General features: G+C 39.8%; 1 protein-coding gene across 1 annotated transcript; it reads left to right on the forward strand.

The window, feature by feature from the left end:
* The first annotated feature begins 18913 nt into the window (after window positions 1–18913).
* LOC310649707 (next to BRCA1 gene 1 protein-like) lies at window positions 18914–48945 on the forward strand. The gene is made up of 15 exons (XM_083378390.1): window positions 18914–18942; window positions 27877–28038; window positions 28799–28996; window positions 29585–29738; window positions 30489–30776; window positions 31881–32003; window positions 32107–32182; window positions 34251–34367; window positions 35837–35998; window positions 36095–36202; window positions 43465–43789; window positions 45666–45751; window positions 46014–46089; window positions 46527–46632; window positions 47269–48945. Exons 1-15 carry the CDS (start codon window positions 18920–18922, stop codon window positions 47446–47448), a joined length of 2184 nt encoding a protein of 727 aa, XP_083234516.1. The 5' UTR covers window positions 18914–18919; the 3' UTR covers window positions 47449–48945.
* The last annotated feature ends 23144 nt before the right edge of the window (window positions 48946–72089 follow it).

Consider the following 72089-nt stretch of genomic DNA (forward strand, 5'->3'; position numbering starts at 1 on the left):
AGAAGCCCCCCTTGCCTGCCCGCCACCCCAGCCATGCTGTACAAAGCTGCCAGCCACACGACACGCCTGGGCATGGCGGGTCAAGCGGCACCCTGGGCAAAGAAGAGGCACGCGCATGGCCACCTTCAAGCATGTGCTCTCCTCTGCCACTGCGCATGCACAGGCAGGGCCGTGATGGTGCCGATTCACTTCACCTGCAGCCACTCCATGTGGTGAAAATGTTCTGCTGCCTGCCAAAACCAGGGAGGGGTCTGGGCGGTGTAGCGCAGGACAATGGGAGGAAGGAAGGAAGGAAAGGAAAGAACAAAGAGGGAAGGAAAGAAGGGAGGGAAAGAAGGAAGGAAGGGACAAACAGTGAAGGGAGGGACAATGAGAGGGAGGGAGGGACAATGGAAAGGAGGAAGGGACAAAGAGGGAGGGAAGAAAGGAAGAAAGGAAGGAAAGAAGAAAGGTAGGGACAATGGGAGAGAGGGAGGGAGGGATGAAAGGCACCCACCCCAATCCCACCCCATTCCACCAGAGACCCACGGATTTCCACACACAAACACAGGCACCCTGCAACCTGAGTGATGAGCTGGCCACACACACCCAGCCATTGACTTCGCTTGTCGAAAAGTTGCAAAAGTTGATCACATGACCCTGGGACATAGAACGTCATAAGTATGAATCAGTTGCCAAGCATCCGAATGTAAGTCACATTACCCTGGGGATGCTGCAACAGTCATAAGTGTGAAAAATGGTCATAAGTCCCTTTTTCCAGTGCCATTGTAACTTTGAACAGTCACTAAGGGAATTGTTGTAAGTCAAGGACTACCTGTACTTTATCATTTTTTCCTTTTTTGGTCAAGTTTTTGACACCTTGCTGGGCGACTGGTGGTACTCGGATAGTGCCTTATTCTAAAAGTGGTACAATAGGTGAAAAGGTTGAAAAGCCCTCTAGATAACTTGTGTTAAATACCAATGATAAATCATTTTGTAGAAATTTTCTTCTAGGTTATAATTCAATGTCAATTTAAAGTCTTTTATCCACATATTCTCCCATGATTCAAACATCACATGATACCCAAAATTCCTTGCCCAGTGGATCATACGGTGTTTTACACGTTCATTCTCCAAATTCAATTTTAATAACATTTTATAGACATTGGGGATTATATGATCCTCACTACCACTTAGTAGGATTTCCAATTCCTTTTTAGCGAAGTCAAAACCATGGTCTTTTTTGTCTAGTTTAAATCTTTCCTTCATTTGTTGATAGGTTAACCAGTGACAAGCGTGACCTTCTAATTCTAATTCTTCCCTAGACTTGAGGATGGGGTTTCCAGAATGGAAAGATACTATTTTACCATCCTCCACCAGTCTGGATTCACCACCATTTCTTTTCTAAAAAAAAAAAAAAAAAAAAGCTTGGGGAGGACACTCACGGGGGCAATTTCATAAAAAGCCTTGTTTTATATTTGTTCCAAACTCTTAACATGGCACGTCTAATAAAATGTTTATTAAAATCAACATTAAGGCTTGACTGGCAATAATGGTATGATAAAGTCAAATATAAAGGATTTCTATTGCTTTTCCTTCGGGACTGACGCTAAGCCTGAAAGCTTCTACTCATTAAAGGCATACCTGTTCACACAGGTGTTGAAGTGGTTCTGCACCCTTGCTGCTCTAGGTTAACAGGTTTGGGGGGATTTAAATAAAGATTCTGGGTGGATTTATTCATTTAACAATCGTTGTTTCTGTACCTGTCTTCATATTGATGTTCACTCCTGGAACTGCCTGGACTTGTCCCTGCAGTTTTCTTGGAGAGATTTCAGAAGTGGTTTGCCATTCCCTCCTTCCCAAAGACTGACTGACCCAAGGTCACCCAGCTGGCATAATGCCTCAGGTGGGACTAGAACTCACCATCTCCAGGTTTCTCTCCTAGTGCCTAAAACATGGCATCAGACTATCAATTGTAGCTGTTTGTAAAATGTTAATTTAATTTTATCCTCACTTTTGGATTGCTAAAATATGAGGAAAATATAGTTACATTTGAAAAACAAAGTACTTAATTGCAGGTCATAAGCCCCTATATAGATGGTGTAAAATACCTAATAAAGTCAAAATTTAAAAAATTCAATGAAGTACCATAACTGTTCTTACAATACCTTTAACTCTACTCAATTATGTTGGAAACAACTCTTCTACTAATTTCATTTCAACAAAAATGCAGAATTGCTGTGGTGCTTGAAATTTTAAAGAGGAAAACAATATTAGTAAAGTAATCTCCCTTTACTTCTTTGTCAGTAAATTTAAATTTAACATACAAATATTAGTAAATCTTTTGTAGCACCTGTAGTTACTTACAGTTTTTCCACAGTAATAGAGTCAGGGATTACTGGAGGTCTGATAAGTAAAGAAGAGCAGAAATTAGAGTTTGTTGTAGAACAATATATTTGCAAGTTGTATAGTTTGGTTTGTTTTAATGTACAGTTTTTGTACATTAAGTTTGTAAACAAACTTATTTTCAAAACAATATTACATACATTTCCTTTGCCTGCGTTCAGAGAAAACAGCCACAGCCAGAAAAGCAAATTAGTATCCCCAGCAAACTATAGAAGCAGTATATGAAAAGATTAGAACAACCAAATTTTGCAGTCTGCAAAGGCAACAGCTAGTTTCACACATTATTAATTCTTGCAGAATTGTTGTGGCTTTTTTCAATGGAAAAAAAAGTTCTATAGAATGCCACACTTTTACTTCTATTCAATTTATTTGCAAAGAAAAGCAACTTAGATGATTAAAGGCCTGGAGAGTAAAACATATGAACAACAATTGCAGAATTTGAGAACGGAAGAAGAGAAAAGGAGGACTAGCGAGGACATGATAGCAGTACTCCAGTATTTGAGAGGCTGCCAGAAGAGGAGGAGGTCAATTTATTTTCCAAAGCACCAGGAGGCAAGACAAATAAATAATGGATGGAAATTAATCAAGGAGAGAAGTAACCTGGAATTAAGGAGAAACATCCTAACAGTGAGGACAATTAACCAGTGGAGCAGCTTGCCTTCAGACATTGTAGATTTTTAAGAAGAGACTGGACAGCCACTTATCTGAAATGATATAGGGTCTCCTGCTTGAGCAGGGAGCTGGACTAGAAGACCTCCAATGTCCCTCCCAGCTCTATTCTGTTCGGTTCCATTCCGCTCCGCTCCATTCCATTCCATTCCATTCCATTCCATTCCATTCCATTCCATTCCATTCCATTCCATTCCATTCCATTCTATTCTATTCTATTCTATTCTATTCTATTCTATTCTATTCTATTCTATTCTATTCTATTTCTTCTCAATATTTGCGTGGCTGCCCATAATTCTGGGTGGCTCATAACAAAGAAACCAATAACTATACGACCATAAAATGAGAACAAAAATCCGTCTTCTCAGTCATCCCCCTGGGATGTACCACCATCAGCTTCAGACATTCTTTCTTCCATCCCTGCACCCAGGTAAAAGCTCAGGTTTTGACAGCCTTCCAAAAGGCTGAAAAAGTGAGGGCTTGCTGAATCATTTGGGGAAGAGTATTCCATAAGGTAGGCACAACCACAGGAAACGGCACACTTCCGAGCTCCCACTAGAGGGCAAGACCTCAGGGAAGGGACATGGAGCATACCTACCCTATCTGATCTGGTAGGATGGGCAGACACTGTCAGGAAGAAGGGATCCCACAAATATCCTGCTCCCTGCTATGTAGGGATTTAAAAGTGACAACCAGCATCTTGAATTACACCCAGAAGAAAGCTGGGGGACAACACAGCTCCTACCACAGAGGTGTAACATGGGCAAACAGAGGAACACCCAATACTGCACATGCCATTGTTTTTTGGACCAGATGTAGCTTCTGAGTTACCTTCAAGGGCACTTGAAGTGATCTTCAAAGACAGCCCCATGTAAAGTGCACTGCAGTAATATAAATTTGGAGAAATCCAAATTTGTCCCAAAAAAATTGTAATGAAAAAAATAAAGATGTCCTCTAACTTGCAAAATGGGACTATTCCCTCTATAATTTTACTTTGTCATGGAGGGGAATTCACTGGAGAAAGCAAAGATATTTGGAAGAGTTAGTGGTAAAAGAAGTCCAGGCCATGAAAGAACATGGTGGCTGGACACTATCAGATCTGACATTAGCCAGAGCAGACAAAAACTCAAAGAAGTTATTGCAAGATTGGAAGATGTGGAGAGACTTGGCCCATAGAATCACCAAGAGTTGGACATGACTGAATGCATCACCACCACTGTTGTGTAGCCGGTTCTTGCAGGAATTGAGCAAGATGGAAGGTTCAAAACAGCAACATGCTTTATCAAAGGTCAAAACAGAACAGAAGCAACAAGGGAGCTGCTGTGCAGCTGTTTATATGGTTGGCCAATAGGTGGCGACCAGTAGGTTTGAAGCATAGGTTTCCCGCCCAAAGACCTACTTAGCCGGCTGGAGACAACCAGTCTGGGCTGGATAGCACCCGCTACAACATACACATGAACTAGCACTTAGCAATTTAATGCAAGCAATTAGCAAGCAGTGCAACAAGAGCAAACACTTACAACATAGACACAAGGCCAATACATTACACCCATCATCATCAGATTTTTGCCAGTTTCTCTCTTGAAATATGTGCCAAAGGGAAAAAGAAAACAAAAGGGAAAGGAGAGGGGAGGGGAGGGGAGGGGAAAGGAAGGGAAGAGAAGAAAAGAGAAGAAACAATACCTTGCGTTAGCCCAATTATATATGTTTTCCTCTTCTGTGTACTCTTCATCATGTAATTTTTCAATCATAACTTCTTTCCTTATTTCAACACAAATGTTTGTCTGAACATGAGGAAAGGATGTTAAAAATGATCATAAAACTTCATTCTAAGTTTTTAATTTATATGTTGCATTATCATTTTATTTGAATCTCAAATTCCAATTCCTGGAATGGAGGTTCTTCCTGAAGGAATATGTGACTAGCAAATTAGAGCAAACTTAATTGTGAACTCCTAATTAGGTCACCAGTTTTAGCTCCCTCTTTATCTACAATAGGGAATCCTGGAACATATTTTGTACTTCTGCCAATTAGTATTAGTAGCCAGTAACATTAGTAGTTAGTAGCTGTAATTTTAAAAAATTCCCCAGTCCTAGTATTCCTAAATTTTGCAAGGGGTGTTGGGTTTAATATATGTCATTTAATTTGGGCTTAGTTATGATCTATGAAATAAATGCATGCTTTAATATTGTTTGGGAATGAGGCTTTTATCAATTCATCTAGTTGATACAAATATACTTGCAGTAAACAAAGCCATCTTTGTTAATATTGGTATATTTAATAAGTCACAACTGGTTATAGCAAAACTTTTCTTCTGAAAAGATCTCATAGGAATAATATACAAAATACATAAAACTGTATGACATGGTTTGCACACCTGACTCAATACACTTTACACATTAAGTTGCAAATAAGCCATATTTTCATTTCAGGTTTTGTGAATCCAGCCATTGTGATTTATTCCAGAAATAATTTTCTGGTCATCCACAGTTTGGCACAATGTGGGAACTGCAGTATGTCATGAAAACGTCTACCAAAAAGGTTCAAAATACTGCTTTTTTCTAAATACTATAGCATGTATTTGGGCATTTCAAACTGTCAGTCATCTAGAAATCACAGGTGTAGGACAGGCTGGGATCAAGACCATTGGCTATTACAACATCCTCCTTCTCCTTCTACACAGAGAAGCCAGAGTGGTTCTGAATTACTTCTATGTGGGCAGAAAACAAGGGTGCCTCCTGTTCCTGAAGACAATGGATTGGCTTACAGGATCCAGAAGAAATGGAGAGAAGCGAGGGAAATGGCAAATTCAGGAGGAATGGCTGGGAAGCTGCCATCTTTATCCACACTACTGCAGTGCTGGCTTAGATGACTTTAAAATTCAATGAGAGACTTTAAAACAGGAGCAGTTACCTTTAAAGAGGGTACAACAGATGGCTCTAGACATCAGTTGCCAAGTAAAAGCCAACCTTTGTTAAACACTGCAACCCAATCCTAACGTATATGTACTCAGAACTAAGCCCCATTGAGTTTAATACACTCGCAAAATGACAGGATTATTTTTTATTTATTTAAACAAATTTATGGCAGCCTGCAAAATCTAAAAAAAAATCCACCACCCAGTCACATTACTACCACTACTACTACTACTACTACTACTACTACTACTACTACTACTACGATTATTATTATTATTATTATTATTATTATTATTATTATTATTATTATTATTATTATTATTATTCAGGCTTGCCTAAGCCACATCTGTAATACTTGTGGTTGCTTCTGCATTTACACACCTTTTTTTCCAGTGTACCTCTCTCCATTCTATCCAGAAGTGTCCATAAAGAAACAATAAAAGAAAAAATGGTGAAATTTTAGCCTGGATAAAACCCTTTTGACAATATTCAAACAAAATGTGGCATACATTTCTGTACTGGAAAATTACACAAACTCTTATCATTTATATGAAAGATGTACCCGGAAAATAAGTTCTAGCATCATTTTTCAAGATGCTCATAATATAAGTGCTACCCTAAAAATAAGCCCCAGTTAAGATCATCAGCCAGACTGATGCATTTAGTACCATATTTTCCCCAAAATAAGATCTAAGTGTAAAATAAACACTAATGCTTCTTTTGAAGCAAAAATTAATATAAGACCCGATCTTATTTTCAGGGAAATAGGGTATATATTTCTGTTTCTCAACATAGACTCAAAAGGTCTTTTCAGTCACAAGACATGTTTGTGCACATAGAAGCAGTATGCAGATAATAGAAAGCTTAATTGCCTCTTATGCTGAAACACACACTGGCAATTATCTCCAAGCTTTAAGATTGCATGTTGCAGGTAACCACATATTTCTTTGGGGATTTTTGGCTTTGTTAGCTTGCATGCTCAGCTTGGCAATCTCAAGTTTGGCATTAGTTTGGCGCTGAAAATAGTTTAAAGTTGCCAAGAGGAGAGGGGGACATATGGGACCAGTTGGGGAATATAGCAGGAAGCCAATGCTATACATACAAATTCAGACAGCAAAAACGCAGATTATTCAGCAATGTTCTCAGTGTTTTCAACTTTTACATGCAATATCCTATGCACTAAAATTTGCTTTTCAAAGGTGAAACTCATAGGTGCATTGCCAAAATAATCTTGAGACTGGTCCTCATAAGAGCATTTTTAGAGTAAAGAGTTGCAAATAACTAAGTATCTTCAGGCAAGAGTTACCGGTTTTCCAGAGAAGTCCCTTTCATTCCCTTGGCAGTTTGATGGGAACGGATCTGTTTAATCCAAAAAGAGAGCTGTGGTTATGAGGGATAAATGTAACGATTTTTCACAATGAGGAAAAAGAATCAATGACTGGCACAGAGAACAATGTCTTTTCTCTGTTTCTCCATGAGAAACTCTTCGTTTTCTCCATCGTCTCTGTGTGAAAAGGTCTGCGGCCTTCAACTTGGTTTTGATAAGGCTTCTAAGAAGGTCTTATGAAGCAAATCAAGCCTACCAGCCAGATGTTCACTATCAGAACTGGAGATGGAAAGAATCCCACTCAATACACCCATTTATTTGACTCCCTCCCCAATAATTTTACAAACATCAGTGCCACCCTTTCTTGTGATGTTGCTATATCACTGCCACATCTGCTGTGGCTCTTTGAGGCTGAATATATTATATTAAATTTTGGCTGCAGTAATGTGGTCCCCCTGAGTCAGTGTTTAAGGAAATGTTAGCTCTGGGGGATGTCCAGTTAGGTATCACGGTATGACAGGTGCAGGAAGATGGGGTTCCATCTTCCACATTCAATTTTGCCCCACTGGGGACCCTAAATAGGGTCAAAGGTCATCCCAAAGAAGTGATGAAGAAGGAGGGGACACTCATCGATCGCGGAGGGGCAGCCTTTCTGCTGGATCGGAGGAAGCCCTCCAAACCAGCGGGGGAAAGACTGGATACATTTGTGTGGCCAGTTAGACGCTTCTGACAACCAAAGATAAGCACTAACTAGCAATTTTTGAGCAATGTGGATGGAACTGGGTGAGACTTTATTCTTTTTTTATGACCTTAATACTACTCCCCTGGAAAAAAGAATGCCCAAAGCAAAGTATCCTCCCCGATGAGAGAGGGAAGGGAAGTTTTTGCCTCATTCCCTCAGCAAATTAATTGCTTTGGGGAAACATAGAGAAAACTACAAGATCAATTTGGAATTAATGCAGATTAATACAGCTTTGAAATTTGGGGACTAAAAATACCTTTGAGACTTTTTTTTAGAAAAGATATTTGAAAGTCTGTAAAATAGGCTTGGATTTGGTAAGCTGGAGGGTGGAATCAATGACATCTAGTGGCACTACAATTTATTATGCTTAAAGGAAACTTGGCTTGAAGCCCGGACTTAAATAAGACTCTTTGTTGTTCCTGGAAACTCACTTTTGCAGACTGCAGCTGGGAAAAGGAAAAAAAAACACGTTTTGGGCTGCTTATCTGTGTTGGACAATAAAGCCTACATACAAAAACAAAATGGGTGTTTCATACTTAGCCTCAAATGATAAAAAGCATCTTTAACACTTGTCTCCAAAGTCCCCAGCTTGACATACCAACAAGAAAATGTTAATGAATCTCAAAAAGAAATTCTATGTTTAAATCAATCCAAGAGACAATTGTTTCATTTCATGATACCAAAAATAATGCAAATGAGATAAAAGAATGATTTTCTAACCTAAACTTACGAATTCAGACAATGACTATAAAAAGGGAACTAGTAACCTAGAAAACAGAAGGAAAATTAGAAGAGATCTAAAGATCGAGGACCTAAAGGAAGGAATTAACAGACAGATACAGAGAAATAAAAAATTAGAAGATGCAGTGATAAAACTGGTAATGGAAAAGATATCTTACTTGTCAAGATCTCAGAACACATTTGAAGATAAGGAAGAATAGCTGATTGAATGGATGATAAAACTGTTAAGAGAAATGCTGAATATTGACAAACAAGAAAGGAAAAAAAACACTGAAGGAGAAGGATGGAGGCTGTTTAATGAATATACCGGTAAATGGGTTGAGTGTTCTTCCAAAAATACTTCAATCAAATAATTAGAATAGGATTTGTAACTAGAATATTATACTTTGTTATGAGATGGGAAATATGAATTCTATAAAGGTTTGAATACGGAAAGCTTTTGGTTATCCAAATATAATTTATTATGAGAAAATTATATGTGATAGAGATATTTTGAACATTGATGGGAAATTATTATTTTTTAAAAAAGCAGGAAAAACAGGATATTGATTGACCAAATGGATTTTAAGTGCAAATGCAATTGAGATATTTTCTGGCTAGAAAAGATATTATAAACTGACATTATGTTTAATACCAGAAAATGTGACGAAGATGTCTATATTTAATTGTATATGTATTAACAGTAACAAGAATTGTATTTGCCCACCAGAAGAAGAGAGGGTCAAGGAAGCACTGGATGGTGTAGTATTGGAATTAGACTGAGAAAGTTAGTATCTACCACTGAATTACCAATGGATCCAGACAACATGTTGTTTATTAAGTACTCATGATTGTAAAATTAGAAAATTAATAAAATATGTGTATAAAAAAGGAAATTAGCTCTTCACTAAAGCAATATATTGAGAGTTGGAGAAGTTTGTTTTTTCATTATTCGGCTTTGAGAGATAGTGGAATAATAAATTAAAATAAGGATCTCTAGTAAAATACTTTAGCTTACCTGAACTATTAGAATAATAATAATCATAATAAACATTGTCACCAAAAAAGCCAATATCAAATAAGTAAGGTAGACTTTGCCATCTTGTGGAATTTTCTGTCTTGCTGTCTGTAAGGTTAAACAAAGAGAAGCAAAAGCCTCCATGTATTGCAACATTTTCTTCATCCTGACTAATGACATTGTGGACAACTTGTACTCATCAGAATATATCAGACTGTTCTGTAACTGCTTAGTTCTCAGATAATGCTAAGCTAGAATTTGCTTAATTTGAATGTTTTAGCCCATATTATCACACCTATAAAAATTTAGCAACAACTAATCTGTAAACCCATATCTTGAAGTTAGTTTACTAATCCATAATATGTTTTTATCAGGTTTTATTATCTTGAACTTAAGAGCCCTGGTTTATTATTGGTTTTCACTTTGCTATACCAGAGGCCCTTACCAATTCATGGTAAACTCAAGGCAAGACAAAAGCAAGTTTCAGAATTTTTGTTCCCCTCCGCGCAGTCTTGTAACTTTCCCTAGCAACTTTTCCCCATCAGTTTGGTCTGCTGAATACAAGACAGACGGAAGAGTCTGAGGTCTGTCTGCCAAATCATCCATTATCGCCACAAAACCTGACAAAATACCCATTGGATTATATCAGTCTTATAAATACAAGTTCATAATAAACCCACTTGGGAATTATTAAAATACAGTGAATACGCAAGTCATATATTTTATATAAAAATGTTTACAAAAAATTAAAGTCTGCATTAATCACTGACCAAATGTAGTCATATAAATATAAAGTATTATTGCTGCTAGGACATGGCAGAAACCATATGTGTCAGGCTAACAAATATTTTTTTAAAGTACTCAACAATTAGGTAAACAAGCGATGATTATTTCTTTATGTGCAACACTGTGTATGGATTATTACAAAAATTTCAATTAAAGTAAATCTTGTTTGGTATTTTTTAAATATAGGTATCCATTGCATATTATTATCCAAGGTTAATTTTCCTATTGTTTAGGAAACCTTTGCCAAATTTAGTAGTAAAACAATTCTTTAGATATTTATTACAATATCCATTTTGTCCATTTAAAATAGTGTATCAAATTTCAAAACCAGAAATTGTTGATAAATCAGTCAGAGACAATTATTCTTCATCATCGTTATCATCACTGTCATCATCTTGTGCAGGAAACATTTAACTCTACCATTGTTCTGTAAATCCCTTTTCTTTAAAGACCAGTGTAAAGATCTTTACACAAGAGAAATTGCAGACTCTTTTGGTTGTTTCAATCCATAAAAAAGCTCCCTTCTCCAAGGGGAAGGGGTAAAGTATATTTAGGCTCACTTACCCTTTAAAAGCAGTTCTACCAATCCAGTTTTTTAAAAACCATATCTTTATATCTGAAATCTCTGATTTAATTCTGATGAACCACGTTCTGTTTTTCTGTTTTTTCTTTTTTTTATTGAAACGTTTTACAGTACATTTTAAGTATACTCCATCCCTCCCCATCCTCCCCCACACCCACACCCTCCTCCCCTCCCCCCTGACTTCCCAGAGCTGAAAACAGGGTATTGCCTCTAACAAGCTTAAACTTAAATATTCTAACCACAATTAGGCAATTTAGCGTGATTTGGTGTACTTTTAAAAGGTCATTTTTTATCTTTTTGTGTATCCAGCACTCCATTCCAATCTCCCATTAAAATACACAATTTATAATCCCATTGAATTATTTTGTTATGTAAAAGTTTATAAAATTCTCCTTGCTGTTGGTTAGGTGCATATAGTCCAATTAAAAGTATTTTCTTTCCTTCTATTAAGAGTTCAATTATAACATATCTTCCTTGTTTATCTGCTTCAATTAGATTGGCTGTCAGATTCTTCTTCACATAAATAACTACACCATTTTTCTTTTCTGGAGCAGATGCAATAAACTGTATACCCAAACTAGAGTTTATCAAATATTTTTGATCAGCTACATGAATATGCGTTTCCTGCAAGCATATAATATCATTTTAAAATTGTTTCAGGTACTGAAATATTTTCTTTCTCTTTTGCGGTGAATTTAAACCATTAACAATCCATGTCTGGAACTTTGTCGCCATCTTTTGCGACTTGAAGCTTTCAGAGCGTATCTTGCAGATTCACAAGCATCTGCTTCTTTGGTCTCGCTCCTCCCACTGCTTCTGTATTAATAGATTCTTGAGTTGTAATTGTAGAATATTGTTTCTGTTGTTGTTGTTGCTCCTTGGGTCTAGTCGCTGCTCTTGTCACTCTTTGAGCCCTTGGATCTTCCAATGGGACCAAGGGCTGCACAATTTCCAAAGCTTGCTGTACTTCTTTTGAAATCAGTGAGGTGATTTCTTCATCTCACTGTGTACCTTCCAATTGTGTCTGTTGCACTTCTTTTTCCTCTCTTCTTTTAATTTCTGGGGATGGCGGTGAACCTGCCTTCAGTATATTGCAATAAAAGTCTCGGGCCTTAAGAACTGTGTTAAGACGATACCTTGTGCCAACATAATTCACCACTATCCCGGTTGGTATCTCCCATCTAAACTGAATCTGTCATTTTTTAAATTCATCTGCCAGAAAAACAAATTCTTTCCTTCTTCTTAAATTTTTGGTGGAATTTCTTTCAGAATTAAAACCTCTTGATCAGCCACTTTAAATCTGTTGTTATAAAAAGCTTGAATAATTGCATTTCTGATTGTTCTCTTTGTAAAATAAACAACCACATCCCTTGGCAATTTTCTTTGCCTAGCAATCCAAGAGTTGATGAGAAATATTTTATTTATTTCCAATATAACATCTTCAACTCGCCAACCCAAAATAGGCGCTACAGCTTTTGCCACTATTTCCTCCAAATTTTCTTATGGATTTTCTTTCAGACCTCTGATCCTCAAAGCAAACTCCATGTCCCTATATTGTATCATCACCATCTCATCATCAATTTTTTCCATCTTATTCTCAGCTTCACTAACTTTGGTTTCCAATATCAAATTATTTTGATTAACTTCTTCCACACGATCATCCAGATTCTCAATACAGACTGTCAGTCCTTGAAGTGCCAGCAAAATGTCCTCTCGTATTTCTTTATTTTTTTCATTAATAAGCTCTGCCACTTGCTCAGATATTTTCTCAGATTGAAGTTTTAAAGCATCTTGTAAATCTTTCAATGTTAATGTGGGTGCAGATGCTGCAGGGGGTGGCAACAGTGATTGAAGACCAGATTGCTGAACTGGTGAAGCCCCCGCACTTTTAGAAGCAGGGAATCTCAGTGGTTTGGAAGCCATTTTAACACCCAATTAACTTTCGTTTCTCACTTTCACTTTTCTGCACTGATTGCAACTTTGTTGCTTCACTGTCAAATAGCCAAGTCTCTTAAATCAACTTTGAACCAACTTCAAATGTTTTAAGCAAAGTCTTTTACAACTTTTAAAAATCCACTTTCTGTCTTCCCCCTTGCTTTTATTTTATTTTCCTTGTTCTTTTGTACTTCACACTTCTATAAGTTATTCCGGCACCATCTTCCTCCCCTTCTTTTAAGTTAAACTGGAGTTAAAGATCATATACTTGCTGTTTCTGTATTTTCCCGCTCAGCTCTGCCTGTGTCCAAGTAATCCAAAATACAATGTTACAAGCAGGGATGGTTGCAGCATCCTGTTCTGTTTCAAAGCCTTGAAACAGAAGAGTCCCGAGTCTGGAGTTAATTCAGGCTCCGAGGGAGCTCTCACCCTTCAACCCCCAGATTAAGTTCTGTGGGTCTAGGGGAGCTCTACCTCTTGCCTGAATACTCACCCCCCCTCTTCTCCCAAAGGGGGATTCCCAAACCGTGAAACAGCTGATCGTCACTGTTTTCGCAGTTTAAACGGAACAGCGGGGCTGACGGTCAAAAATGACTGCCATCGACAGAGCCTTGCCACCCTTTATTTACCTTTATGCTATATGCCACTCTCCCCAGATGCTGATCAGCATCTGTAAGAACTTTACATATATACACATGTCACTTTTGCTTGAGAACAAACATGGGAATCATAAGAGAAATGGTGTTTGCACATTACTATAATAAATCTAAAAGGGCTTTTACTCTAAAAGAGTAACTGCTTTTACAGAAATGAATGTGCAAATAATTTGCACCAATTTGGTCTCCTGGGAAAAAAAAAGACACACATCTAGGTAATCAAATCTTGGTAAAGCTCCTAAGAGTGCGCTTCTTATGACTACTTATCTAGGTTGTTTTACCTCATCAGAAGGCTTCTCCATTTTTCTGGAGCTTGCTGTAGGCATATGGTCTACATTTTTAGGTGGCAACAAGTAGAACTTCTGCAGAGCAGATAACCTCTCAATTTCTCCTGATTGAATGATTTCTTTTAAGATAAGATCCACAGGACAAATTTGGAAAGCGTGTTCTTTGCAATATTTTTTCATGGAATACATAAGCAGGTCAATTTTGTTCTTGGAAACCTCATCTGGAAAGATAGTTGCCAACATATTTTGCCACTCAGATTCAAAGTCATAATGCGGGAGAAGAAAATTATTAGTGGTTGACAAAAAATCAGATGAAGGGGGAGCAGATATATCAGGTGAGAGTTCATCAATAGGAATTTGGGAGTTGCTTCCTCCAATTATTAAGTGGCTGAGCAGGTTTTGCTTTCTGGATTCCTCAGGTTCAACTTCTTTCTCAATAACTTTCTCTGAGTTTTGTTCACTTGGAGTATTTTCCTTTTTTGCCTGCCCTGTGATTATAATATGTTTTACATGGCCGGGCCTTGCTGATCTGTTGGTGGACTTCAGAACAAAGACCACCTCACCAGCCCCGTCCTTACCACTATCCTCCACTACAATAGAAGAAGTCAAAGGAGGGAGCTCTGTTGGAAGATGTAAAATGGAGCGCTTTTGTAAGGAATGACTTGATTCTCCATTAAGCCTGTTAAGGGAAGAAACGTGCTGAGGCTTCCCTATTTCTTCATCCATAGTATGTGAGGTAGGTTTCCCTTGCTCTCCTGCAAGTTTTCCAGTGGTTTTTGCAAATCCACTCCTTTTCCTTAGGCGCCTAAGAAATATGTCTTCTCCTGTTGGATATTTTCCAAACCATTGACCTTTCTGAGCTGCTTTATACTGGCTCTTTACCCTTTCCAGATGGCTTTTAGTTTTCAAGCTGATTTCACCAGAGGTTTTTGAAATTTCTTTAGCCAGTTCCTCTTGGATCGCCAACTCATGAGTATTCTCTTCATATTCTGTATTTTTTTCTTTGGGAGTCACCTGTAGCCACCTCTTATGGTTTGGAGGCACTAGTCCCCCTACCCGCTTCCCCCGATTTTTCAGCCACTCTAACTGAAGCAGGATTCCCTTGCTCTCTACCAATAGGATCCCAACTAAGAAAAGAAAAGCAGAGATGGCAAACCATCCCATTTTATACATCTCCTATTTGACCCCAAAATGGATGCCTTAGAGTATGGCAGCCAACATTAGCGGTCACTCTCTGTGGTTACTAAGCAACCACTTGTCATTCCATATGTAGGCTGCAGGAGAAGGCCATGACATTTCAAGGGTTCTCTTTGGTTGTGACATCATTTTACCACAATTGCTGATATCATAGAATTGCCAGAACCATGGCAACAAAATAGTGGTCTCTTTTTTAAAATAATGAGTTGACTTTATGAGATCACTCAGATATTTGCATTTTTTTTGTCAGCATCACAGTGGGAAATATCATACATTTCAATGAAAAATCAGATTGTAAAACCTGGCTGTCATTCTCCAGCTAATAAAACACATTATTGCCAATTACGCAAAGCTAGAAAAAAGGGGGATATGTAGTGAAGGGAGGAGAGTAGGAGCACTTAGACTTATATATTGCCCCATAGTGCTTTACAGTACTCTCTGAGTAGTTTCCAATGTCAGCATATTGCCCCCAACAATCTGGCTCCTTGGTTTACTGACCTTGGAAAGATGGAAGGCCTTTGAGCCCTTTAGGATCAAACCCATGACTGTGGGCAGAGTTAGCCTGCAATAGTGCATATAAGATAAGTAGAAAATAGCAGATAAATTATAAACAGAAATCCCTGTTCAACATCCAGCTATCTTCCTTCCACTCAAATTTATTTATTTTCTTTGTGTCACATTGCAAGCAGCCAAATTTTGCTTATATGAGTACCGTCTCTGGGACAATTTACAAGACCCATAGTAAACCTAAAAACTTAAAATCAACATTGAGAATATTAAAAATGACTACTTGGGGAAAAAGAAGCAATAATAGCAAAAAATGACCCTAAATAAGTTAAAATGTTTTCCATAACAGCGTGTTCTTTAGAATATTAATATTAATAAGGCTAAAATAAGCAAGTATCGAGTATTTTTTCTTTTGAAATGTAAGGATAAAAGTTGTGGTCTTAATTACTTTTAAAATAATTTGTAGCCCTTTGTTATGTTGTGGTGAGTGGTTGAAATTTTCTGATTTTCAGGAACCCTGATTGGCTAGAAAAAGGAGTAAATGAAGAAATAAATAAATAATATTCTTTGACCACAAGTGGGCGCTACGAAGATGTTTAACACTGAGCTGGACTCTAGTGAAATCATTGAACAGTCCATACAGAAAAGAATAAATCAGTTAGGGACCAAAGATACTAATTATACAGAAGATATTAAAAAAATAAGACACAATTAGGTTTAGAAAATCACCAACCTACTGTGTCAACTCTACAAATGCTGTATAATGCAAATAACATAACTATACCTTTGGAATACAAATCCAACACCAGCTTTTATTACGATGATGGTTTGAATATAACCCTCTCAGTGCAACTGAAAGAAGAGTGCCAAGTAAACTCACAAGTCCTAAGAGGTTACATTTGGGACTTTTTCTTCATGGATACTCTGAGGAAAAAAGATATGACAGACATCTCAGAGAAGGAAACTTTATACTATGAGGATTTACTCCAGGTTAATCTACAATGTCTAACAATACAACTTTGGGATATTTTTTTCACATATATAAATAAGGCTAAAAATTTCTTGAAGAAAAGAGGATGAAAGACACTCTTGAGAAGAAAAAGATTTCATTCTATGAAGATAAGCTGGAGGGAGTGACTTAAATTTAATGATTTAATTAGTTAGGATGGATTTTTATAAGTTTGATATATGTATTGAAAGAAAAGTTTAAGATAGTTTTGTATGTATTAAATGAGCTTGTAAATGCATGTCTTGCTGAATAATCTGAAGTTTGTAAAATACTATTGATTAAATTTGAAAATAAGAGAAGAAAAAGATTTACTCCATGAGGATAAATTCGAGGGAGAGATTTGAATTCATTGAGCTAATTGGAGTTAATTGAATGAAAGCTCTAATATAGTATTGTATTTTGGGTTCTGGGTTTAAAATGAAGGGGTTCTTTTTCCCCCCTTTATATATAAAACTTGAGTATTTTTTAAAGTTAGTAAAATATCAAAACTAGAAAAAATGTTTTCTCCCTTTAGAATTAAAAAAATTGAAATAGAGGATTCTCTTAATATCAATTATGATAAAGATTAATGAGTTAACAGAAGCATATATTATTCCCACAGCAAAGAGAAGCAGAGACGATCCAATTGATTATTTTATCCAAAGAAGAGACTATATCTAATCTTGTTTCTATTTTGAAATCACTTCTGTATCTTGTGCTTGCAATGAAAAACAAATGGAACTTTGATTTTGTTTTTGCTAAGTTTATTGTTATAGAAATGGCTTGTACATATTGTTGTGTAAAATTAAAAAGCTGCGGTTGTAATGTTGCTATCTTCTCCTGTGGTAAAGAGAGTCAGAAGTTGGTGCCTTTTTCTTTCCTTTTCCCTCTTTACACCGTATCTTTTTTCTTTTCCCTCCCCCCCTAGTTTTCTATTACTTTTTTGAATTTCTCTTTGTAGTTTATATTTTGATAAACCAATAAAAAGTTTGATTTAAAAAAAGAGAAGGAAGAGCCAGCACAAAAATAAATAATTAAAGACTTAACTTAATGACTAATTTAAATTACTTGCCTGCATAATAGGATGAGGGACACGGTGGCTCAGAGGGTTAGGACGCTGAGCTTGTCGATCAGAAGGTCGGCACTTTGGCGGGTCGAATCCCGAGTACCGCGTAACAGAGTGAGCACCTGTTACTTGTCCCAGCTTCTGCCAACCTAGCAGTTCGAAAACACGTAAAAATGCAACTAGAAAAATAGGGACCACTATGGTGGGAAGGTAACAGCGTTCCATGCGCCTTTGGCACCTAGTCATGCCGGCCACATGACCACGGAGACGTCCTCGGACAAGCGCTGGCTCTTCGACTTTAAAACGGAGATGAGCACTGGCCCCTAGAGTTGGAAACGACTAGCACATGTGTGTTACCTTTACCTTTTATAATAGGATGTCCCTGTTTATAGCATTGGCTGATCTTCATCTATATCAGGGGTGTCAAACTCAATTTCATTGAGGACCACATCAGCATTGTGGTTGCCCTTAGGGAGCCAGTTGGGTATGGCTGGGATGTGTGTGGCCTACTGGGTGTGTGTGGCTAGGATGGGCGTGGCCTACTGGGTGGGCATGGTCAGTTCGACATCACTTGCTTCAGAGGTTCCCGGGTAGGACTGGGGCAGATCTGAGGGTCTCTGGCAGAGGAGGATGGGACCAAGGCGAGTGCCGGGACATGGTCCCTCCCACCCTTCCATCCTCTGTTCTTTCCTTCCTCCCTCCCACCCTCCATTCATTCCTCCCTGTTCCTTCCTCCCTTTTCCCTCCCTCCCTCCCACCCCCGATTCATTCCTCCCTGTTCCTTCCTTCCTCCCTTTTTCCCTCCCTCCCTCCCTTCCTTCGCCTTCTCATCTCTTTCCTTCCCCCGCACTCAGGAAGGGGTGATGGGAGGGGGAGGGATTGCCAGCACTAATATGCTGCTGCTGGCCATTCCTATACTATGTGGCTGGGTGGGGGTGGTCCTGTTGAAAGGGAGGCCTCGTGGCTGCAAGTCTGGAGATGCTTGTGGGGGGGGGGTGGCGCCAATCTACAACCTAGTTGAATCCATCAAAGCCAGAACACACTCAGCCTAAGATCCACTGGTAGGAAGTTTGTTCTCTGGAGAGAGAAAACCTATGACTGGCTGCTCTCCTGTAATAATAGTCAAAAGCCCATAATGGGGATTCGCTACCAGTGCAGGTAGGGGATTAAAATGCAAATGTGCATGGTTTTCTAGGAGGTTAGAAACTGGTATTCTGAAGTTTTCTAGTGACATTTGTTCATGATGTATATAACAAAAATGGTCTAATCATTATGTAGCCAAACTGAAAACATGGGATATCTCATGGAATCAAATATAAAGTTGGTGATATTTCTTGAATAGTTGGAAGAATAATTTTCACATTCTTCACCTCAATAAATTTTTTGCTTAAAAATATTATATTTTGCCTGTATTCAATTTTCCTTCTTTAGCAAAAACAAAGAGAAATTGGGCAATAATATTGCATGATTCTACATTGGCAAAAGGAGTAGTTCTCATTTGTATTTATGATTTATTTACTGAGAGTGATGCTGTCCAATCACATATAACTTGAGTTTATATCACATTAATACAGTAAATAGAGCTTAAGATGCAATATGAAACACAATAACATTTGATTTACTCAGGTGAACTTGTTCAGGAACTACCAGAATTTATGCAACCCCCAAGGCTCTCTGGGAAAAAAAGTTTTCAATACTTTCAGGAATATTAACCATTCTAATCTTTCTTCCCATTCGGATCTCTTACTACTACCCTGCTTTGGCAAGAAGATTTGCTTACAAGAGTTTTCTAAGCTATTTATTATTTATTTATTTATTTTTGGGACTTATATGCCGCCCTATCTCCCGAAGGACTCAGGGCGGCTAACAGCAATAAAAATACAATAATACAAAAGTTAAAAAAGGATTAAACTAGCAGCCCCAATAGTAAAATATTAAAAACATTTTTTTAAAAAAATCCCTGTTGTCAGTCCAGGTCAGCCTGATGGGAAAGGAATGTTTTAAGGCCGCGATGAAAGGACCGGAGATCCGGGGCCATCCGGAGCTCAAGGGGAAGTTGGTTCCTTAGGGCTGGCACTCCCACAGAGAAGGTCCTCCCCCTGGGGGTCGCCAGCCGACATTGTCTAGCCGACGGCACCCTAAGGAGGCCCTCCCTGTGTGAGCGCACCAGGTGATGGGAAAACGTTCCTGGCAGCAGACGGTCCTGCAAATATCCTGGGCCTAAGCCATGTAGGGCTTTAAAGGTAAGAACCAGCACCTTAAATCTCATCCAGAGGGCAACCGGTAACCAATGCAGCTCACACAGGAGGGGTGTAATATGGGAGTATCAGGATGCTCCCATCATAACCCACGCGGCCACATTCTGCACCAGCTGGAGCCTCCGGGTGGTCTTCAAGAGCAGCCCCATGTAGAGAGCATTGCAGTAATCTATACGGGAGGTAACAAGTGCATGAGTTACCGTACGTAGGGCATCTCGGTCCAGATAGGGGTGCATCTGGTGCACCAGGCGAACCTGGGCAAATGCCCCCCTAGCCACAACTCCTATATGATCTTCAAAACTGAGTCGTGTATCTAGGAGGACACCTAAGTTGCACGCCCTATCAACAGGAGGTAACACCTCTCCTCCCATAACCAAAGATGGAAACTCTTGGACTAAATGAGATGCCGGTACATAAAGCCACTCAGTCTTGGCCGGGTTGAGCCGGAGCCTGTTCTTCCCCATCCAGATCCATACCGCTTCCAGGCAACAAGATATCACATCGAGGGCATCGCTGGGTTGGTTTGGGGTGGAGATGAAAAGCTGGGTATCATCAGCATATTGATGATACCTCACCCTGAAACCACGGATGATCTCACCCAGTGGCTTCATATAGATGTTGAACAGGAGGGGCGAGATGACCAACCCTGAGGCACCCCACAACTAAGGGGCCTCTGGGTTGATCTCTGCCCTCCTGCCAACACCGTCTGCGAACGACCCGAGAGGTAGGAAAAGAACCACCGTAAAATGGTGCCTCCCACTCCCAATCCCCCAAGACGTCGCAGCAAGATACCATGGTCGATGGTATCAAAAGCTACTGAGAGATCTAATAGGACCAGGACAGAGGAATAACCCCTATCTCAGGCTCACCAGAGATCATCCACCAGCACAACCAATGCCGTCTCCATGCTGTACCCAGGCCTGAAACCCAATTGGTATGGGTCCAGATACTCAGTTTCCTCCAGGACCAAAGGGAGCTGCTGTGCCACCACGCTCTCAACAACCTTTGCAAGGAAGCGAAGGTTGGAGACAGGACGAAAGTTATTTAAAATAGCTGGATCCAAGGCAGGTTTCTTGACGAGGGGCCTCACCACTGCCTCCTTCACGGTGGCAGGGAAGCACCCCTCACTCAAGGAAGCATTGATAACTGCCAGGAGCCAGCCTCGTGTAACCTCCCGAGTCACATAAACCAGCCAGGAGGGACACAGGTCCAACAAACACGTGGCGGCACTTTATCTCCCCACTTCATCCGGAGTCACAGGATCAAACTCCTCCCAAATGTTATCGGCCAAACCCATCACTTCCCCCTCGTCATATACTGCCCAGTCAGAGTCCAGGCCAGCCCGAATCTGAGTGATTTTATCCACCAGATACTGACTAAACTCCTCAGCCCGTCCCCGCAAGGGGTCCTTCCCCGTCCCCTGATTTAAAAGGGAACGGGTCACCCTAAACAGGGCGGCCGGGCATTTATCTGCGGATGCAATGAGGGTGGCGAAGTGAGCACGCTTCGCCACCTCCATTGCCACAAGGTAAGATCTAGAAAAGGATCTTAACTGTGTTCGGTCAGACTCGGACTGACTGGACCTCCAAATGCTCTCTAGGCCCCTCCTCCAGTGCTTCATCTCCCACAGGTCCACGGAAAACCAAGGGGCCAACCAGGATCTGTGCCGGGTCAGAGGCAGCAAAGGCACAACGCGGTCGAGCGCCTCCAAAGTAGCCCGTTGCCAAGCATCAACTAAGGTCTTGACCGGGCTGTGGGAAAGGGAGGCAGGAATCAATCCAAGCGCCATCTGGAACCTATCCGGGTCCATCAGGCGCATGGGGCGGAACCACCTGGTCGGTTCCACCTCCCAGCAGCGGGAGGTGGTATAACGGAGGCCCAGCCACAGGAGGTAATGGTCCGTCCATGAAATGGGTTGAGAAATTGGAAAAACCCCACCCAGACCATTAAGCCACTGCCCAGAGATAAAAATAAGGTCAGGCGTGTTTCCCCCCTCATGAGTTGGACCCTGAATAATCTGGGTCAGGTCCATGGCCATCATGGAAGCCATGAACTCTCGAGCCACCCCCAACGCACCCCCCAGGGAAGGCAGGTTAAAATCCCCCAGAAGTCTGGGAAACTCAATCGCCAGCCCCGAGAGGGCATCGAGCAGCCCGGGCAGGGCCATTGCCACGCAGCTGGGAGAAAGGTATGTGAGCAACAGGCCCATCTGACCCCCAGGGCTCCACCTCAAGAGGAGGGACTCACATCTGCCTATCTGAGGGGCAGTGGCCTCCCGCGGACAAAGGGCCTCCTTAATATCAACTGCCACCCCCCACCCCTACCCTGAGCCCTATAATTCATTTGCTGCCCCTCGCACTAATAAAGCAATTCTGAGCAACTTACATGTTAAGGAATTTGGTGTGCAGGGTCTCCTTGTGCTACCAAAGAGTTGCACAGACAAGGAAGGGTACTGAGAGCAGCAAGAATCACACACAGGAATACACTGAGTTATAAAAACAAAAAGTAGTTTACTTTGAGGTGGTGTAAAGACAAAAATGCAGTCAAAAAATAAACAGTCCAGGTCAAAAACAATAGCAACAGTCCAAAGAGTAATCCAAACTACAAAGTCTTCTTACCGGTCCAGAGGTCAATACACAGTTCAGGTTTACAACAGTAGTAAACCAACAGCAAAGCAAAAACAGTAACAGTAGAGAGCAGTGAATTCAGAGAGAGAGAGAAGCTACGTTCCTAGCTTCCTCTTATGGCCATGAGAACACTTACACACCCATTGGCCAATTAACATCTTAAAGCCATAGCATTATGGTTAATATATTTTCAACCCAACATTGTAGGCTAACACCATATGCCTAACATTCTCCCCTTTGGGTAGAATAATATATAACTCTTACAATCTTATGCACATTCTTTCACAATTAGCATTGTGTTTCACAACACTTTGTACCTTTGTAAAATGGTCTGCAATATTTACATCAGATGAACAATACTCTAGCTGTATTAATTTATCTTTGATACATTGTCTGACATTTAAATAACAAAGATCAGTATGTTTAGATCTTGTTCTTACTGCAGCATTATTAGCCATCTTTATCGCAGCTTGATTGTCCTCATACACAATAAATGGATCATTTACATCTAAACCCATATCTAACAATAATTGTTTGTACACTAGCAGTTCTGTACATAACACTGATAGACCTGAAAATTCAGCCTCCATTGTAGACAAGCTTATGTGTTTTTGTCTAATAGATTTCCATCCAATCAAAGAATCACCCAACATTACAGTCAACCCTGAAGTAGATTTACGAGTGCTTGAATCAGAGGCAAAACTCGCATCTGCATATGCAGTAAGGATTAACTCACGATTTGGCTCTAAATATAACGAGTAGTGAATAGTTTGCTTCGAATACCTTAATACTCGTTTAGCTGATTGCCAGTGTCTAACAGTTGGATTATTGTTGTACCTAGCCAATTGATTTACACAGTAAGAAATATCAGGTCTAGTCCAATTACTCAGATACATAAGACTTCTTATCAAAGATTGGTACATAGCCTTATCAAATACAGGACTCTCAACATTAGTGTCCTTAAAATCCATAGCCATCGGAGTTTTTGCTGGTTTACACATTTCCATATTGTATCTCTTTAATAACTGAGATATCTTACTGGCTTGTGAAATCTTAAAACCCCTATTCGTTTTCACAATATCTAACCCCAAATAGTGGCTTATTTCCCCAAGATTTCTAATTGTGAATTTATTTTGCAATCTTGAAATGATAGTTTGTGCTTCTAACTCAGTTTTTGTTATTATTGCAATATCATCTGTGAATAATAAAAGAAAAGATAATGCTCCGTTGTGTTCTCTTCTAAACAAACAAGGATCAGCATTACTGGCTACAAAACCTAATGCACTTAACTCATTAACTATACATTTGTTCCACTCATAGCCTGATTGTTTCAATCCATAGAGGCTTTTCTTTAATTCCCAACAATCATGGTCTCTATCATTGGTCAATCCTGGTGGTATTCTTAAATAAATAGTATGTTGCAATGGAGCATGTAGATATGCAGTTTCAACATCTACATGGTTAACCATATATTGGTTTTTAGCCGCCCATACTAAAGCTGCTCTTAAAGTAGTTGCCCTTAGACTGGGTGCAAACACTTCATCATAATCCTCAGTAGTTTGGGCAAAACCTTGTGCAACCAAACGTGCCTTATGGGTTATAGTTCCATCTACACCCTTCTTTATTTTATATATCCATTTACAACCTATAGCTTGCTCACCAGGTGGCAGTTTTGCTTTCACATAAACCTTAAGATCCTGCAAAGATTTCAACTCCCTGTTCATTGCAGCTTTCCATGATGCCTGTTCCTTTTCAGGATACATCCTGATCTCATCATAGTTAGAAGGCTCTACACTAACTTGACATACTATACTTGCTTCATAGCGATCAGGTGGACGTCTGATGCGCGTGGAACGCCAAGGAATTACAGGGCTTTGAATTTCTGTCTCCTTTCCTTCCTCTTTCTCTGATTCATCTTTTATCTCCCCTATCTCCTCTCCATCTTTTATATTTACAGGAGATGTATTATCATTACTAGTTACGTTATCAGAGGAGTCCTCAAACACTAGAGGATCAGTATTAACAGTTACTTGCTCTAACCTATCCCAACCAACGTGCTCAAGGAATTTTGCACTCGCACTGTTATATACATTAGTTGTGCCCTGTTCCCAAAAACGATAGGATCTATGGTTAGCTTCATAACCTACAAAGTATAATTGCCTAGCCCTATGTTGGCCTTTACTCCTGAGTTGTGCAGGAATGTGGACCCAAGCTGGGGTGCCAAACGTGTGCAGGTAATCAAGGTTTGGTCTTCTACCGTGCCATATTGTATATGGTATTTTACCAGTAGAAGTATTAACCACTATATTCAGAACATGGTTTGCACATTTTGCTGCCTCCCCCCACAGTCTATCTGTTAAGCCAGAATCTCTTAACATGGTTCTCATCATGGCTTGTAACGTTTGCCCACGTCTCTCAACAAATGCATTATGTTGAGGCCTATAAGGGGCTGAACGTTTATGCTCAATGCCAGCTGATTGTAGCATATCAACAAAACGCTTATTTGTAAATTCAGTACCATTATCAGTAATTATGCACTGAACCTTTCTCTTTGTTTTTCTCTCCACAAACTTCAGCCAGTTTGCAAATTGTTGGAAAGTGTCTGCTTTTGACTTAAGTAGATAACAAAAACCATAACGAGAGTAGTGGTCCAATATACTTAAAATATAACATGACCCTCCTAAACTTGGCTTCATGGGTCCAATTAAATCAGCAAACACAACTTCCAAAGGTACAGTTGTTTTGAAGCTGTTTATCCTGTTTGCAGGAGTTGCCTTGCTCTTTTCCTGATTACAGGCATTGCAATTCACATACTTACTACATGGTTTCAGTTTAACTCCTTGTACTAACTCAACTGTTTTACGTAGTGAGTTAAAGTTCACATGCCCTAACCGCCTATGCAATAAATGTATACATTCATCATGTGGCTTCTTGTTCTCACATATTGAGTTAGCTTTAACTGTACTAACCTGGTTACTTGTGAGAACAAATAAACCATCTTTCAAATTAGCAGTTACACAGGTTCCATTCCTCTCAATAGTGCATTGCTCCCCTCTGAATGTTACCACAAACCCAACCTTAACCAATTCCCTTACAGATAACAGGTTGAATCTTAGCTTAGGTATATATAACATAGGTAACTGTTCATCAATGTATGGACAATAGGAATTACCTTCATCAGAGGCCTTCATCTTCCAACCGTTGGCTAGTGAAACATATTGGTTGCTGTTTTTCATATTAATAAACCTCTTTTTCTCTTTAGTAATGCATTGTGAAGCCCCACTATCAACAACCCACAATTCATTATTTCTGGATGTTGGTTCACCAGAAATAGCCAAACCAATGCCCTTCTTAGCCTTCCCACTGCTATTTACATTCTGTTTTCTTCCCTTTCTACAGAATTTGGCTATATGCCCTTTAGCCCCACAAGAAAAACATTTCTTGACGTTGTAAGCAGTGGTAAATGGCTGCTACTCTCGTGGCTGTGTCTCTCTCAGCTGGTCTCTGTCACGCCTCCTTCTGGACTCTTCCAGCAGTCTCCCAGTAATGTTAGTCAATGTCAGTTCCTCTCTGGTCAGGACTTCCAAAGAAGAAACATACCCATCATAACTCTCATCCAAAGATGACAAAATAATGTAGACCTGATGCAACTCTGAAAAAATCATCTCCTTTTCATGAAGCTCTTGAAAAACTGCCTTCATGTAGTTTAAATGGGTCAGCATATCTCCATTCTTCTGCAGACGAGCCCTAAACAGCTTACGTGTAAGGTGTATATGTGCACCCACACTGTCTCGAACATAAAGCCTTCGCAAAACATCCCAACACCTAGCAGCAGACTCCTCACCACGAATATGGACAAGCTGCTGGTCATTCAGTGTTAGTCCAATAATGCAGAGAGCTTTCTCATTGCTACGTTTAAAGTTGTCTAACTTCTTTGCATCCTCTTCGTCATCTGGATCCCAAGCAGTAGTATCTGGTGGGTTATTTACAACAGTCCATAGTCCTTCCTTGCGCAAAAGCAAGCAGCATTTCGTGGACCAGGAAACATAGTTTGTCCCATCCAACCGGGTTATCCAGGAGATGCCTGACAACAGGTCTTGTGCCATTTTACACCAAATAGCTAACACAAACTCAGCTAGGAATACTGTGTGTACTTACTCTCAGTACAGGCCTGGGCCCATAACCAGTGTTAAGGAATTTGGTGTGCAGGGTCTCCTTGTGCTACCAAAGAGTTGCACAGACAAGGAAGGGTACTGGGAGCAGCAAGAATCACACACAGGAATACACTGAGTTATAAAAACAAAAAGTAGTTTACTTTGAGGTGGTGTAAAGACAAAAATGCACAGTCAAAAAATAAACAGTCCAGGTCATAAACAATAGCAACAGTCCAAAGAGTAATCCAAACTACAAAGTCTTCTTACCGGTCCAGAGGTCAATACACAGTTCAGGTTTACAACAGTAGTAAACCAACAGCAAAGCAAAAACAGTAACAGTAGAGAGCAGTGAATTCAGAGAGAGAGAGAAGCTACGTTCCTAGCTTCCTCTTATGGCCATGAGAACACTTACACACCCATTGGCCAATTAACATCTTAAAGCCATAGCATTATGGTTAATATATTTTCAACCCAACATTGTAGGCTAACACCATATGCCTAACATTACAGACAATAAAAAGATAAATACAGAAATAAATAAAATTGCTAATACTATATAAAATTTAGAACCAAGGAAATGGACAGCACAAGAACGAGATATTCTTTTACCTCATCAGTCTTCTCCAGTGATCCAAGCCCCCCACAAGGCCTCAAACCAACTGGCAAAACCATGTTTTTATATACTTCCAGAAGGGTAGACATGTGGGAGCTTAAAGGGTTGAAGCCATAGCAGAAAATGCTTTTCTCGTTGACCCTGCCAGCTGGAAAATTTGTCCACACAAAATGTTTTGCAGATAAAAATACCTTTTTATTAACTCTTTTTAAAGCTTGTAAATCTACTCCCTATTCAGTTTTCCAGTCAATTGGGAAAATGAAACCTTTGGTTTCATTTTATATCTTCCCCTAAGACTTTATCCAAATATATTCTACTTATAAATAAACTGTGATATCAATATATCAGCACAACTGGGAAAGTTGGTTAGCAGATAACTTAAATAGTTAATAGAGGGAAAAGGTCAGTAATTCACCAGATTGCCTTTCTTATTTTTTCAGTGTCTGCCCAACCTATAACATCTGTGAATTGTGTGAGGCAGGATTATATTTCCATGACCCTAACCATGTCTTTCTAAAACTGAGGAGGCCCACCTGGCGCATTTCAGACACACACAGTCTTGGACAGCTGTCATCTCCGCTTGCCACTTCTGAGCAAGTCAAGTTAGCACCAAACTTGTTTCCATTGTGAGCCCCTTTGAATTGTTTATATTTAGAGTGGTCATGATAATGAATATATAAACAGTGAAGAAAGCTCATGGAAGATATCAACCTGGGAAATTCAACATCTGGTTTCCCTCCATGCCTTTCTTTCACCCCTAGTATAGCTCTACTGAAATGGCAAAGACTCCATCTTGGTATTGGACAAAATTAGATACCTGATTCAACTCTAAATAGAAAAGAAGCAGAGGAACATTTTAGCACAAGGGAATGCCCTGTTGTTCAGGGAGAACTGGATGATGATTGTAGATGCCCTACTGAAATGGACAAAGGCTAATGTTTATGATAAAAGTAGTGCTTTGTTTTGGGGGTAGTAGAGGTGCATTTGTTTTACTTTGTTTTATTAAGCCTAGAAAAAAGTTTGCAGATTCCTAAAATGAATTTGCTGCTGAAAAGACAGCAACCAACAATGATATGGTTTTTGGATATCATGAAAAGGATGCTGGCTTATTGCCAGTGGGTCCTCTAACCATAGATTGTAAACTTAAAGCATTCACATTCAAGGGACTTTTCGGAAGTCGTGCTAAGCTTGCATGAAGAGTTCTAGATCATTACAGGGGGCTGTTAGGGATATGGAAAAAGGGCACTAGAATGGTTTCAACATTAGGAGCCTTTTGATTCCAGATATGTCATTTTGTTCCTAGGAGACATCCAGCTCCACATGTTCTCTAGCAAAATTAATACCTTGTTTCTAATTGTTCAGATTCCAGAAGCAGATAGACAAGCATTTCCTGAAAGCAGAAAAGCAGCGCTTACGAGGAGAAAAGAAGCAGCGTAAAGCTGAAGCACGGGAATTCAAGAAGCAGCTGAAATTGCATCAAAAGTTTAATCTATGGAACTCAGTTCATGCTCTTGACAATAATGCTGCAAAATCTGAGAGCCTACAATCCAGTACACTTCTGTAAGCAAGCCTGGACCGGGCTTAGGTTTGGAAAGCACATTCTGCATACTCGGTGTTGGCTTTTAATGGACTATGAACTCCTTTTCTAGCCAACTCGTGATTTGTCCATTTGTGGTATTTTCAATATCTTTAACTTCCTACTTCTCTAAAAACATACTTTTAAAAGATTACTAGACAAATTGTGATTCATTGGGTCATCATTTCGGAGATATTTCCTTAACAGAAGAGAAACAGAATGACCAAGAACAAAACTGGAAGTGAGAAGGACTTTGATTTCCTGCTGGCTTTATCATACTAACTGCACTCCAGCAGCCAATGGTGGGGATCAGTCTTCCCAGCCTGTAGAGTGAACAAAAATAAAACACAAAGGCAGAAGACAACTTTGTCTTTTCTCCTTCTGGATATCACAATGGATCTCAAATTTTGAACGCGTTCTGTAGGTTAGCTAGTTGAGGAACCTTGGTTCCAAAATGGTTCCCCTAGGCCTGTTTTGCCAGGCCATTAAAGGTTACAGGAATGTTAGAATGGTTAATGGGCATGCAGATTTGGAATTTTACTGATTTGTCTCTGGTTTCCTCCATTTCACAGTTCTCTGCAGCGATGCCCAGTTGTCTCAACTCTGAGTGCCGCCTTTGTAGATGAGAATTTACCAGATGGAACTCGCCTCCCACCGAAGATTATCTTCATGAAGCATTGCCGTATGAGGAACACAGGCAACATGGCATGGAGCTCAGATACCAAGGTGTTTTTCAATGTTTAATTCGTAAAAATACATGCTAAAATCTAGATTGGCACAGAGCCTGTTCCCATTGCTCATCTCCTTTAGCCCTTTCTGCATGAACATTGGGAAGGTACTTTGAAAGTGCAGTATACTTTGTGGCATGTTTTGGACTGAGTCCTGCTATTATTTTGTTTTCTGCTATTCCAATAAATAATGGATCTCAAGCATGTAATTTGCTTATTTATGAAAGGTTTATTTTAAACTCTCAGCCACCCAATTTGGTGTTTTGGCTACACTGTTCAAAACAAAAGCTATGGCTATAGGCTGCTTTTGTTCTGAGTAAATGGGAACTGAAGGATTCATTTTAATGAATCAGAGATGCCCAGATCGCAGAACTGTATACATTCAATCGGAGAATTGTGAATTGTCTCTTAAGTGTTATTAGTCTATTTCATCATCACTTGTATACCAAGATTATCTAATAATTTTCTCTCTGCAGCCCTAGGATTCTTGAGAATTAGGCTTTTATGTTATAGTCTCAGATACTTAGATGGAAGATTCTGATTCTTCTTCATAGTAATTTTTCTTTGTATTGCATGTAGTGCCTGAGAGCCACAGAATGAAGTTCAAATCTGAATGGAAGTTTGAATCTCTGTTTACCAGCATTTACTTAATGAAGATCTTATAGGACAAGGCCTAAAAACATTGATACATGACCAGTCTGGAAAGCTCACAATAAAATAATGTTTTTCTTTTCTGTTCCTATTTCAGCTAAAATTCATGTGGGGAAACATAACTCTGGTGTCTTCTGGAAAAAAAGATGTGATTGTGCCTTCCCTACTTCCTGGAGAAGAGGGGATTGTTTCAGTGGAGTTTGAAGCCCCACCAGTGGAAGGAACCTATACATCTCACTGGAGGTTATCACATAGGGGGGAGCAATTTGGACCCTGGATCTGGTGCAGTATTGTGGTTGACTCTTCTTCCACAACTTTTTGTCCTGACCATGGCAAATTGATGCCTAGTGTTTGCCAGAATAGTAGATCTCTTTACAAAGAAGAGGTAAGGCCCTCGTATACCTGGGTGTATTTAAGTCTGTCGTTTTTTTCCTCTCAATATTTTTTTCTCCACATTTTGTAATTCTACTACATCTCTGCCTTCTTCTTTTTTTGCCTTTTGTCTGTATTGCCTCCACTCAGTGGCCCCTCTTCTTTAATGTGCGTATTCTCTTCTGATTCAAATATAAATCCTAGAATCAATCAGTTTATTATCCTTTGGGCTGTTAGTTAATTTGTTTTAACAGTTTTAATCTTTCAGATAATTTACTCATGAAATAATCTGTGCTTGGGATAACGTTCGGATGTAACAGTCATCTATAGGTCCACCTCAGTTGGGCTCAAAATTGAAGAGCTAGAAAGAAAAAATAAAGTGTATGCACCATTTCTTTTCCTCTTTGGCAAACAGAATTATATGTTTGGGAGAAGTAGGGTTTTGTCAATAACATACTTCTATCAGCTGAAAGAGCAGGAACTCATTGGCAAAGTACATTTTAAATACCAAAATCCTAGATTTAGCCCCTAACGTTTTCAGGTATAACTGAAAAAAAGGAGATCTTAACCTGATAACATAGAAAGCAGCCTGCTAATCAGTCCATACTGGTTGAAGATTATGAGAGTTGCCACCCAAAACATTTGCAGGGCTCTTTACAGATCTTTTCAGGATCAATTGATCGGTCTGCATGAGATAGGATCTTGTAAACATCCATTTATCCTATTAACTTTGTTCTAAACTAATTGCAAGATTGTTGTTCCATCTATTTCTCAGCTCAGTAATATAAGGGATATATGATTTTTTAAAAAAGTAAAATAATATGCAACTTCTGAATGAACAAAACAATGGAGAAAGTGTGCTAGTGTCACTTATTTTTTTTAGAAAATACAAAGATGTATTAAAAATCATTTTTGCACATTTATTTTGCACTTCTGTTTAGCTGAAAAAGATTCAGACTTTTTTATATTAATCTAGAATAACAAATGAAAATGTCAAGATCAAGGTAATATGGAAGATGTACTGCATTATAAATGATACAATGAAGTGCCCGAGTAAAAGAATTTGCCTCAAAATCACCTTGGAGGAGCATTCTTCAGTAATACTTCTTTTCTCTAGGAAAGAGCATCAGAATTCAAGGGAGAAATAAGTTTGGCCAACCGAGTTGCTTCATCAAAGATGAAAAGAATCCTCAGTGCTAGAGAGTTCTACATCCCATCACTTGATCTTCTCACAGCCCAGGTGAAATGTCTGGTATAAACCAAAATTCAAAATGTATTCAGAGGAAATTTTCCATACAGTTTTCTCTGTCATTAAATTGTTCACCTTGTGTTCTTTCCATTAGGATTTGCTCTCCTTTGAATTGCTGGACATTAACATAGTGCAAGAACTGGAGCAGGTCCCTCGTAATACTCCTGTTGGTAAGTATTCTCTGTGCCCAAGAAGGCTTTTGGATGAGAATTGTGACAAATACATTCTCATCCTGCTTTCTCAAGACAGCATGTGTAATTGGCATTATTGGATATCTGCCAAGGCCCATAGTTCTCCAATAGGGGATTATCTGCCAATTCCTGGCATCCTCTGGAACTGCTGCTGCTCCTTGCAAAATTACTGTTTTTTGCCTGGTATATTAAGCAAGCACTGTGCTTGTTTGCTTATTGTGGAAGATTTTCAGGTTTCTCACAGTATGGAACTGTAATGAGATTTTAATTTGCAAGCCTTAGTCCCCTCTTGTATTAGTTTCCTCAAAGTAAGAATAGTTGGTCAGCACCTGCTAGCTTTGATAGAGGTGTCAAACTGCCGGCCCACGGGCCAGGCGTGTCATCAGGAAACCGTGCCCACCCCGTTGGCAATGGAGAAAAAGCTCCGATATGATGCGTGACGTCACATGACATTGTGAGTTTGACATGTCTGCTCTAGGCCAACATATTACGATGTATTTACCATATTATCCCTGACTGAATGACAGCTGAACTGAACAGGATAAATTTGTGATCCATATGATCTGTGATGCTTAACTAATCATTTCTCTCAACTTCTGAAAATCTTTAATTCTTTCTATTTGGTACTAGGCATGTTTAGTCCTTACCTGCTGACCAGTCCACTTTCTTTCCTACAGATGAGGCAGTGGAAGGAATCTATAAAAATAGTTTCAGAAATATATATATATATATATACCGTATTTTTCGGACCATAAGACGCACTTTTTTCCCCCAAAAGTGTGTGGGGGGGGAAACGAGGGTGCGTCTTATGGTCCGAAGGTGATCCGTATGGCCAGCCCCAACCTCTGCAAGTGGAGCACGAATCGGCATGTGCTGAGAAACGCCGATCTCACGCTCCTGCAATCTGCCTTGCTCAGTTTCAGCTTCCCTTGCTACAAGAGAAAGCAGGCTGAAACGGAGTGAGGAAGATTGCCAGGAATGCGAATCGGCTGATCTCACGCTGCTGCAATCTCCCTCGTTTCAGCCTGCTTTCTCTTGTAGCAAGGGAAGCTGAAACCGAGCGAGAGAGTTTGCAGGAGCGCGAGATCGGCCGATTCGCATTTCTGGCAATCTCCCTCGCTCCGTTTCAGCTTGCTTTCTGCAAGAGAAAGCCGGGCCGCAGGGCCACTTCCGCAGGTACTGCTCTAATGCAGAGAGGGAAGGACAAAGAGGGAGGGAAGGAAGGAAGGAAGGGACAATGGGAGAGGGAGGGAGAGAAAGAGAGAGAGAGAAAGAGGGAGAGAGAGAGAAAGAAAGGGAGAGAAATAGAGGGAGAGGAAAAGAGAGGGAGAGGAAGAAAGGGAGAGAGAGAGAGAAGGAGAAAGAAAGGGAGGGAAATAGAGGGAGAGAGAGGGAGAGAGGGAAAGAGAAAAATAGGGAGAGAAAGGGAGATGGAGAGAAAGGGAGAGAGAGAGAGGAGAGAGAAAGAAAGAGGGAGGGGGAGAGAGGGAGAGAAAGAGAAGGAGAGAGAAATTAAATTAGTAACATGATTGTTAGGTGAATCTGGTTTCCCCACTAACTTTGCTTCTCAGAAGGTTGCAAAAGGCAATCACATGACCCTGGAACAATGTGACCATCATAAATATGAATCGATTGCCAAGCATCCGAATGTAAATCACATGACCCTGGGGATGCTGCAACAGTCATAAGTGTGAAAAATGGTCATGTCACTTTTTTCAATGCCGTCGTAACTTTGAACAGTCACTAAGTGAATCATTGTAAGTCAAGGACTACCTGTAATTTATCATTTTTTTTCCTTTTTTGTTGGGGGGTCAAGTTTTTGACACCTTGCTGGGCGACTGGTGGTACTCGGACATTGCCTTGTACTAAAAGTGGTACAATGGATGAAAAGGTTGAAAAGCCCTGTTTTAGTATACCGGTACTATTTGGTTAAGAATTTTTTTTCTTGTTTGCCTGCTCTAAAAACTGGGTGCGTCTTATGGTCCGAAAAATACGGTAAAAGGTTATGATTCTTCCTTGTGGTGTCATCCTTATCTTGCTTTTCCAGATTCCATACAGGGGCCAAGTCCATACAAAAGCCATGATTGCACTCCTGTGCCAAAAACAGCTGACTTAGATCAGAAACAAGAAGAGAATGAGAAAATCACATACGAATTATTGCCTGGTAATTTAATTTAATTTAATTTAATAACATTTATATACCGCCCTTCTCCCTGAGGACTCAGGGCGGTTCACAGGGCAGAATAAAATAACCAATACAAACATTAAAAACAGATTAAACAATTGCCCTAGTTAAAAACAATATAATACAACGCTAAAAACCCCCAGAACAATTAAAAAAAAAAAAATAAAACAACCCCAACACTCCCCCTCAGGCTAGGCCGGCTTGTACAAACAAAAATGTCTTGAGATCGCGGCGAAAGGAGCGAAGATCGGGCGCCATCCGGAGCTCTACCGGTAGCTGATTCCACAGCTCCGGAGCGCCCACAGAGAAGGATCTCCCCCTGGGGGCCACCAATCGACATTCTCTGATCGGTGGCACCCTGAGGAGGCCCTCTCTGTGGGAACGCACAGGGCGCAGGGAGCTTGATGCCGGCAGCAGATGTTCCCTGAGGTACTCCGGCCCCATGCCATGGAGTGCTTTGAATACCGTTACCAGTACCTTGAATCTCACCCGGAAGACAACTGGCAACCAATGCAGCTCACGGAGCAGAGGTGTAACGTGGGAGTATCGGGAGACTCCCAACACCACTCTCGCGGCTGCATTCTGTACCAGTTGGAGCTTCCGAGTGGTCCTCAAGGGCAGCCCCATGTAGAGAGCGTTGCAGTAGTCCAGACGAGAGGACACGAGCGCATGAGTGACCGTGCACAGATCATCCCGGCTAAGATAAGCAGTAAGAAGCACTGAAATGGCCCTAAGAATTTTCTGTTCTTCCATTGGGTTTCCTTATCAGGTAGAAGCCAGCAGTCTCGGCTAAGAACTGAATGACCAAGCATTTTAATTGGCTTTATTATTGACAAATCGACTTTGCTGCAAAGCTGCTAGCTTTAGAATTTGAAAAAATTACCAGGTAGTTTTAGCAATACTGGAAAATGATTGCAAGGTTGTATGCACTTAGTAAAAGCTGCATTATAAAACAAGATAATCCAAGTTGTTTTCAACTGATTTTCTAGTTTTGTGTTTTGTATCTTCAGCTTTTTTCTTACACTATATAGCCCCTGCTTCAAGACACCCTTTATCCCTTGACAGCCATGATATGCTTGGCTCAACATAAGTCTTTATTATTAGGCTTGTGTTCAAATGCTTTAAAACCTCAGTTTCATAGACCTAGAAATTTTAGGTATTTCTAATTTTTGTATAAAAGCTGCATTATGGAGGTACTAAGATCTGCCTCCAAATTAAACTCTTGAAAATTGATGATTTTGTGAAGACCCTGTTCTTGCAACCCTGTAGGTTGAATGGTAATAGGCTTCCTCTTGGTGTGTCTCACTGCTTGAAGTACTTACATTCGTTAGGTAAAATGAATTAGATATAAATGATTACCAACAATTAAACGCAAACTCTCAATATCTATGACAGCTTACTCCATTCTGAAATTTTTAGTAAATACTGCCAATAATATTAATCTGTAGATGCTGAAGTCAGCAAAGGGAAGGCTGAAAATTCAGGAAACCAAGAAGAAGGAGAGGAAGACATGAGTGGAACCCAGTTTGTATGTGAAACAGTCATTCGTTCTCTCACCCTAGATGCTGCACCTGATCATCAGCCCCCACAAAAAAAGAAGTCTTTTCATAGTGAGCGCTTTCAAATACCTTTTGAAAAACTAGCATATTCAGAAAATACCTACAACGTAATTGATCATTTCATCTTTTTTTGTTATTGTTGATTAGATTCTCTACAAACATTATCCAATATTGCCCACTGCAGCCCAGAGAACAACGATTCCATTAACCCTGTTTCAGAGGAATTAGAAGCCAGAGTACCAACTCCTGAATTTGGTAAGATTTCACTAAATTACTCACAGTTGATGAGAGTTTGGTGTACAAATTAAGGCATCAGGCTGGAAACCAGGAGTCACAAACTCATCTTAGGTGTGAAGCCAGCTGATGACATTGGGCCAGCCACTTTCTTTCAGCCTTTAGAAGTAACATCAGTAAACCACTTCTGAAAATCTTTTTTAAGAAAACTGGAGGGATTTAGTTCAGGCAGTGAACAGAATTCAAAAGCTGACTTGATGGCACACACACAGACCACACATTCATAGTTTCTATTTTCCGTTCCTCTCCAAGATACATATTTGAAATGTAGGTGACTACCTATGATGTAGGGACACGGTGGCTCAGTGGGTTAGGACGCTGAGCTTGTCGATCAGAAGGTCGGCAGTTTGGCGGGTTGAATCCCGAGTGCCGCGTAACAGAGTGAGCGCCTGTTACTCGTCCCAGCTTCTGCCAACCTAGCAGTTCGAAAGCACGTAAAAATGCAAGTAGAAAAATAGGGACCAGTACGGTGGGAAGGTAACAGCCTTCTGTGCGCCTTTGGTGTCTAGTCTTGCCGGCCACATGACCACAGAGACGTCCTGGGAAAAGCGCTGGTTCTTCGGCTTTGAAACAGAGATGAGCACCAGCCCCTAGAGTCGGAAACTACTAGCACGCATGTGCGGGGGAACCTTTACCTTTTTTACCTATTGTTGCGATGAGCAACCGGTCAGGGTTCTGGCTTCAACTCTTAGAGCCCCTTAACAGGGGTGAGAATTTGGAGGGACCCTCGGCAAGGGTGAACACCTTGAATAAGGAAGGATCTTGCCTTTTACCACCGACCCAGTATGCCGGAAGTTCCGACGGTCATACTTGGGAACTGCGATGATTTAGGCAGAGTTAGAGACAGAGTAAGACAAACTGAGGCACCTAATACAAGAAAGTGAGGGAGCATGGAGTGCTCGGGGTGGATGATGTGTCCCTCCTCCAGCTCCACAAACCCTCCTTTTATTAAGCTGTTTCATTTGGGAGGGGTGAAGTACACATGAGGAATTAACACAAAGGAAAAACATAACTCATTGCATACGTCTGCTAATGAACATATGTGAGGTCAAAGGAAACAATAAAACATAGTTTATGCTAACAGAGAACTGATAATGAAGAGGGTAAAGGTCATTACAGGAAACAATAAAGCATAGCTTATTATATTACAGAGAATACTAGGGTTGTCATAACTTGAAACATAACTTGAAACATAACTTGAAACATAAAAGACAAGTCTTTGTTATGAAGCAAGGAGCAAAGGTTTATCACAGGAAGGCAGAGGCCCTATCTTGAAGCAAGGACATCTTCAGGAAAACTATATACTGGGCAATTTAAATGAAACAAGTCTTTGTTGTAAACACATGTGAATCAGAGACAGGAATGTGGTTGCAAATAAGAAAAGAGTTATATCACCAGAGGCAGAGATGGAATGTAGGAATGTGGCCTTACAATTGCAGATTTGGAGAAAAGGCAGAAGTGTTAAACTCTTTTAATATGGGAATCAAAAAAGGTCTTTTGCAGGCAGAGGAAAGCAGATTAATATAGGAATTAAAAAAGGTCTTTTGTAGGTCTGGGTTCTCTACAACTCCTCTTTTTCTGTTTTTTAAAGCCAATTACTGAGAAGGCCCCTCAAAATCCAAAACTTTCTCTTCTAGGATACTTACGCTGGAAAAAGAGAAATCCTTCGATACCTCCTGAGCCTGCGTCAATGTTCCTTTCAAAGAGTGTTGGTGTGAGGGTGCATCAGTCTCTGGGTCAGAAGTGAATTCTAAAAGAGGGTGTTTGTATTCACTGTCAACAGTGTGTTTCATCAACAGAATGTCATCGCTAATGTTGCTCAGCCTACGTTGTAGAAAATTTAAAAGTTTACCCATAACACATGGGCCAATTGCACATGCAAGTAATAATAAAATTAAAGGACCAGCTGTAGCTGAGAAAAGGGTGGTCAGTCAGGGAGAGAAGTTAAACATTCCTTGATACCAAGTATAATTCTGCCATGGAGTCAAGCACAATCAAAGAAATACTGTTAGTAATACTTCTGATAAAAATAGGCAAGACACAAGGTAAAATAATACATCCTAATACAATCATACTAATAAAAGCTACAATAGCGTGTAAACCAGGTACTTTGGGAAACCAGGAGCCAAGTAATTCCTGAAAGTTGAAACCATTTCAAGTTTGGACAGGAACATGAGCTACAGAGTTGATGGTAGACTCGTTGTTAACAACAGGTTGTTCCCTCTGGGTCCATGAGATGGGCAAAAACAGTGTGAAAAGAGTCATTTTTGACTGGAAGTAATGTCAAAGGTGTGAGTCATTGTAAAGAACTGGATGGGATAGCTGATGAAGTGGAGTTGACGTCTGGGGTTAGCTTTCAGATGGAATTGTGTTTTAGTGGCATCAGTCAGTTTTTTCAAAGCTGAAAAAAGTCACAAACCATGCTGTCATCTTTAATGGGTTCTGCAGTTGTGTTTGTGGAGGCATGATACGGATGAACGTGGTGACCTGGGATCCACAGCACTTTGGCAGTTGAGCAACTGCGTAGCCTCTTCCCCAAGTGAGAAGGTCTGCAGGGCCTTTCCAAGTTAGGTCTGGAAGTTGGCGATACCAAACCTGTGGCTTAGGGAGATCTGAAGAAGAAGAAGAAGAAAAATGCTGCTCTGCAGCTGTGGTTAAGGGATAGCCAGTCAAGTTAGAAAAGTTTAGAGTGTAGAGGCAAAGATTAAGAATTTCTTGCACTGCTGGGAGGTTGGAGTTTCGTTTTCCCCTGTTCTGATTTTTATAATGATCTAAAGCATGTTTCAAGGTTTGGTTAGGCAGGGCCATTATCTGTTTTGAGTTCTTTTGGACATCCCAGCACTGCAAAGGTCCGAATACAATGATTGATTACATGTTTGGTGGCTTCTCCCCTTAGGGGGGTGGCCATGATGAGCCAAACTGCTTTTGCAAAGCTTTGGAATTTTGATGAAAATATGAATGACTTTCCCAGGGGGTGAGGGGTTGCAAAGAACAGGCTGAAGGTCCGGAGGCAGCCTGATCTGCAACATTGTTTCCCACTTGCAAAAAACCTGGAAAAGGCTGATGACTAAGAATGTGAGCAAAAAAAAATAAGATGTTGGCGTTCAAAAAGCAAATTTTGCAAGGTTAAAAAAAGTTGTAACAAATCTGGTTGAATGGAGGGGGATAAATAAGATCCATAAATCACTTGAATTGTGTGATAAACATAGGTTGAAAGGAAAAAAATTTGACAAGCAAAAATTGAAGCAGCCAGTTCAGCTTTTTGAGCTGACCGCTGGGGTGTTGTTTGCTTGGTTAGTGCGAACAATTTGCATTGCAAACGATAATCGGGTGGTGGGTGGCAAGAAACCTTGCCATGCCAATCAGCTAAGGAAAATTGCAATTCACTTGAGGTTTGAAAAAATGATTCCCAAATTTGCAAAGACATAAAAATAATTGTGCTTCTCTGGTTAAAACAGAAACTTTGGGCGTGTGGGATAAATGAATCCATTCCAAAATTTTCAATTGGTTAAACAATAGCAACATTCGACTCCCATCATGCAACATCTACCTTTCTCTTTCTACTACTTCCCATGTTTCTCCCTATCCATATTTCTATTTCTCCCTTCTCTTTTCCATTCATTCACTGCCCTTCTGCCATTCTGGCCTAACTTCTGACTTTTCTGCTTCCAGCTTCTATCAACTTTTGCATGAGCCAACTGTTTCTCTTAGCTATTAATCAATCCTCTACATTAATCATATTTGGAGTCAGTGTATCTTTATTAACAATCTCAGAGCCTGTTGTAAGGCATAAAATAGTGCAGATTAAGGGAGGAAAATTCTCCCAGATATCACCTTCTATCAATGTGTCCTGCACACAGACACAAAAACATCAAAAACAAGAAAACAAAAACAAAAAACAACTCCACAAAAAGATCAGAGTAATTTCTTTTAGGTGAAGTTTAACTAAAACTCAAAGAATTCCAAAAACTTCTCCAGCAAAGAATCTCTCCTCTTTCGAGTAAAAAAAATTGCAAGCTGAAACTGCAAGAGTGGGCATCAAGCTTCACATCCACCCCCCCTTTCTCAGACTGGAATTCTAAGCAGAGAAAAAAAAATGGTTAAAAGAACCAGCCACCCCCCCTCTTCTGGCTGTCTCTCCCTTTCTGACTCTTAAAGTAACACAGCAGGGTTGGGGGGGGGGGGTAAAAGAAACTTTACAAAAATCTCACCACCAAAAATAAATAAATAAAAATAGTTTGCTCTCCTATACATGCATTTACTCTCACACATCATCCATGGCTTTTACAACAATAAAATCTGCAGTTTACTGTTCCTTTCACACACACTCACATTTACATATCAGCAAATTAACTCATTCACTTCTATTCTGACTGCTTGCATAAACAATTTCACATACAAAAATTTCATTTCATACTTTCTCCAGACAAACCATACATTATTAAATAAGGCCTTTTTGTTTGGTGTTATCAGAGAGGATTTTGACCCTCTTCCAAGTCTTGGAAATAACACAGAACAACGCAGACAGACATATAAAACAACATTTATTTAGACATATGGCTTGTCCTACGAGAGGTGAGAAAAATCATGAGTTGATTCCAACCGAACATGGTTTCTATAGGGCCCTTTAACCATCTCCCATTTTTCTCACCATTCCAAGTCCAAGCTTAATGTTCCAAATGTCCATATATATACATATATATATATACATACACATAAAACAAAACAAAACACACATATCAATTTGGGGTTTTAAGTCAAAACAATAATCCAAAGAGCTAGCTAGATCTCAGGCAGGTCCAGGCAGTTGAAATCAACAGGCATGCCCCTGGATTTTACTGAGAACAGCTCGCCCCAAGAGGCTCTTTCAAGCCCCACATAAGCCAATTTTAACAGGAGTTCATTTCGGGCATATTCATTGTCTATTTGCCTTGTTATTTCTTCCTGCAGTCTATCCACAAAGTCTGAATAAGCCTGATTGGGACCTTGATAAACCTTTGCAAAACCTTCCTGTATCAAATTAAAAGCCTCCCTTGGGCTTTGAGCCTGTTGGTCATTAGTAATGAATTGTCCCGTGCCAAATAATTGATCCCTATTTATTCCTTGAGGTAATACAGCAGAAATTTTTCTCTATTTCTTTTTTATTTATATTCAGATTCCCAAACAAGATATTGTGATAGAGTCAAAATCATGTTAGCTTACCTATACTTATTAAAAATCCTTACACATAGTTGATGAATTCATGATGCAAGGGTGAATTGGTTAACCTCCGGCTGCTGGTGGCGGCAAAAAATTAACAAGATAACAAGATGACAAACTGAAAAAGGCTTAATGAAAAAGAGAATCCGTGAGAAGTTCAGATGGGTTAGAAGCATTAAGAGGAGAAAAGAATAAAAAAAATGTCCCAGGGGGCATGAGCTACAGGCATAGAGTGAACAAAAGGTGCCTCTTGAGTGAGGAGAGAGATTTGGAGAAGGAGGAGGAGGGAAGGGGGGAGGGGGGGTTTAGAAATAGCAACAAGCTCAGAGGCTTTTTCCTCTTTGCCGAGAGCAGAAAGAGAGACAGGCACAGCAGGGCAAAAATAAAAGGCAGAAGGAAGATTCTCCGGAGGCAGAGCAGAGGGGGGGACATGCACAGCAATAGGAGGAAGTTTCTCTGATTTTTCATAGGGTGGGGGTGGCACGGATGAAGGCAGAAGATCAGAAGAGTGATCAAGAGGTTTAGAGATAGAAGATGTTAGATCTAAAGGAGATGGCAAGAGTTTTAATGCTGCCATCACTGCTTGCCATGCAGACAAAATATCAGCAGGCACCCTGGGATGATTGTGAAGATATTTACGTAGCTTTTCCCAGGTTGTAACAGACAAAGTGCCTGATTCTGGATAAGCCAGACAATTTTTGTTAATATATCGTAAAAGTTTTGTTAAAAGTCTCCTTCCTACAAGATGGACCATGGTGCCATTGTGTTTTTGAACAAAATTAGCCTTCTGCATTATATTATAAAGTTCGTCCCTATGAACTGACGAAACTTTGGAAATTGAGGAGCCCATTTACTCACGATTTGAAGCCTTCTCCGAGGTGCGTGAGAACAGGGAATGCAGGTAGCACACGCCTGGACAGGAGTCGTGCTATGAAGTTGAAGCTGAGCGATCCAACGGACGAGCCCCCAGTTGTTGCGATGAGCAACCGGTCAGGGTTCTGGCTTCAACTCTTAGAGCCCCTTAACAGGGGTGAGAATTTGGAGGGACCCTCGGCAAGGGTGAACACCTTGAATAAGGAAGGATCTTGCCTTTTACCACCGACCCAGTATGCCGGAAGTTCCGACGGTCATACTTGGGAACTGCGATGATTTAGGCAGAGTTAGAGACAGAGTAAGACAAACTGAGGCACCTAATACAAGAAAGTGAGGGAGCATGGAGTGCTCGGGGTGGATGATGTGTCCCTCCTCCAGCTCCACAAACCCTCCTTTTATTAAGCTGTTTCATTTGGGAGGGGTGAAGTACACATGAGGAATTAACACAAAGGAAAAACATAACTCATTGCATACGTCTGCTAATGAACATATGTGAGGTCAAAGGAAACAATAAAACATAGTTTATGCTAACAGAGAACTGATAATGAAGAGGGTAAAGGTCATTACAGGAAACAATAAAGCATAGCTTATTATATTACAGAGAATACTAGGGTTGTCATAACTTGAAACATAACTTGAAACATAAAAGACAAGTCTTTGTTATGAAGCAAGGAGCAAAGGTTTATCACAGGAAGGCAGAGGCCCTATCTTGAAGCAAGGACATCTTCAGGAAAACTATATACTGGGCAATTTAAATGAAACAAGTCTTTGTTGTAAACACATGTGAATCAGAGACAGGAATGTGGTTGCAAATAAGAAAAGAGTTATATCACCAGAGGCAGAGATGGAATGTAGGAATGTGGCCTTACAATTGCAGATTTGGAGAAAAGGCAGAAGTGTTAAACTCTTTTAATATGGGAATCAAAAAAGGTCTTTTGCAGGCAGAGGAAAGCAGATTAATATAGGAATTAAAAAAGGTCTTTTGTAGGTCTGGGTTCTCTACAACCTATGATGTGGGTGATAGGGAATAAGTTTTTACTTTATGAGGGTTGTGGCTTGGGTATACCTACAAAAGAGAATGATGAAGGCATTGTGGAAAGGACTGCAATATTGACATTTATACTGAAACACTATTGCCTGTGTTCTACTAGAAAATCTTCCAGTGCGAGATGATGAAGAAACAAACGGAGGAGAAGCTGACAATGATATTCAGGATGAAGTCAGCAGTCAGGCATCTTCTCTTTCTGAAGATTATATCATTGTCCTTCCAGAATGTTTTGATACTAGTCGTCCTCTGGCCGAGTCAATGTACATTTCAGCACTCTCTCAGTCAAATTTAGAAAACGTGAGCACGGCTCCAGCAAATCCTGAAGAAAGCCACAGATCAGTGAATAGCACCAGTGATATATTGATTACCTCTCAGACCCTTGATGAAGTGTCACTGACCCCTCAGACTGTGGAACCACAGCCAATAAGGTACCATATAAATTAAGAATAATCCAGAACCTTAAGATTTCTTTATCTCCTATAATTATAAGTATCCTCCCAAAGAGAAGTGTTGATTTTTGAATGTACAGGTGAAACTCGAAAAATTAGAATATCGTGCAAAAGTTCATTTATTTCAGTACTGCAACTTAAAAGTGGAAACTAATATATGAGATAGACTCATTACATGCAAAGCAAGATAGCTCAAGCTGTGATTTGTCATAATTGTGATGATTATGGCTTACAGCTCATGAAAACCCCAAATCCACAATCTCAGAAAATTAGAATATTGTGAAAAGGTGCAATATTCTAGGCTAAAAGTGTCCCACTCTAATAAGCTAATTAAGCCATAACACCTGCAAAGCGTTCCTGAGCCTTTAAATGGTCTCTTGATCTGGTTCAGTAGGAATCACAATCATGGGGAAGACTGCTGACCTGACAGTTGTGCAGAAAACCATCATGGACACCTTCCATAAGGAGGGAAAGCCTCAAAAGGTAATTGCAAAAGAAGTTGGATGTTCCCAAAGTGCTGTATCAAAGCACATTAATAGAAAGTTATGTGGAAGGGAAAAGTGTGGAAGAAAAAGGTGCACAAGCAGCAGGGATGACCACAGCCTGGAGAGGATTGTCAGCAAAAAGCCATTCAAAAGTGTTGGGGACTTTCACAAGGAGTGGACTGAGGCTGGAGTCAGTGCATCAAGAGCCACCACACAGAGACGGATCCTGGACATGGGCTTCAAATGTCGTATTCCTCTTGTCAAGCCGCTCCTGAACAACAAACGTCAGACGCGTTTTACCTGGGCTAAAGAAAAACAGACCTGGTCTGTTGCTCAGTGGTCCAAAGTCCTCTTTTCTGATGAGAGCAACTTTTGCATCTCATTTGGAAACCAAGGACCCAGAGTCTGTAGGAAGAATGGAGAGGCTGCAAGATGCTTTAAGTCCAGTGTGAAGTTTCCACAGTCTGTGTTGATTTGGGGAGCCATGTCATCTGCTGGTGTTGGTCCACTGTGCTTCATTAAGTCCAGGGTCTACCAGGAGATTTTGGAGCACTTCATGCTTCCTTCCGCAGACGAGCTTTATGGGGATGCTGACTTCATTTTCCAGCAGGACTTGGCACCTGCCCACACTGCCAAAAGCACCAAAACCTGGTTCAATGACCGTGGGATTACTGTGCTTGATTGGCCAGCAAACTCGCCTGACCTGAACCCCATAGAGAATCTATGGGGCATTGCCAAGAGAAAGATGAGAGACATGAGACTGAACAATGCAGAAGAGCTGAAGACCGCTATGGAAGCATCCTGGTCTTCCATAACACCTCAGCAGTGCCACAGGCTAATAGCTTCCATGCCACGCCACATTGAGGCAGTAATTGCTGCAAAAGGGGCCCAAACCAAGTACTGAGTACATATGCATGCTTATACTTTTCAGAGGTCCGATATTGTTCTATGTACACTCCTTGTTTTATTGATTGCATGTAATATTCTAATTTTCTGAGATTGTGGATTTGGGGTTTTTATGAGCTGTATGCCATAATCATCACAATTATGACAAATCACGGCTTGAACTATCTTGCTTTGCATGTAATGAGTCTATCTCATATATTAGTTTCCCCTTTTAAGTTGCATTACTGAAATAAATGAATGTTTGCACGATATTCTAATTTTTCGAGTTTCACCTGTATATACCAAGCCAAAATGTACACACAAATCCAAATGAAAAAACAGCCATCTGGAATTTTACGAGATTATAATAGATACATTATATTATAATGGAACTACCTAAATGTGTAGCATGGACCAATATCTCCAATTTTCATTCATTTGAGTTTTTGGTACATTATAAATACCTGATTATTTTTCTCTAACAGATTTCTTTCTGAAAACGAGAGTTCCCAAGAGGCAACTTTTCCCACTAGAGAGGAAGCCCTGTTGATTCCTGTCCAAATGAAAGAAGGTATTGTATTGCGATGTTCTACATGATAGACAGTGAGCAGGAGTTTCTAACTGTGAAGTCATTAGTTTTATAGATTGCGGCTCTCCAGAGATTTATGTATATTTGAGGAATACGTATGTACGTATTGTTTTTATTAAACCCAGTAAATTTTACAAATTTGGTTTAAATAACACTATACTCTTTCCCTTTCTTCTGGAGCACACGGATAGATTCTTTTTTTCTGTTCTTGCTCACATGTACTTTTATTTTCACTTTCTTCTAGAATTACAAAGAGATGGTCCTGAGGTTTCATCTCCAGAGAATATAAATAACCCATCAATGTATCCTGAATCTTCTAGGTAAAAAAAAAAGATCAAATTGAGATTTCATTATGTGAATGACAATTGATTTTTTTGTGAGAGATTTTTGATGTGTCAATTAGCCTTCTGTTTCTTCCTTTTTCAGAAATGTTGATTTAATCTTACAGTTGAACAAATCAATTGAGGCTTTAAAAACTGCACTGCTGAAGCAGGAAGCCAACAATGGCAAAAGAAACTAGAGCAGACAAATGGTTTTAAGAGAACAATGCAGTTGGGAGAGATCACTCACTACTCTTTGGATATAGAAAATGTTAAATGTTAATTTTAATTTCTGGCATCTTGAAGATGTTTGGTCACTGGATTGGAAACTATTGCTAGTTGGAGTAGGTTATACTGTGCTGGGTGGATCAGTAGTCTAATAGAGAAAAAGCCCTTTCTCTATATTTGTATGTTTTCAACTGTAATTTGATTTGCAGACATAGCCCGGGAAATAGCCTTGCGGGTGGCCTGGTGAAAGGGGCCTTATCAGTGGCTGCCTCAGCTTACAAGGCATTGTTTGTTGGGCAGGCCTCCATGGATCAGGTAAATAGATCATCTTGTCATCTTATGAGACCCAGGAAACATACCTTTTCTATGGTTGCTTCTGTTCTCTGGAACAACACCCCCCCCCAAAAAAAAGATACAACAGACCCAAGTCTTCTAGTCTTTTAAGACTTGGCTATTCTCTGATGTATTAGGGACCATTTGAGTGAGAAATCCCTTTTGGTTGTTTTATTATGTGTCGGGACATGTTTTTATATTTATATTTTGGGTTACTGTTGTATGGTGTGGGGGGGGTTTCTCTTTAATTATTTGTGCTGCATGCTACCAAGTCACATTGCTTAAATTGTCTGGCCTTATAAAATTTAAAAATAAATAAATATAAATCATGCACTAATAATGGGAAGAGCAAGGAGGAGGAGTGTACATTTTGTAGTTTCATAATTAATCTTTTATATAAAGAATTCAGCATGCTGCTAGTTTTTGTGAATGCAAAGCTTGAGAACTGGGTGATATTGTACATTATTACAAAAAGGGAAAGAATATTGAGCATTGTAGAGATTATTCCAATTTAAATTTTACTGGGATGACTGCAGTTGGAGAATTCTATATGGAGCTTTGCATTTATTTGTTTGTTTCCTCTTTATATTGATATTTCTGTATTTTTCACCCTTCCAGGCTCTTTCTGTAACCAGTGAAAATCATATGGCTTCATTTCTGGCCCACCTACATGAAATGGGCTTCTGTGACAGACACCTTAATCTCCATCTATTGCAGAAACATAAATGTGACATGAATCTTGTTGTCACTGAGTTGCTGCAGCTGAGTCAGGGTGATTGGTATGAGAGTCCATACTGAACATTTTTCACTTGTGCATTAAAAAACTTAACAGCAACTGGCACCAGCAGCTTCTAGCTCCCTTCTGTCCTAAGCAGAGCCAAGATGGCTTCATTTTTATTTTTCAGCATATTATAATTCCTACCATCTCTATTGTCCTACAACTCAGGCATTAGAGTACCTTTTATTTTATTTTTTTCCAAACTGGTGAATGCCAGATTATAGATAGGAGAAAAGAAGCGATTATGCTCCAGAAATATAAATGGACTTGACCTTAGCAGCCAAAGTAGGCTGGCTGTTCTCCAATTTACTTTACTTCTCTTTTGGTCAAGCAATACTTTTATTCCACATTTACTGTTACGTTTCTTGCCAGGACACTGTCATTATCTGAAAACTTTGTTCTCATTAGGAAGATTCCATCAAAACCCCACAATTCCACTGTTCTCTGGTTATTTCCTTGTTAGAAGCAGAACTGAATTGTTTATTTGAATAATAATACTAAAAGTGTAGCTGTTTATACTACATAATTCTTTAGGGAAAAATTGATAGTGATTGCTCAAGCTGCTTGAAGGGTAGATAGTGAAGACACATTTGAGTGTTTAAAAAATTATTTTTGTAGACTTTTATCAGCCAGCAGTGTTTCACAGGAGTAAATACTGCTCTCACAAGCAGTATTCCTGATCTTCTCTACCCAGGTGTTAGACCAGATTGAAGTCCTTAAAAAGCAATATTTTAACAGCTCTTCAGCTTAACTATATTGCTAATACCTGATAGAAGGTTTTACTTAATATGTAAGAGAAAAAAAGACAAAAGTATGGATGAGTGATATTTAAGGAAAACAACTTCCTATGTCTCCATTAATCAGGACAGAGGATTCAAGAATCTGTGAGGAATTTCTGTCCGTATACTGAAAAAAATACTGCAAGGCTTTGATACATTTCTAAAGGTTTATAATTTTTGATTTGACTCTCAGGTGTTCCTTTGATTTTTTTTCGTATAGGATGAAAGGAATGTTCATAAAGCGTGCTAACAGTAATGGGACATACACAAGTACAGCTTTTATTTGACTTTGGTAGGAAATAGTTAATGATTGCAAGGGATTGAAATGACCAACATGAGAAAAGTTTCCTAACAAGAGGCAGACTGAGAAGCTGAGGACAAACTGCTTGTGCTGTGTATTGCTTATTTAATAAAAAATGTATGCAAACTGAATATCTGAATGGAAGAAGTAAGATCTGCAACTTCTCTTTGGGCTGATGAGGAAAACCTTTGAATTATTAGATCTTATTTTTAAAAAATTACTTTGAATTACTACTTTAATCAACTAATTTCTTGTTAGCTCTGATGACTGCTTCTTAAGTTTCATAAAAGGTGAAATTCTATTGGCTTTGTATGTTTTATGAGAAGTTGCATGATTGATAATTTAAACAATTCTGATATTTAAGATATTGCTTATTGCTTAGATTAAGCACTATGGTCTTTGAGATGAAAAATAAATATTAAAAATGCACAATATTAGGTTTCCCTTTGTGAAAATGTGTTCTTTGATCTTTAAAAAAGTGGGTAAAGTCACGGATTACAAAAGAAACATCTAGTAAAAGCAAAAGTGTTTCCATCCATGCTGCAATGACAACACTTGTAAATACTGTGAGGCATATTATTCTTTGTACCAGTTGTGTAGGTCCAAAGATTTCCTGAGCAAGTGAAAGGCATTTCTCTTGCTCTTTATAGATGCTGACATTAATTAAAGGTAAAGGTTCCACCGCACATACGTGCTAGTCGTTTCCAACTCTAGGGACTGGTGCTCATCTCCATTTCAAAGCTGAAAAGCCAGCGCTTGTCCGAGGACGTCTCCGTGGTCATGTGGCTGGCATGACTAGACGCCAAAGGCACATGGAAGGCTGTTACCATCCCACTGTAGTGGTCCCTATTTTTCTACTTGCATTTTGACGTGCTTTCGAACTGCTAGGTTGGCAGAAGCTGGGACGAGTAACAGGCGCTGACTCTGTTACGCGGCACTTGGGATTCGACCTGCCAAACTGCCGACCTTCTGATCAACAAGCTCAGCGTCCTAACCCACTGAGCCACCGCGTCCCTTGACATTGATTACCTATTGTCATATATATGACATTTTGTTAACTGTTGTGTGAATAATGAAATACTATTACAAAAATGTGGGCTGCAGAGTGGGTATTTTAGAAAGAAGTCAAACTGTCACATTCAAAAGGGGGGAGTTGAAATGTGTACGTTTTATTAAAAAAGCAGGGGCTTGTTTTATACAAAGAAAATAAGAAATTAATTGATTTCTCAAGTATAATTTCTTTGCCAGCTGAAAGTTTCATCCCGTTTATTAACTAATCTTTAAAACAAATATCCAACATTTGTATAAATTCGGAAACATAGCATAAAAATGCCAGTAATCTTATTTACCCCTTCATGGATTACTGCCTTGTGGCAAAGGGGCTTGCGTAATTCAATGAAGCTATGAGCTATGCCGTGCAGGGCCACCCAAGACGGAAAGGTCATAGCAGAGAGTTCTGACAAAACGTGATCCACTGGAGAAGGAAATGGCAACCCACTCCAGTATCTTTGCCATGAAAACCCTATGGACAGTACCAAAAGGCAAAACGATATGACGCTGGAAGATGAGCCCCTCAGGTCGGAAGGCGTCCAATATGCTACTTGGGAAGAGCAGAGGGCTAGTACTAGTAGCGCCAGAAAGAATGAAGCGACTGGGCCAAAGCCGAAATGATGCTCAGCTGTGGATATGTCTGGTGGTGAAAGGAAAGTCCGATGCTGTAAAGATTTTTTCTCCATAGGAACCTGGAATGTAAGATCCATGAATCAAGGAAAGCTGGACGTGGTCAAACAAGAGATGACAAGACTAAACATCGACATCTTAGGTATCAGCAAACTAAAATGGACAGGAATGGGTGAATTTAATTGAGATGACCATCAGGTATACTACTGCGGACAAGAATCCCTCAGAAGAAATGGAGTAGCCTTCATAGTCAATAAAAGAGTAGGAAAAGCAATACTGAGATACAATCCTCAAAATGACAGAATGATCTCAGTTTGAATCCAAGGCAAACCATTCAATATCACAGTAGTCCAAGTCTATGCCCCAACCACCGGTGCTGAAGAGGATGAAATTGACCGGTTCTATGAAGCCCTACAGCACCTTATAGAACTAACACCCAAAAATGATGTCCTTATCATCATGGGGGATTGGAATGCTAAAGTAGGAAGCCAAAAGATAACTGGAATAACAGGCAAGTTTGCCCTTGGAGTAGAAAATGAAGCAGGGCACAGGCTGATAGAATTTTGTCAAGAGAATACGATGGTCATAGCAAACACTCTTTTTCAACAACCCAAGAGACGGCTTTACACATGGACATCACCAGACGGTCAACACAGAAATCAGATTGACTATATGCTCTGCAGCCAAAGATGGAGAAGCTCTATACAGTCAGTAAAAACAAGACCAGGAGCTGACTGTGGCTCAGACCATGAGCTTCTTGTTGCAAAGTTTAGGCTTAAATTAAAGAAAGTAGGGAAAAGCGCTAGGCCAGTCAGGTATGAATTAAATCATATCCCTGTTCAATATACAGTAGAGGTGACAGATTTAAGGAATTAGATCTGATAGACAGAGTGTCTGAAGAACTATGGACAGAGGTTCGCAACATTGTACAACAGGTAGCAACCAAAACCATCCCAAAGAAAAAGAAATGCAAGAAAGCAAAATGGCTGTCTGAGGAAGCTTTGCAAATAGCTGAGAAAAGGAGGGAAGCGAAAGGCAAGGGAGAAAAAGAAAGATATGCCCAATTAAATGCAGAATTCCAAAGAATAGCTAGAAGAGATAAGAATGCCTTCTTAAATGAACAATGCAAAGAAATAGAAGAAAACAATAGAATAGGGAGGACCAGAGATCTTTTCAAGAAAATTGGAGAGATGAAAGGAACGTTTCATGCAAAAATGGGCATGATAAAGGACCAAAATGGCAGGGACCTAACAGAGGCAGAAGAGATTAAGAAGAGGTGGCAAAATTACACAGAAGAACTATACAAGAATGAGCTTAACGTCCCTGACAATCACAATGAGGTGGTCACTGACCTCGAGCCAGACATCCTAGAATGTGAAGTGAAGTGGGCCTTAGAAAAGCTGAGCAACAACAAAGCTAGTGGAGGTGACAGTATCCCAGCTGAGCTATTCAAAATCTTAAAAGACGATGCAGTAAAAGTGGTACACTCAATTTGCCAGCAAATTTGGAAAACTCAACAGTGGCCACAGGATTGGAAAAGATCAGTTTACATTCCAATTCCAAAGAAAGGCAGTGCCAAAGAATGTTCAAACTATCGCACCATTGCACTCATTTCTCATGCTAGTAAAGTTATGCTTAAAATTCTGCAAGCTAGACTCCAGCAGTATGTGGATCGAGAACTACCAGAAGTACAGGCAGGATTTCGAAGAGGCAGAGGAACTAGAGATCAAATTGCCAACATACGCTGGATCATGGAGAAAGCTAGAGAGTTCCAGAAAAACATCTACTTCTGCTTCATTGACTATGCTAAAGCCTTTGATTGTGTGGATCATAACAAACTCTGGCAAGTCCTTAAAGAGATGGGCATACCAGACCATCTTATTTGTCTCTTGAGAAACCTATATGCGGGCCAAGAAGCAAGTGAGAACTGGACACGGAACCATTGATTGGTTCAAAATTGGGAAAGGCGTCCGGCAAGGCTGTATATTGTCGCCTTGCCTATTTAACTTATATGCAGAGCACATCATGGGAAAGGTAGGGCTAGATGAATCAAAAGTTGGAAGTAAGATTGCCGGAAGAAACATCAACAACCTAAGATATGCAGATGATACCACTCTAATGGCAGAAAGTGAAGAGGAACTAAAGAGCCTCTTGTTGCGAGTGAAGAAGGAGACTGCAAAACCTGGGTTGAAACTAAACATTAAGAAAAGCAAGATCATGGCATCTGGCCCTCTCAATTTCTGGCAAATAGATGGGGAAGAAATGGAGGTAGTGACAGATTTTATTTTCCTGGGCTCCAAGATCACTGCAGATGGGGACTGTAGCCAAGAAATTAAAAGACGCTTGCTCCTTGGGAGGAAAGCCATGGCAAATCTAGACAGCACACTAAAAAGCAGAGACATCACCCTGTCAACAAAAGTGTGTATAGTCAAGGCTATGGTCTTCCCAGTTGCAATGTATGGCAGTGAAAGCTGGACCATAAGAAAGGCTGAGCGCCAAAGAATTGAAGCCTTTGAACTATGGTGCTGGAGAAGACTCCTGCGAGTCCCTTGGACTGCAAGGCGATCAAACCGGTCAGTCCTAGAGGAGATCAACCCCGACTGCTCTTTAGAACGCCAGATCCTGAAGCTAAAACTCAAATACTTTGGCCACCTAATGAGAAAGAAGGACTCACTGGAGAACAGCCTAATGCTGGGAAAGATTGAGGGCAATAGAAGAAGGGGATGACAGAGAATGAGGTGGCTGGATGGAGTCACTGAAGCAGTAGGCGTGAGCTTAGATGGACTCGAGAAGATGGTAGAGGACAGGAAGGCCTGGAGGAACATTGTCCATAGGGTCGCGATGGGTCAGACACGACTTCGCAACTAACAACAACAAATCTTATTTAGGAACGGATATACATTACCATATAACTTCCAGAACTTAATTCCAGGTCAGATAAAGAAAGGTTTCCCTGGGATTAAGTGTTCTGGAAAGGATTATTAAAAATTATGAGGAGGGATAATTTAAAATCTCATTGGCAAGATTCTCCTTCCAGGGGCTCACCAATAAAAGATAATTTTGATATAGCATCATCAAGATGAACTTCTTGACATCTGACTCCTAATCCTCATCTTTTCAGAGCCATTGCCTTCAGTCCAACTCGGAAAGTAAAATGCAAGATTTTCTGTGTGAACCTTGGTAGTCAAATATTGCTTCTATACCTTCTATAGGGTGAAAACCAAAAGCCTGTCTATTATTTCATCTACAGTATAATTCCACTGGATTAGTTGGAAGATCAGAAATTATAGACAGGCTAAATCCACCTTGCTAATGGCATTTGGAATTTCAGGGGCGCAGCCTGGTAATTCTCATTTGCACTTCTGCAACGAACGGATTTGCAAGGGAAAGGGTCTCTTGGAGGGAAGGGGGAGCTAAATTCCATTTAGTCAGGCCCAAGAGTGCAAACCTTGTGGAACCAAATGGTGACATTCTAATGTGATCACCATTTTAAATTATTTTATTTTAATTTTATTTATTTTTATTCCATTTATATCCCGCCCTTCTCCGAAGACTCAGGGCGGTTTACAAGCTTAGCAGTAGCCTTCATTCTATGTATATGCCTGCTTATTAGAGCTTTCACACACACCCCAAGTGGCATTATTACAAAGTCAGCTTAATTGCCCCTAACAATCTGTTGCTGGAAACATGCAGAGGATTATTTTGAGACCTTAACACTAGGTTTATGTTCATAACTTGGTGTGCCCAAGGTGGGTGAGCGCCTGTTACTCATCCCAGCTTCTGCCAACCTAGCAGTTCGAAAGCACGTAAAAAATGCAAGTAGAAAAATAGGGACCACTATGGTGGTGATGGTGGGAAGGTAACATCGTTCGTGCGCCTTTGGCGTCTAGTCATGCCGCCCACGTGACCATAGAGGCGTCCTCGGAGAAGCGCTGACTCTTCAGCTTTGAAACGGAGATGAGCACTGGCCCCTAGCGTCGGAACGACTAACACGCGTGTGGGGGGGGGAACCTTTACCTTTACTGCCGTTTTACCCTGCCTGAGACCGACAGCTGAATACAAAGTAGATTAAAAGAGAAATTCCAGCTACATCTAACTTCCAACTTCGCTTTAAAAAACCTTCAATCGCGCAGCGATTAGAACAATTGTAATAGATACTGAAACGAGGAAGTTTACCAAATTATTGAAAAACCACATAAAATTGAGAGCGGATTTATATTCTGAATTTAAAGTGAAAGTGAACCAGAGTCTCCGAACAGCGGAGCGAGCTCAGGCACACTTCATAAGCGCCTCTTAAAATATGGAGCGAAATGCTAACAAATAGGAACCACAACCACTATTCAGTGGAGTGTCAATATTACACAAGCACTTCCTTTCACACCCTTCCAAGGTCCAAATTAATGTGAAAAGCGGAAGGTAGACGCTCAAGCGCGTGAGGGTGGCTAGTTGTATTCAAGCCACTCCTTTTATTTAACGCGACTCGCTTACGTCGCGCCTGCACCGTAGAGTGGGATAGGCTTGCAGCGTGTGGGAAGGGTAAGGTTGGTAAAGCTACGAGTTTGGGAGCTCTTCTTTGGGAGGAAGTGCTGCTGTTTTAGCGAACTTCACCTCTGCAGTTTTGAAACGAATTGATCTATTGCAAGGCTCCAATTCTCAACGCTACTTACTTTGGAATATTTCCACGAGCACTTTCAATGTTGAATAAACGAGCGCAAAGGATCACACTGTAAGTCACAAGGTTCGTTTTTTCTGTCAGTGTTTAACTTTGGCACCTCCCATTCCCGGGGGAAAAAAGTGCGGATCTGATTTTTTGCTGCGTCCCATGGTGAAGAATGCACCTTAATAGAACTGCTGAAAAAGAAGAAGTGGCGGCTGAGGGTGGAACTGCTTATTTCCCACCTCTTGCAAGAGGGTGGGAGTCGTGTGAACGGACGAGGCTGGCACCATTATAGCAGTTTATTTTCTGTTTCATGTCTATGATTGGCTGAGGAGTCCGAACGATTTAGCGTCTGTCTCTGGTCTTGGTGGGATACGGTGAGCAGATGCCCTCCTTAAGTTCTTCAGAAACCTTTCTAACGATCCACACACGACCCTCAATACTCTCCTGCCCCTTCAAACCATACTGCCCTGTTTTCTCCTCCCCCCTCACCGATTTATCTTCCATTCTTTGCTTTCGATCTTGTTTTCTCCTTTTTTAAACTATCACTCTTTCCTTCCTTCTTTCTTGAAACCTTTTGTTGGGCCATTATGAGGATTCAAAATCATCTTATTTCTTTCTGACTTCTTTCCCAACTTCTTTTAGATGAGTAATTTTTAATATACGTTGTTTTGCAGCAAAGAGTTTTGATATTTTAACACCATTATACTAACCAGAAAAATGTCCTGTTGGGAAAACGAGAACTTTGGTGAATTTCCTATTTGCTTGGAAGCAACCAATGTGGGGAGTGCTGATATTCTTTGTGAAGCGAATTCATCAATTTGTACTATTCAGATTGAATAGTGGAATGAAAAGTTAGCTCCAAGAAGGCAATCTGTTAGCTACTGTTTGTAGTTACATTTCTCAGATATGAACAAGAACTCATATTAAAGCATACACTATGCAGCTAATGAAGCCTAGGATAATGTGCATACGTAATTCTCACAATTAATTTATAATTAGGTCTGTTATGCAAAACCTAAACACTGGCTTAATGCAGTAGGTAAGTTGTGTAAACCCAGCTTGGTTCCTTGTTTTTTTTCCTATCTCATTTGTCAGTTGGTAGGCACATTTGTCAGTTGGCTCCCTTCTGGCCTTTCTTCAGCAATTTGATGGAATCTTTTCACAGTATTATTGTCTGTTAATATTTTGAAGTTACCATATACATTACCACATATATTTTAAGTTACCATATATGTTAAAGATAAAGTGAAGCTGCTACAAAACAGTATTGTGTAGTAGAGCACTTAATTAGATATGCAGTCTGAATTTTTAAACAATCTTGAAAAAAATGTGAGCTAACTGTGTTTGCAGTATATATACTGGTAATAGCTGTTTTATTTTGAATATAAACTGAGTTGTTTCAAGTGTAGACAGTTACAAATGATAAACAGAATCAATTATTTACTGTTTCATAAAATATGGAGGAGAAATTCAAACACAAATTATCTACTTAGCTAATTTTTTATTATTGTGAGCTGCTCCAGTTGTGTTTAAGGTGGAAGGCCATGAAAAACTTAAATAAACAAACAAAACCTTGAAGATGGGGCAGCTTATAAATTTTATAAACAAACAAACCTAAATTTGGGATCAACTAAAAAGCATAAAATAGAGTACAAGTTTCAAATTCATCAATCCTTTGTCAATGGGATAATAGGAAAATGAAAAGTCCAGAAATTAGTCAGATGCTTGTCATGAAGTAATTAAAAATTAATTTCACAAAAGAAATGGTGGGGCTGAATTCAGTAGATGATGGCAATATTAGTGTAAGGTTACAGCTAGCATTCAGGAACAAAATAAATGTTTCCTCTGAAATAATTCAAAGCTATTTAGTTTTCAGACTGTTTTGTGACATGAGTGAAGTCCACAAGCTTCTGACCTGGCAGAAAGTACAATTTAGAAAAATTACAGTTTTTGTATCAGCAGAAATGGAACATAATTTAAGGTGGTTCATTAGGTTACAAACAGTCAAACTAAATTGTATCTATCTAGAGTTGCAAAGAAACCACACTTCAGAAAAAGAGCCCTCTTAAATAGAAGAAAATTCATTTCCTTTGAATGTTAACTTTATCCTAGGAATCAATCATTTTTCCAGAAAGGTTGCCAGGCACAGTACAATGCAATTCATTACAATATAATTAAATAGTTAATATATAATTCTGTATATAAATGAACTCTGGGGAAAAAATAATTGAAAGGGATTGTTTTTGCAAAGTGGGATAGATTCAGAAAAGAATCCTCTTGAAATAATTTGTATTTATTTGTGTTGTTCAGTTTTTGCCAATATGTTTGAGTTAGAAGAATTTGTTGGAGCCATGCTTACCAAGTTTCCTTCTGCTATAAAACCAGTTTCCTGTTTTTTTGAATGCAGGCAGTACAGCTAAATTTTTATCCCCATTCAAAAGATTTTTTTCTAAAAATTTGGGGAAAGTTTTACACTATTATGTGCATTACAACAGGGCTTTTCAACCAGTGGTACGAGTACCGCCTGTGGTACATTGGCACCTGGCAGGTGGTACGCAACCATCCTAGAAAAATGATAGCGGGCGAGGGAAATGAGCTGAACCGGTGGCAGCATCACACAAGCCTGAGCAAGAGATGCCTGGAGCTGCAGGGCTGTGAGGTCTCAGTGGAAGCGCCAGGATCAGCGCTTCTTCGGGGCTATCAGGGCTCAGTGGAAGCGCCAGGATCAGCGCCAGGCTCCAGCTGGAGCTCGGCACTGATCCTGGCGCTTCTGAGCCCAGAAGAAGTGCCGATCAGCTGGAATGTTGCAACATCTGCAGGGTCTTGTGATTTATGTTCAGATGCCTGGACAATGATTCATATTTATGATGGTCACAGTGTCCCAGGGTCATGTAAAGTGACCAAAACCTGCTGCAACCACCCAGCAGATGGGGGAATAAAAACCAAATACCTCCCACCCCACCCCACCCCTGCTGCCAATCCTCAACCGAAATGCTCACAACAATGAAAACCTCGGACAGGAGGAAGAGCGCCACCGGGCGGGCAGGCAGGTGGCTTGGGGGGCACTTTTTCAGTGCCATTGTAACTGAACAGTCACTAAGCGAACTGTTGTAAGTCGAGGACTACCTGTACTTCATCATTTTTCCCCTTTTTTTGGTCATCAAGTTTTTGACACCTTGCTAGGCAACTGATGGTATTCGGATGTTGCCATATCCTAAAAGTGGTACAGTGGGTGAAAAGGTTGAAAAGCCCTGCATTACAACACCTTTTCTTGATTTTTCCACTCTCTTATCAACTTTGCTTCTGCAAAGTGTGGTTTAAATAAGGAACCAATCTTCATAGAGCAAATTTGAGTATCTGACAACGGCTGGGATTTTTATCCTTAGCAAATGCTACAAACTGTCCTAGCACTCCTGATGGATAGCCCAGCTGGAATCTTTGGGAGTGATTCTGAAATCTGTCTTTCTCTTCTGTAAATGCCATACCCACTTAAAGTTCCACCCAAGAAATTTTTTTCCAAAAAGCTGGATCCCCTGCCTTCTAACTGTTGAAAGAAGTGGTGCCTATAAAATAATAATACTTAGATCACGATCTATGTGGTCTAGCAGTATTCTCCCTCCTCCTCAACTTTGTATTTCTGTGTGTGGACATCTTCAAGTCCATGTTGACTTCTGATAACTGCAGCTTTCTTAACAAGACTTGGGAAGTGATTTGCGATTCCCTTTTTCCTAGGGCTGAGTCTGTGTAACTTGCCCAAGGTCAACAAGCTGGTTTTATGTCCAATGCAGGACTAGAATTCATGTCTCCTGATTTTTAAGCCAATGCCTTAACCACTATGCCAAATTGGATTTCTTTTTTCTCATTAATGTATAGCAAATCTGAGACCAGTCTTAAGACTGGAGATGAATACTCACTTTTAAAAAGGTGAAGATGATTCAAGTATTCCTTCATTTCTTTTTACGTTATTGCTATTTGTCATTGATACAACCAACCCTCAACCCAGAAAACCACTGGATAATTTTGGGTTAGTGACTTTCCTTCATATAACCTACCTCACAGGGTTGATGTTGTGGGGGGAAAATAGGATGGAATACTATATTTACCATCTTGAGCCCCTGTATAAAAAGACAAGATATAAATCTATTTAATAAATTACCGGTACATGAAAAACTATGATGTATTTAAATAAATAGTTCTTCATTTTTCAAAGTGTTTCTGCTCTTGAAACAATTATTTGAACTTAAAACACCTGCGTGCCGCTGACAGGACTGAATTACGGTAGATTACCTAATCACATCAATTTTACTATTCCACTGATTGATAAACTCGGGCTGGATGTAGTTTATATATTAACAAAATTCCACAGTTAACTGAGCTTAAGACCAGAAAGCAGTAGCATTTACACAATTCAGCATCACATAGTTGGATGCAATAAATTCCTGGGATGTGGGAGAAGCTTTAGAAGGGAAAGATATTACTGGAGAAGTCACAGATTTTAAATATGCTTTTCAAGATTGTCTGTCCTAAACTCAGGAACGAAGTGTTGCTTTATAAAATCAAAAGTTCTTTTTCTGCTCTGACTTGTTAATGCTGCTTGTTTACACCAGAGTGACAGCGTTTATGTACAATGGATCAAGCCCTCTTGTGGTTAAAGAACCTGTTTACTAGAAAGGAGGCAGAAGAAAGCAAATCGATTGAGCAGAAAAATTCATATGCTGAGAATAAAGCATCCTGTTATGGCAGCATTAATGGAGCAGATGCTTCTGAGGTGTCTTGTGTTCCTTGCGGTAACCACACCAGTCGAGGTTTTGTCACTTGTCCTACTTGCCAAGGCACTGGAAGAATCCCCCGAGGTAGGTATATTTTCAAGACTTTGTTGATTGACATCTAGAGTTAAACCAGACCCCCTTCTGTTTTCTATATTGTTTAACCAAGGGATGCATTAACTGGGCTTAATAGTACTGGTCTATAAAGCTGCTTTGGCCTGATTAAGATTGCTGCAGACAGGCGGTTCTCATGTAGTTTCTTTGCAGTGAAAGTAGCCAGACCCGTATATCACGTTTTGCACATGGGGAGGCTTTTATTAAATTGACAAATTCTGGCAGTTTTGAATTTCCTAAAGATTTGCTTTTCCAGACTATTCGCTAATTTTCTCTCTCTTCTGCTGTCTTCCTTCTAGAGCAGGAGCAACAGCTAGTGGCTCTCATTCCATATGGAGATCAGCGGCTGAAGCCTAGACGGACGTAAGGACATCTTTTTCTGCTAAACAAATTTTTCCTCATTTTTTCTTCAGCCTCTTCATAGTGGAGTTATCCCCATTTGTTAGACACTGCTATCTGTGATTGCTGTGTATGTTGAGGTGGGATTTAATTCTGCTATCACTAACTGCCTGTGATCTGTTTTGACAGGAAGCTGTATGTATTTCTCACAGTAGCCATTTGCCTGCTGACAACTTGTGTCATGATGTACTTCCTGTTCCCACGTTCAGTTGCTGTGCTCCCCTCAGGTCTCAATGCCTCCACCATCTCTTTTGACAATTCTACTTCCAGCATCATCCTGAATATGACTGTAAGTTCAAGGAACAGAGTGACAGAAGAGTGAGTTGGGGAGAGACATGGACCAGATTCATTATATGGATTTTTTTAAAAAAAATTCATCTGAGATTGAATATAATTTGTGTGGTAGCTTTAAGAAGCAGGGAGAGAATATTGCAGGGCCGCTAACTGAAAAACGTGTCAATTTTTATCTGGAAGCCTCTCTTTTGTCCAGTTCTATAACATGCAGTTGCTCATTTTTCAGGGAAAGCTTAGAGGTAATTTTTGTCAGAAGATTATATTAAGAATGAACACTGGTGGGTAGAATAGTTGTTGGGATAAACTTTGTCCCCAAATTAAATCTTAATTCTTTAAAACAAAAAATAGATGACTAAATGAGATTAAAAGGAATAAACTTTAGTCAGTCCCGATTTCTATTAACCCAGAGGAAGTACTTCACTGGGTTTTCTGTGTGAGCATGGTTCAATTTCTTTTTAATCAAAACTTGAAACCTGTGAATAGATAGCGTCCAAAGAGAAGAAACATTATGTATCATAGTACAAGTTCCAAAAATCTTGTGTCTGGCCACATGGTCTCTTTTTTTAAAGGCTTATTTCATAATGTTTTATCTTCAATATATTGTGGCTTAATATAGCTTGTTTTTTAAGGAGAAGACTTTTAAACTAAAATGAAATAAATGACCTAGTGCAATGTCTGAATTCAGCATATATGATCCGAGAAATAGATTATACATAAGGGGGAAAAAAGAATTTGTGTAGCTCTTGATAGTACATTCCAGAAGATATTTTTCAAGGCACAATAAAATAAATACATGGTTAATAAACATCAAGAATTTGTTTCCTACTCAGAAGGGCTAAGGCATGAACTTCAATATTTCTTGAATTCTTAGATCATGGTTAACAAACCTTCTGAAAAGGAAAATCTAAACATTTGCTCAGAATTTGTCTTGCAATCAAAACATAGGAAAGAAAAAAAACACCTCAGTGTTAGCAAGCAGTAATGCAATTTATTTTTTGCAGCCTTTAACAGCATTATTTTTCTAAAAAGTAAATACTTTGAGTACTCCATATAATGGAGTCTAAAATAATATGCCAGAATGCAAAGAAATGTATTCATCCATAGAAAATGCCAATTTAATTCTTGCAGCCAAGATGATGCTCTTCAGATACTACAGATTATGGTACCCATCATCCCAAATTAGCACGACCTGTTAATTAGGAATAGAAAACTGTAGCCTAAAACATCTGAAGAGCTTTAAATGGCCTGTACCTGATGAAAATACCAGAATCTGAATATATATATTTTAGGAAAGAAAAAATCCATTCATTAAATTCATATTTTTCTTTTGGGGAAAAAGAAATTGAACTTAATTATTTTTATATATGGAATAAAATATAGTAAAGGTAAAGATTCCTCCGGACATGCGTGCTAGTCGTTTCCGACTCTAGGGGCCAGTGCTCATCTCCGTTTCAAAGCCGAAGAGCCAGCGCTTGTCCGAGGACGTCTCCATGGTCATGTGGCCGGCATGACTAGACGCCAAAGGTGCACAGAATGCTGTTACCTTCCCACCATAGTGGTCCCTATTTTTCTACTTGCATTTTTACGTGCTTTCGAACTGCTAGGTTGGCAGAAGCTGGGACAAGTAACAGGCGCTCACTCTGTTACGCGGCACTTGGGATTTGACCTGCCAAACTGTCGACCTTAACTCAGCGTCCTAACCCACTGAGCCACCACGTCCCTTTTTAAAATATAGTACATATCATTTATTACATTGGCAAACCAATTTTATTGAGTGTTTTCAATTATCAACATATTTTTATCAATAGGTTAATTTGTGCAGTAAGCATACAATATATACTTTCTCCTTGTTTAGCAACCACAATACATTCCTTAATTCAGAAGGAAACAGAGCACTGAATATATGACAGAGAAAGGGAGGGAGAGGGACAAAGTGGGGGGAGAGAGAGCTGCTTTGAAGATCAATGGTTGTTGTTCTTTCATGCAGCAAACCCAATATTACTCTGGCACAGAAATTTGGTCATAATGCACACATTGGTTGGAAAAATTGTTATACCTGTCATGTTTGCAAACAGTTACTAAATGAGGCATTCGCTAAAACGTGTGCTATATAGATCTTTTCCATTATTCCACAGTGCATGTATACTAAAGTTGAATCACTGGCTTCTAATAACTTCATAATGAAGTATATTGTTTAGTTATCTAAAATAAACCAGACCAAGTGTGCAAAGATGAAATTGCAGTTCCTATAAAGCTTTCTTTTCTCCCTCTATCTCTCACTGTTGTAACCTCTGCAGTCATATCATCAGCACAACTTGTACAGAAGCTCAACAGTATACCACACCCAAACATAAAAATGTATTTTGCAGATAAACATTCAAAGCAGCATTATGCTACCATAAATAAGCACTATATTATTTCATGTGTAGAAATGCTGATTGCAAATGAATGTTCTGAAGAACATGGAAGGATAGCAGCCTTCATCTCATGGATAAAATGAAATTGATCAAAAGGAAGCTGTTCTTGATTTAGTTTGGTTAGTGTTGATCTGTACCTAAGAGAAGCAGGGAATGCAAAAGCATCTGCCATGATCCACAGCTTGGAATAGCGGCACAATAATTCTTAGCAGTTGTCCTGCATGCACCAAATACAAAAACATGTCAATTCCATGTTCTGAATAGATTCTTGTATGTTAATAGAACTGGCTCCTGTGACTCTTAAAAAGATAGATTGAGCCAAATTAAAGAGTAATATATACAGTGAGTCATAGAAAAACCTTCACCCTGGGCCAACTTGCTACTTGTCCAGATCACTGTCACACAATCATTGTCTTCTTTCCTTTTGCATTCAGCCATTTATCCCCATAAAAGTAAATGGCTGCACAGCACTTCGGATTTGATTTCAAAAAGGTGCTTGCATGATCTTGGGAAAAGAGTTGCAGATATGGACTGCATTTAAGCACCTGTGCACTTTTGAATTAAATCTGAAACTTTGCACAAACCTGGAAACCATACGTTTCATGTTTTCTATTATATCTTAAAAAGTAGTAGCAGCAGAGGCAGAATAGGGCCCTCTTAAGGGGAAAAGTTCAGGAGGATTCTTTTATGAAGGAGAACAATGTGTACCAATTTACAACTTTTTTCTCACCACCTATCCTCCTTCTCTTTAGAATATATTAAATGTGACAAACAACAATTTTTATCCTGTGTATGTGGCTCAGCTTGATATTGAAGTCTTGCATAAAACAGTGGTGATTGGGAAAAAAACAGTGATGACTCGGTTGGATATCAAGCCTTTGCAGAGTGCCCAGGTGAGACTTGAAGGAATTTATTAATTTCTCTGCAGAACACAAACATAATAATAAACCTTTATTGTCAAAGTACAACATGTGTACATTAAGATTAGCTGAGCCTCCCCCCGTGCTCTCTTCCCCCAATACTCAGTGACAACAAACCCACCATCCTACCACACCATGTGAACCAACTACACCACACACCGGCCTCCCAAGTCAATTCTGCATAAGTTCACAGAGATTATATCCCATTCAAAAGCCCAACAGCCCATGGATAAAAGCTATTTTTCAGCCTGTTGGTACAGCTGGCTATACTCCTATATCTCCTACCCGATGGTAGGAGAGTAAAGAGATACCATCCAGGGTGTGAGTCATCCCTGAGAATTTTCCTCACTCTTCCAAGGCAACGAGCCCTGGCGATGTCATCCAGTGGTGTCAGGGGACAGCCCACAATGTCTTGTGCTGTGCTCACTACCCTCTGTAATACTTTCTTGTCCGCAGCTGTCAGACCAGCATACCAAACCACAATACCATACGAGAGGACACTCTCTATAGTGTCCTCTCTATGAATACACTTTGCAGTAATTTTCTCTTTTTGATATATTTTTAGATCCTTTATAGCGTCTCTAGTACAATCATGGATACCAACACTTAGTAAGTATATCTCTAAGAAATGATTCTGCATTCTGCTGATTCATTTTAAAATAATGGTGTCAAAACTGAAATTTTACTTGTTTTGACAATTATTTATCTGTCTTTTAATCAACTAGTTGATAGATTTGTATGTTGCAGAACTACAGGGAGTGCAGAATTATTAGGCAAATGAGTATTTTGACCACATCATCCTCTTTATGATATGTTGTCTTACTCCAAGCTGTATAGGCTCGAAAGCCTACTACCAATTAAGCATATTAGGTGATGTGCATCTCTGTAATGAGAAGGGGTGTGGTCTAATGACATCAACACCCTGTATCAGGTGTGCATAATTATTAGGCAACTTCCTTAACTTTGGCAAAATGGGTCAAAAGAAGGACTTGACAGGCTCAGAAAAGTCAAAAATAGTGAGATATCTTGCAGAGGGATGCAGCACTCTTAAAATTGCAAAGATTCTGAAGGGTGATCATCGAACAATCAAGCGTTTCATTCAAAATAGTCAACAGGGTCGCAAGAAGCGTGTGGAGAAACCAAGGCGCAAAATAACTGCCCATGAACTGAGAAAAGTCAAGCGTGCAGCTTCCAAGATGCCACTTGCCACCAGTTTGGCCATATTTCAGAGCTGCAACATCACTGGAGTGCCCAAAAGCACAAGGTGTGCAATACTCAGAGACATGGCCAAGGTAAGAAAGGCTGAAAGACGACCACCACTGAACAAGACACACAAGCTGAAACGTCAAGACTGGGCCAAGAAATATCTCAAGACTGATTTTTCTAAGGTTTTATGGACTGATGAAATGAGAGTGAGTCTTGATGGGCCAGATGGATGGGCCCGTGGCTGGATTGGTAAAGGGCAGAGAGCTCCAGTCCGACTCAGACGCCAGCAAGGTGGAGGTGGAGTACTGGTTTGGGCTGGAATCATCAAAGATGAGCTTGTGGGGCCTTTTCGGGTTGAGGATGGAGTCAAGCTCAACTCCCAGTCCTACTGCCAGTTTCTGGAAGACACCTTCTTCAAGCAGTGGTACAGGAAGAAGTCTGCATCCTTCAAGAAAAACATGATTTTCATGCAGGACAATGCTCCATCACACGCGTCCAAGTACTCCACAGCGTGGCTGGCAAGAAAGGGTATAAAAGAAGGAAATCTAATGACATGGCCTCCTTGTTCACCTGATCTGAACCCCATTGAGAACCTGTGGTCCATCATCAAATGTGAGATTTACAAGGAGGGAAAACAGTACACCTCTCTGAACAGTGTCTGGGAGGCTGTGGTTGCTGCTGCACGGAATGTTGATGGTGAACAGATCAAAACACTGACAGAATCCATGGATGGCAGGCTTTTGAGTGTCCTTGCAAAGAAAGGTGGCTATATTGGTCACTGATTTGTTTTTGTTATGTTTTTGAATGTCAGAAATGTATATTTGTGAATGTTGAGATGTTATATTGGTTTCACTGGTAAAAATAAATAATTGAAATGGGTATATATTTGTTTTTTGTTAAGTTGCCTAATAATTATGCACAGTAATAGTCACCTGCACACACAGATATCCCCCTAAAATAGCTATAACTAAAAACAAACTAAAAACTACTTCCAAAAATATTCAGCTTTGATATTAATGAGTTTTTTGGGTTCATTGAGAACATGGTTGTTGTTCAATAATAAAATTAATCCTCAAAAATACAACTTGCCTAATAATTCTGCACTCCCTGTAATGGAGAAGCTTTTAAAAATATTTGAAGGAAGGATCTGCAGTTCTCCAGAATCTAGAGTTCTTTTCCTCCTCACTCGCACCATGGCAGCATTAAAATAGTAAAGGTAAAGGTTCCCCCGCACATGCGTGCTAGTCGTTTCTGACTCTAGGGGCCGGTGCTCATCTCCGTTTCATAGCCGAAGAGCCAGCGTTTGTCCGAGGACGTCTCCGTGGTCATGTGGCCGGCATGACTAGATGCCAAAGGCGCACGGAACGCTGTTACCTTCCCACCGTAGTGGTCCCTATTTTTCTACTTGCATTTTTCACGTGCTTTCGAACTGCTAGGTGGGCAGAAGCTGGGACGAGTAACAGGCGCTCACTCTGCTACGCAGCACTCGGGATTCGACCCGCCAAACTGCCGACCTTCCGATCGACAAGTTCAGCGTCCTAACCCACTGAGCCACCGCGTCCCTTAGCATTAAAATACTTGACACCTATGTATAAGTTGGCTGTAAATTATAAAAAAACTTTTTCACATTTGAATCCCTTCCTCCTCTTTGTTCCTCTTTGGTGGATTTATATTTTCTTACTGAAGCATTGGTCCCTATTGGGGGATTACCTCGCTTTGTTTCTTGTCCCTTTTGCTAGAAAAGCAAGCACATCTTTCCCTTGGTGTGTCTTTAAGGATATATTGATTCCATTGATACACTGATATATTTGATTTCAACTCTTGTACAGTACTTGATAGTTTCCCGTCTGATGTCTTCATGGGTCAAGTAAAGAAGCAAACATGGTTTTATCATTATTCTTAATACTTGAACTAAAAGGATGAGGAAAAGCTTGTCATTTCACCTGATTAAAGGATAAGCGGTAAAAGAACTCCACCATTTCAGTGTGCCATCAAAAAGCTTGTAAAAACTCAAGCAAGTTTCACCAATTCATATTTATTTTTGCCCCTTGGATATAAGGGGAAACTAGAAAACTCTAATCAAGTTCACTTGGTAAAAAAAAAGGTCCACCTTTAACCAATGCATTTGAATTGTTTAAAAGTGCCTAGCCTTTCACATTTCCACTGGTGAACTTACAGACTAAAAAGTTCAGCCTTTCACCATTCCATAGTCCAGCAACCCAGGATGAAATAGTAGCTGAGGCTTTGTTGAGAATGATAAGCATTCCTGCCCTCAAGAGATATTAATGGCCTATCCTTGCCATAAGGCAACCTGATTGAGCAGATCAACCCTTAAGGATTTTTCTGGTTATTTTCCCAAGATACTTTGATTTATGGATTTCAAGGACTTGAACATACAAATTTCTGGGTGCAAAATATCTCTGTGCCATGGATCAAAACTTTCCATTAATATGGAATATACCCATTTCATCTGTAAAATCTGGAGAAACTAGTCTAATTTAATACACACCAGAAAGGAATACTAAAATAAAAATGAATTATACTTAAGATGTGATTTTGCATGTGCCATATAGAAACAGTAAAATTCCCCTTCATTATTTCAGCAAAATTTGCACATGGATCAAAATAAAAGTTCACAATGTTCTTCTGCATATACAGTAAGTCTGATTCTCTTTTCTAGAACTGTTTGTTTTGTTTTCTCTTTATGATAGCTAACTCCTGGTCCAGTATTTGCATCTTCTAACCTAAAATGCTGATGGTTGGATGATTGGAGTAGGGCCAAATATGACATCCTGCTCAAATGGAGACCATGCCTTTAATCAAGAGAATCTTCTCTAATTTAGATAGCTGTTTCACTCCTCTTGTTTGATCATTTCATCCTATCACTTATCAATGTAATTAATGTAATTTCTGTTGTGCTCCTAGGAATTATATTACATTGGTTCTCTCAGTAATAACTAATAAGTTTCTAGATCTGTTGTTAATTTTACATTCTCTATCTGTCTCTTATCTGTCCCAAAATTTACCAGCCTGGGTTGAGCTCCGGATGGCTCCCGACCTGTGCTCCTTCCGGCGTGATTTAAAAACTTATTTATTTGAACAATCTGGCCTGGTCTGATGGGTTTGGGGTTGGATTTAGTTTTAAACACACTTTTAGTATTGTATTATTGGGCATAATTATTTAATTCTTTTTAATCTCTTTTTAACTTTTGTATTTACATTTTGATATTTATTGCCCTGTACACCGCCCTGAGTCCTTCGGGAGAAGGGCGGTATAAAAATTTAATAAATAAAATAAATAAATAAATAAATAATTTATTGGTAGAGATAACAAGGAGGTATCGTATTTACAAACATTTTATTACTATTGAATTCCTATTTTTCTCTCCCACAGAGGTACCCTGACTTGTTCCTATCTCTCTCATTCGGAGCAACTCTCCTTTGAAAAGTATCAGTATGTGGATTGCAGAGACAGTGTCCTACTGTCTTTATTCTAAAGTCTCATGGCTACAGTAGAGTCTTGGAGGAACTTCTTTTAGCTATGTCTTCAGTCCCCTTCAGTGAAATTGCAGTAGCATGAAGCTTCTGGAGATTTGTGGGAAGAAACTGAAGCTTTGATTTATTGCCAGTTCTACAAAACAGGAAGATGGCTATGGTACCACATTCCTTTTAAGGTAGCATGTAATAATGCTGATGGATTAGCTTCATTTTAAAAGAACAGCAGTCGGCACCTGAAGTGCAGAGAATGGAATGCAAGGAGAACATGGTAACATAAGAGAGTTATACTTCATATTGGAATTTGAGTGGACTTAGGGTACAAATAAGACAATGTGTATTTAGACTCTTTCCTTTTAGCTTCTTTGAAATTGGAATTGACCATGGGCAAATTAAAAAATATTGACCAGGACTGTGAGATGGGTGCTTAATACTTTTCTTTAGGTATTAAAAACCAACCCTACAGCCTCAGTCAATCAGAAGCAATAAAGTGAGCAAAATAAAACTTTCAAAGATAAACCATTACAAAATATGTTCAACTGGACATATTTCTTGGTGAAATTCTACGAATAGGGAAGAATTTTTCTGGGTAACACAGCCTGCTTCTGTTTTTAATTCCTGATGTGCAACTTCTGTTTTAGTTTCATGGGCAATTACAGACTAGCAATGCCTCAGCCAGTGCTAAAGGGCCTAGCATGACAACTTAAATGTGTCCTACCAGATTCTTTACCAGTCTTTTTCAAACCTGTTCCCCAAAAGGAAGGAGTTAACAGACAAGTTTGGGTTGTGGTTGGAAGTTTCAGGGAGAAAAGTGGGGAGTGGTCATAGCAGTTTCACACAGAGGCAGGCACTGTGGGTCTGTGACTCCAGAGAACTTTCATTACACTTTCAGAAGAGTTCCCAAAAGTAATCTTCACTGTATACTCTGGCAGAGTTTTCATCTCAGACGTGTGGTGTTGTGTCCTGCAGCACAGTTACAGAACAACATTTCTCCATGCAGTTTTCACTGTATTGTTACCACTGTTGTATATAGTCTAAAGACTAGAAGAGAAAATACAGCCCATTAATTCCTAATCCAACACCCACCCCATCATACCCAAAGCCAAACATTATAGTTAGAATATGTTGGAAGAAAAAACTCTGAAAGTGGAAAAGGCATCCCAGTTAGAGGAGAGGAACCGAAAGGTGGTGGGCCATAGAATCACAAAGAATCAAGACCCAGAGAATGCCAGAAGCCTTACAGAGAAGAACAGTAGATATAGGAGAACTGTGATTCAAAACTAGTTCCATTAATATCCTACCTAAAGTTTTAACCCAGAAAATCCATTGAGCTCTACAGCACCAACTATCTCGTGCAGTGGTTAGAATGCAATATTCCTCACAGACTGAAGTTTGATCCCGACAGGGCTAAAGCTTTCTATCCGAGGTTGGTAAAATGAGGACCCAGATTGTTGAGGGCAATACATTGAAATTGTAAACTGCCCAGAGACTGCTGTAAAGCACTATGGGGCAGTATATAATAATAATAATAATAATAATAATAATAATAATAATAATAATAATAATAATAATAATAATAATAATAATAGGTCATCTAGTCCAACCCCCTGCTCAGGCAGGAAACTCTATACCATTTCAGACAAATGGCTGTCCAGTCTCTTAAAAACTTCTAGTGTTGGAGCATTCATCACTTCTGGAGGCAGGTTGTTCCACTGGTTAGTTGTTCTAACTGTCAGGAAGTTTCTCCTTAGTTCTAGGTTGCTTCTCTCCTTGACTAGTTTCCATCCATTGCTTCTTGTCCTGCTCTCAGGTGCTCTGGAGAACAGCCTGGCTCCCTCTTCTTTGTGGCAGCCCCTGAGATATTGGAACACTGCTATCATGTCACCCCTCGCCCTTCTCTTCATTAAACTACACATACCCAATTCCAGCAGCCGTTCCTTATATGTTTTAGCCTCCAGTCCCCCAATCATCTTTGTTGCTCTTCTCTGTACTCTTTCTAGAGTCTTGACATCTTTTTTACATCGTGGTGACCAAAACTGGATGCAGTATTCCAGGTGTGGCCTTACCAAGGCATTGTAAAATGGTATTAGTACTTCACGTGATCTTGATTCTATCCCTCTGTTAATGCAGCCTAGCACTGTGTTGGCTTTTTTGGCAGCTGCAGCACACTGCTGGCTCATATTTAAGGGATTGTCCACTAGGACTCCGAGATATCTCTCTCAGTTACTACTTTCGAGCAAGGTACCACCTATACTATACCTGTGCATTTGATTTTTCCTACCTAAATGTAGAACCTTACTTTTTTCACAATTGAATTTCATTTTGTTAGATAGTGCCCAGTGTTTGAGTCTGTCCAGATCCTCCTGTATCTTAAGCCTATCTTCTGGAGTATTGGCTATTCTTGCCAGCTTGGTGTCACCTGCAAATTTGATGAGTTCCCCATCTATCCCCTCATCCAAATCGTTGATGAAGATGTTGAAGAGCACTGGGCCCAGAACAGAGCCCTGGGGCACCCCACTACACACTTCCTTCCATGTAGATGCAGTTCCATTGAGGACCACACGCTGAGTACAGCCTGTCAGCCAGCTACGAATCCATCTGGTGGTGATGCTATCTAACCCACATTTTTCTATCTTATCAAGTAGTAGGTTGTGATCTACTTTATCAAATGCCTTACTGAAGTCCAAGTAAATTATATCTACAGCATTCCTCTGGTCCACTAGTTTTGTCACTTGGTCAAAGAATGCAATAAGGTTTGTCTGGCATGATCTGTTTTTGACAAACCCATGTTGGCTTTTAGTGATAACTTTTGTTTGCGTCAAGGTGTTCGCTGATTTGTTGTTTGATTATCTTTTCCAGAATCTTCCCAGGTATTGAGGTCAGGCTGATAGGTCTGTAGTTTCCTGGATCTATTTTTTTCCCTTTTTTGAATATGGGAACTACATCAGCTCTCTTCCAGTCCTCTGGTAGTTCCCCAGTGTTCCAGGATCTTTGAAAAATATAGTTCAGTGTTTCTGAGATCACATCTGCCAGTTCCTTCAGAACCTTGGGGTGTAATCCATCTGGTCCTAGTGATTTGAACTCGTCTAGGCTGGACAGGTGTTCACTTACCATTTTCTTGCCTATCTTAACTTGCGTTTCTATTCTGTTTTTTATGGCACTGGTTTTGGTAGGTTGGACTGTTTTTCCCCTTTGTGTAAAGACAGATGCAAAAAACGAGTTAAATAGTTCTGCTTTCTCCCTGTTGCTTATCACCTTGTTGCCACTTTCCCCCACTAATGGACCAATCATTTCCTTAACTTTTTTCTTGTTTCTTATGTGTTGAAATAAGCTTTTTTTGTTATTTTTTACTTTGGTCGCAAGCCTTAGTTAATTTTGAGCCTTAGCTTTCCTCACTTCATCTTTGCAGGCACGGGCTGTTTGCTGATATTCTGCCTTAGTTATGTGCCCCTCTTTCCACTTCTTATACTTGTCCTTTTATCTTTCAGTTTATCAGAGAGTTCTTTATGCAGCCATGCTGGTTTGTTTTGAGAGCTGTTATTTTTCTTCTTTGTTGGTATTGTACTAGACTGGGCCTTTATTATCTCACTTTTCAAAATTTCCCAAGCTTCTTGAGTTGTTTTCCCCTTT

The sequence above is a fragment of the Vipera ursinii genome, assembly GCF_947247035.1.
Source record: "Vipera ursinii genome assembly, chromosome: Z".
NCBI lineage: Eukaryota > Metazoa > Chordata > Lepidosauria > Squamata > Viperidae > Vipera > Vipera ursinii.

What these genes read in the sequence shown, in the direction of transcription:
- LOC310649707 (XM_083378390.1), top strand. Translation starts at nt 18,920, where the DNA reads ATGGGGATTCGCTACCAGTGCAG. An exon ending in CTACAATCCAGTACACTTCT is followed by an intron (nt 28,997 to 29,584) that starts GTAAGCAAGCCT and finishes TCCATTTCACAG; the next exon opens with TTCTCTGCAGCGATGCCCAG. An exon ending in TCCTGTCCAAATGAAAGAAG is followed by an intron (nt 45,752 to 46,013) that starts GTATTGTATTGC and finishes ACTTTCTTCTAG; the next exon opens with AATTACAAAGAGATGGTCCT.